Raw genomic sequence first — 57,925 nt, forward strand, 5'->3', positions numbered from 1 at the left:
CGTCTTAATCTGCCAACTATGAAATCCCTCGTTATCTATGGCGACAAACCCGGTACGAACCTTCAAATCATTTCTTGCGTCAAGGCCCAGAAGTATCTTCGCAAAGATTATTGTGCCCTATTAGCTCACGTGGTAGATAAGACACAAGAAGTGAAAAACATCAAGGATATCCTCGAGGTTTATGATTTCCCCGATGTATTCCCCGAAGATCTCCCAGGAGTTCCTCCTGAACGCCAAGTCGAATTCCAAATCGACTTGATTCCCGGAGCTACCCCCGTAGATAAATCCCCATACCGTTTAGCACCGTCAGAGATGCAGGAACTATCCAGCCAATTAAACGAACTTCTAAGCAAAGGATTCATAAGACAAAGCTTCTCGCCTTGGGGAGCACCAGTCTTGTTCGTGAAGAAGAAGATTGATGGATCGTTCCGTATGTGTATAGACTACCGGGAATTAAACAAACTCACTGTCAAAAACCGATACCCTTTACCTCGAATCGAAGACCTCTTTAACCAACTTCAAGGAGCAAGTTTCTTCTCCAAGATTGACCTGAGATCAGGATACCATCAGCTACGAGTCCAGCAGGATGATATTCCAAAGACTACTTTTAGAACTCGCTATAGTCAATATAAATTCGTACTAATGCCCTTCGGTCTAACAAATGTGCCTGCAGTGTTCATGGACCTGATGAACCGTGTGTGTTGACCTTACTTAGACAAGTTCGTTATAGTTTTCATCGATGATATACTAGTCTATTTCCGAAGTAAGGAGGAACATAGCCAACACTTACGTCAAGTCTTGGAAACATTAAGAGCAGAGAAGTTGTATGCAAAGTTCTCGAAATGTGAATCCTGGATTTGGAAGGTGGATTTCCTAGGTCACGTAGTCAGCGAAAAAGGGATACATGTTGATCCCTCCAAGATCAAAGCTATCGAAAATTGGGCGACCCCACGAACCCCAATATAGATTCGTCAATTTCTAGGTCTTGCTGGCTATTACAAAAGGTCCATCCAAAACTTCTCCAAGATCGCAAAACCACTCACCACCGTGACCCAGAAGGATGTAACCTTCAGTTGAGAGGAGAAACAAGAAACTACTTTCCAGACATTAATGCGATCCCTATGCAGCTCCCCGATCTTGTCCCTCCCAGAAGGGACTGAAGATTTTGTAGTTCACTGCGATGCGTCTAAGAATGGGCTAGGCTGTGTTCTTATGCAGCGAGGAAAAGTCATATCCTATGCCTCGAGACAACTTAAGAACCACGAGCTCAACTATACCACACACGACCTTGAACTGGGAGCAGTGGTTTTTGCTCTAAAAATCTAGAGGCATTACCTTTATGGTACGAAATATACAGTCTTTACAGACCACAAAAGCCTCCAGCACATATTCGATCAGAAAGAACTCAACATGAGACAGTGACGTGGGTGAAACTACTCAATGATTACGAATGCGAGATTCGTTATCATCCCAACAAAGCCAATGTAGTAGCAGATTCCCTTAGTCGAAAAGAGTACTCGGGCCGCCGAGTAAAGTCTCTAAATATGACTATCCATTCACACCTATCCACACAAATCAAAGAGGCTCAGCTAGAAGCCTTGAAACCCGAGAATGTGGCAGATGAAGCCTTAAGAGGAATGGATAAAAACCTAGAAGTCAAGGGTAATGGAGTTCGTTATCTCATGATCATTACCATGTTGAGGCATAATGGAAATAGGTTAATACCATTCGAACTAACTCTAAAGGGATATTTTGAACCCTCTCCAATTCCTTAGCAACTTTATGGCTTTTCTTGATTCCTATATGGATCATGTGTTTCCGGTAGTACAAGCTCATACTACCTTCCTCACCTACCCTTACTAGATCCAAGAATTGCCCCAAGGTTTCCAAGTCACTACACTCTGCTATTTTTTAGACCTTTTCACACACATGGTGTTCCAAGTACCTAATTATTTCTTTCCTAAACTTCACTCGGGACTTGCGTCTCTACTGACACCCTATCTTATGATTATATGCCCCCATCAAGCGTGTATTAAACTTCCTAGACTATTCTTCTAGGATTCATTTCCACTTCTCCATTTATTTAGCCGAAAAAGAACTTTTACTAATATTAACTAATTATCAAATGAATACGATTACATGCCTCTAAAATCAAACAGTCTGTCAACTGAAATATATGACACTTTGAGGGTTAGACTTAGACAAGAGTTGTGTTATAGCGCCAAATCAAGCAATCTAAATTGTTTAATTCTAGGAGCATGCAACCTAACATTATTATCAAATAAATAATGCATATTAATATAGGCTCTAAGCAGCAATTAACAAACAAATCTCTATGTTCTAAGGCATCTTAATTATCAGGCAATCCTAAGCAGCAGTTCCTGAAAAGATCCCTAGCCTACATACTAGCATGCATTTCTAACATTTCACACATATCAGTAAACATAACAACATGGATATTTTGAGAATCATTTTCCTTTCTAAGCTTTATCTGACTGCACACATCGCATTCTTTCCTTTTTGTATTATTCTTATTATGGTAAAGATTTGTTAAAACCAGATCCTTAGTTTGATTCTAGAATCACACGAGTGTTCATCTAGTTCGCTTAAACTAGGGATCTGATACCAACTTGTAACGTCTCGATTTTCAACCAAAATTTTTCATTTTTATTTATTTAAATGTATATCACAGTGTGATTACATTGTGTGGAAACATGTAGTGAATGCGTGTGTGTACAGTCGAATCTTGCATTTCACATGAGTACCTGAAAACATTTATTATGAGTTCCCCAAGATACCATATACCACAATACATATACATGTATACAAATGAGCCCCACCCATACTACATAATGGGCCCCACCCTAACTACCTAATGGGCCCTGCCCAACATACATAACAGGCCCCGCCCAAACTACATGGTGGGCCCCGCCCGGCATATATAACCAAACATAGAGGCTACACATTAAGTTCTTCTGATACAAGCTCATAGAGGCTATACTATCAGTTCTATTCTATGTCCTAACATACACGGATACATACTGTAACACATGATATAGTGAAATAACTTACCTGGACAATTACTCAGAAGATTGACAGATATCCCTCCAATGTAATGGGTAATGCATCTAATAGATATTAACCTATAATACTATAGCTTACAGTTCCTATGACAATCTGATAATGAAAGTTAAATCCATCACTAATCTCCATCTCTTCGATGCCACAGGGCCTCGCTAAAGTAGTCGGAAACTAGGGAGTAAAGGGATAAAAACTAGAAAGTATTCTAGAGAGAGTCGGAGGAATGGTGTGTAGAAATATAAGCTGAAATGAATGTATTTATAGGATGGGAAGGGGTGCAGGCCGTGCATCTGTCAGATGTGATGATGTGGCGAGTAACAGGTGGTGGCACATGTCGTGCTTCGGGTGGGAGTGTCAGGCGCGCCACGCATCTAGTCTGTGCGCGCGGTTGCACGAGAGGTTTTCTAATTTCTTAAAAAATATATAACTTCTCTATACGAGATCCGTTTTCGACGCGTTTTATATCCATGCATAGCTATCAACGAGATCTACAACTTTCGTTTAGACTTCGTTAGCTAATTTTGACTTTATTTTTAAAGTTATATTTTCATGGGCTTAGACTGTTAAAGTCTGTGTAAAAATCAAAACTTTCTCATACAATATTTTGTTCTCGGCTGTCTTTATATCGACGGATAGGTATGGACGAGATCTTCGACTCTTGTTTTTATTGTTTTTTCCTAACAATCGACCGAATTTTGTTTCGGTTTCTGTGCTGAAATTTCTGAATCTCATAACTTCCTCATGCGAAGTCAGATTTGGACACTCTGTTACTTTGAAGTCGTACTTGCATTTATATTTATTAGACTTATCCAAGTGGGAGACTGTTGGATTAGTGTCTAAGTCCATAACTATATTTGGTATGTACTTGACCCGATTGTAGCATGGTCCTTTTGGGTTGCCTTCACCAAAGCAACTGGACTGGATGATTAATGGAGAGAGAGGATATTATGGTTTATTAATATATTTTAAGAATAATATATTGAAAGAGAAATCATATTGTTTAATTAATATTGGTCAAAAATTAATTAAGAATTAATTTTGTGGCTAAAAGAGATTAATTAAATAAAGGGGACTGGTATTGCCAATTATAAGATAATTGGATTTGGGCTATGGATCTTGTGGATTAAGGGAGTTGACAAAATTATGGTGGAAACCCACCTTGAAATTGTCCAAGCCTCATTCCAAAATGTTCCATTAGACTGCTTAAGGCCTAAGTCATCCAATTAGGGTTTTGACTGAAACCCTAGCAGCACACCTATATAAAGGACCCTAGGGCACCCAAAATCGGCTACCACGTATTCCAAAGAGTTCCAGAGCTGATTTTGTGCCTCCATTCTCTCTTTTCAAAGATCATCTTCTTGCCTTGGTGTTTGTAAGCCATTAGAAGTATTACAATTATGATACTAAGCTCTTGAAGTTGAAGCTTCTTGCTACTTGTGAAAGGTAATCATCTAAACTTATTTTAGTTATTATTTTCAGATTTTGTATGCTAGATCTAGGGTTCGTAAGCTTTGGATAAACTTTGCATGTACAATAGAGAAACCTAGACCCAAAGCTTTAGGGTTATGCATGTGCACCATAGGATTGTTGTTTTGCTCAAAACCCGTCACTTCCCTCTTCCAAAGCTCTACCAAAACCCAATAACAAGGCTCAAAATCAAGGAAATGGACTCTCAAGCATGCATGGAGGCTAGGGTTTCAATCTGGGGAGGTGGAGGATGAAGAGGATGCCCTAAACCTAAAATTTAAGGGCTTAAATATGGCAGAAACCCTAAAACTTCATGGGTTTTGGCTACACCAGCTGTCACGCCGTGGCTACCCATTGCCACGCTGTGGCGGGCATCCAAAACATGCGTTTATATCTTTCATGCCATATCGTGGCCATCCATGCTCCACGTGGTGGCACTCATCTTTCCCACAAATCTTTCATTTGATTCTTCCAAGCTCTCTGCTAACCTACACAGGGAAACGAGTGTTACAGGTTTTGTTCTTATAAGTTTAAAGGATGTTTAATCAAAAACAAAAAACTTGGTTATCTAATTGCCTAAAACCTTCTAATGTAGCAATTTATTGAATACCGGTAATAATAATACTAAACAAAAATATATAAATGGTCCATGTGGTTGGCGAAATAGGCACATATAGTCTAACTTCAAGAAAATAGGCAAACACGGCCCTTATGGTTTTTTGATATTACATAAATGGTCCTTCCGACACATGAAATTAAAATAGTGTTGTTAATTTTCTATAAAATGACATTTTTACCCTTTCTTTTTTTTACTTTTTCATTTTTTTTTTTTTGTATTTCGTGATTATTTTTCTAAACTCTAGGGACCCGCCCTAACTTTACCCTTCATCCCTACGCCTCCTCTTAAACTTTTATTCCTTTCTTTCTTTTTTCAGCTAAATGAAGAGCCCTAAATGGTTGGACCTTTGACTATCATCTAAAAACGACTCTTACCTACCACCAATTACGATTTCCTTTTATCCACCAGCGCCGAAAACATCATCTTACCCATCATTGTCAACGACCATTTCTTACCCAAATATTTGCAACACCAACTCGGATGCACAGTCATGACGGCTGACGGCGACTTTTCTCTAAATTAGTTTACAAAAAGGACCAGATTCGAGATATTATATTTCATTGTCTTATTTAACATAGTTTTTTCCTCGGTCAAAGTCCCATTTTTTCTCCAACAGAACCATAAGTGAGACAAAGGTTGATCGAGAGGGAAAGAAACATCACAAAAGATATTGATGTATAGAGACATAGATTGCGAGTATGTATGTGCATGTTGTTTTGGATTTGTATCCTTATCTTTTTGAGTTGATTCATTTTAGTAGCTTGAATCAAAGGTTTTGATTCTGAAAATGCTTCAAAATTGAGTGCTTTAATTTTGTTTTATTTAATATAAATTCGGTAAATCGTATTTCAAGTTTTGTCTGGGTGTTTTTCATATTATTACATCCCAGTTGTCCTATGGAACGGTGGATCTTTGATTTCATTGGATTTTATTTTAGGTTTATTTTTTGGCTTCAATGTTTATTTTGTTTAATTATAGAGTTGGGCTTAAAAATTGAAGCATGAGAAAGTGGTCGGAGATGGTGACTTCCTCCCTACAAAAGATGTGAAGGAAGCAGAATTTAAAGGGTGAGAGTGACTCGTTATATTTTAATAACGTGGTTTAGAAAAGTAATAAAAATATACAAAATATGAAAAAAAATAATAATAATAATAATAATAAAATAAAATAAATAAATAAATAAATTTGACGGCATTGTTTGACTTTGTGTGTTGGAAGGAACATTTCCGCAATATCGACTAAACACAAAGACCGAGTTTATCCATTTCTTAAAGTTGAACTATATGTGTCTATTTCACCGAACCATAAGGACCATTTATGTAAGAGTTAATATCTTAAAAACCATTATTTATACATCCTATTTAACCCCAAATTTATTTTTTGTTCTTCATTTGTCATTATATTTTAGAAAACATTTTATTTTCGGACCCTTAACCGGTCATCAATAGGTAATGATGACATGTCAGTTATTGCATTTTTTTTGTTTGCAATAGGCCCCAACATTTACGTATAAGTTTGCGTTTAACCCCAATATTTTTTGTTCCCCATTTGTCATTATTTTTTAGACAAAATTTCGTTTTAGCCATTGGTCAGTCACGAATAAATGTTTTAAAACGTAAGAGTTGAAACTACGACTTCTCATTGATGGTGAGGCGTGTTACCTAGTAAGCCAATAACTTTTTTTTTGTATTATCAGTGTTTGTTGTATTTAATCTACACATGTATTTTAAAATGAAGGAAAAATATCTAGTGTAAGTCTTGAGTCTGTAACATCTAATAAACAATATGACATGCTAATCTTTAAGCTAATCAAAATTGTTAATTCATTCGTAATTCATCTAAAAACAATTGGTTATGTTTACCGACATATTTGTTAAGAAACCATATATTTCTAAAGAGTAAAAAATGTGTTTTCTCTTTAAGGGACGAGGCGTGTTAGATGGTAAGTTAATGGTTCTTTTTTTGTATTATCAATGTTTGTTGTATTGAATTTAATGTAAACATGTAACACGTCTCGTCCCTTAAAGAGAAGGCACATTTTTTACTCTTTAGAAATATATGGTTTCTTAACAAATATGTCGGTAAACATAACCAATTGTTTTTGTTGAATTACGAATGAATTAACAATTTTGATTAGCTTAAAGATTAACATGTCATATTGTTTATTAGATGTTACAGACTCAAGACTTACACTAGATATTTTTCCTTCATTTTAAAATACATGTGTAGATTAAATACAACAAACACTAATAACACAAAAAAAAAAAAAAAAAAAAAAAAAAGTTATTGGCTTACTAGGTAACACACCTCACCCTCAATGAGAAGTCGTAGTTTCAACTCTTACGTTTTAAAATATCTATTCGTGACTGACCAATGGCTAAAACGAAATTTTGTCTAAAAAATAATGGCAAATGGGGAACAAAAAATATTGGGGTTAAACGCAAACTTATACGGAAAATGGGGCCAAATGCAAACAAAAAAATGCAAAAACTGACACGTCATCATTACCTGTTGATGACCGGTCAAGGATTTAAAAATGAAACGTTTTCTAAAATATAATGGCAAATGAAGAACAAAAAATAAATCTGGGGTTAAATCGAAACGAGGATGTATAAATAATGGTTTTTAAGGTATTAATGTAATTGTCATAATACTATCTATAGAAATTGAAATTTAAGAAACCAAAGTGCAAATGTGTATTAGCTTATTATAGCTAGGGACGAATTATGTAATTTACTTGGTCACGTAGATAGTGAAATTTCGCTAGTTCAAAAAACCCTAAACCCCCAAACGTTCCAAGCAAACCGTATTCTTGATCCAAACACAGTGACCTAAATAGGATCTTTCATCAACACGGACGCAGAAGTAAAATCGAATGGCATTCAGGTCGAATGAGATGGTGAAGAAGATAATGAAGAAGATAGGAGGCGAGAAGAATTTGGATCCCGGAGTCAAAGAATCACTGAAGAAATGTTTGCCGGACAGCAAGGTGGTGATGGGGAGAGCCCAGCGTGGAATTTTCGCCGGCCGTCATATTCAATTCGGCAACCAAGTCAGCGAGAAAGGTGGAAACAAGTTAGTACACACTGTCTTTGTCCCTTATTAGTTCCTCAATCTCGCATAGTTTAGAGAAATCAATTGAGAACTTTTTATTATTCTCTGTTTGAAGTTGCTATTCACCTTGGATTATGTCGAATCACTCATTAGGTGTTTAAAATGGTTTAAAATGTTGATTATGTTTGAATCTCAAGACGCAAATCCAGATTAAGTGCTTAACCAATTAAGTCAAAAATAAACAGATTTGAGAACATTGTTGTAACAGGACTCGAAGGAACTGGAAGCCCAATGTACAAGAAAAGAGGCTGTTCAGTTACATTCTTGATAGACACATTCGAGTAAAAGTAACAACACATGCTCTTCGTTGTATAGACAAAGCAGGTGGAATTGATGAGTATCTACTAAAGACACCTTACAAGAAGATGGACACTGAAATGGGGCTCTTATGGAAAGCCAAGATTGAGAACATGTATCAAGAGCTTGGAAACATGGAGGTTGTTTTCTTTCCACAAGAAGAGGAAACCAATCTTGCAGAGGAGTTTAAAGAGATGAGAATTCAACAGAGGGTTGCTCGTAGGGATGCAAGAAGGGAGGCGTATGGTTGGTGTCCCAAAATTGAGCAGATTGAAGAAGGGAGTGAAGATGTTGAAGTTGTTCATCATGATGAATTGGTTGCTAATTCATAATTTGTTATTTGATGTTTACGAAAAGAATTTTAAAGTAATCATAAGGGGTTGAGTTGCAGGTTTTTGGGTTTTGAATTTTGTTAAGAAGTTGGTATTTTGTAATAAGGTTACAAATTGTTGTTCATTTTGAGACTATAGACATGTATTTTATCCAACACATGACGCTTTGTTGATTGCATAACAACCTGTGGAAGGAATTTAGTTTGATTCTTTTTTTTTATTAAAACAAATTTCCCTAATCATGTAGAAGGTAAAATGCAAGAAATAGCAATCTAGTTTCTAATTTTTCATTATTATAGTATTGTATTTTCTTTGTCTAGTTACAGCTTTGTACTTTTATACTCTCTTTTATTAGAGCATTGTAATTTATAAAATAAAAAATAAAAAAAATAAAAAATAAAAATAAAAATAAAAAAAGAAAAAAGAAAAGGATAATGACTTTAAAAGGTAATATACTTGTCAATTTGTATACATTTGATCATTGAATTTTTTTTTGTCAACATCTATATTCAGTCTTTATGACCAGTTACTCCAGGTAAGCCCGAAAAAATGATATAATAAGATAATATATTTCTCACTATATACACATTTAGTCATTAATATTTTTTTCGATATTTTAGTGTTTAATATTTTTTTGTTGCAAAATAAGTCTTTGTTGTTTTTGTAAACATTAAGTATTTATGACTAGTTTTTTTAAGTTTTTCTCATAGTATCGTACGTGGGATAATCATTAATGATGTGTTTGAGGTTGTTGATGCTTACCGTGTCCTCGGCTGCTTGTTTACTTAGGTCTTGTGTTCTTAACGTTGTAATTTCTTTATATGATCTCAGATTATAACAATTTTTATATCTATGTGTTCGTCTTTGAGTCTACTACAACTTTTGTTTAGATTACTCCCGTTAAAAAGTAATATATTTTTACTTTTGATCTTTATATACATGTGTTCTTTATAAATGTATGTATGCACTTTTTTTATAAAATCATAATAAAAATATATTACTTTTTAACACGTAAACGAAAATTGTAGTAGACTCAAATACAAATGTGTGGATATAAAAATCATTAAAATCCAAGATCGTTGAAAAAGTTACGATATTCAGAACACAAGACCTAAGCAACCAAGCAGCCAAGGTCGCGGTAGCCATAAGCATCGACAGCCCTGAACACCTCATTAATGATTGTCCTACGTAGGATGTCGTAAGAAAACCTAAAGAAACCGGTCATAAGTATTGAATGTGTACAAAAACAAGTATGGATGATATTTAGAACCCAAAAATTGGACCAGAACCGGAACCATTAGAACCAGAATATGTAAAATCGATATGGGTCCCGAGTTTAAAGAATGACTATATTTGGGTTTCTGGTAATCCGGGTTTCGGGTCCTTTGATTCTGGGTAAACCAGGTTTAAGAACAGGAACCGTTTTTTAGGGACCGGAACCGATTTCTATGAAAAGTTTAAAACATGATATCTCATTCGTTTGAAGTCAAACTGGCATGAGGTTTTTTCCATAGTGTAGTTTATAGTTTGTATATGATTTTTTACTATAATTTTGTTGTTTTTGGGTTTATATTCATTGACTTACAGTCTCTTAAAGTCGGGATATCAAAACTGAAAATTTTATGTTTTTCAGCTTTTTTTATTTTTTGTGATAGTTTTAAAACATCTAATTTGTTTGAAGTTGTAATAACATGTGGTTTTTCCAAAATGTAGTATAGAGTTTGTATATGATTTTAGACTTTAATTTTGTTATTTTGGGTTTCATATTCATTGATTTATAGTCTCCCAAAGTCGGGTATCAAAGCTGCAAATTTTCTGTTTATCAGTTTTATTTTTTATTTCGTGAAGTTTTAAAACATGCATATCTAATTCGTTTTAAGTCGAATTATCATGAGGTTTTTTGCAAAGTGTAGTTTAGATTTTGTACATGATTTTAGACTATAAAATTATCATTTTTGGTTTAATATTCAATGGCTTACAGTCCCCCAAAGTTAGGATATCAAAGTTGAAAATTTTCAAAGTTCAACCATTAAGTAACTACCAAAAAAAATTTGTTTCCTCGGGTTTTCCGGTTCTAGACCCACTTTAACCGATACCTTACCTAGAACCGAACCAGAACCGTTTCTTATATATTGGTCCGGTTTTCGGTTCTACAAAATCTCGTTAAACAGTTATCGGGTTTTCTGGGTCCGGGTCTACCGGTCCGGGTTTGGACCCACTCTCATCTCTAACAACAATGACTTATTTTGCAACAAAAAATATTAAGGACTAAATGTGCAAAAAAAATATTAAGAACGAAATGTCTACAAAGTGAGAAATATATTACCCTCTTAAATCATTTTTTCCGGCTTATTTGGAATAGTTGATCATAAGGAGTGAATTTGTACAGTTAAACAAATTGAAGGGGCAAATATGGACGGGAAAAAAAACGCAGTGACAAAATATATACAAATCGAAAAGTATATTACCCTTTTAAGTCATTATCCCAAAAAGAAAATATCCACTATGGTGAAAGAGATTTGAATTATGAAACACAAGTTAACATGTTTTTATGTAATTTCATTTTATACGTGTGATATACTAATACTGTTGATGCGGCATTGCATAAAAACATGTTAACTCATGATAATACGTCACTCTAATTAAAATCTCATTGATGTAATGGGTAAAAGTTATTGCTAGAAAAATGGGGTTAACAAAAAAAGGTATTTGATAATCAAAGGAATTAGATTTCTTAAGGATTGTGTATGTTCATGAACCCAAACGAATTGTATACAACTCTTTCAAACACAAGATCAAACAACAACATTTAGGAGAAATAGCAACATAAAAGCAATTTAACTTCTACCAATAATACCAATGTACATACACATTTCAACCGAATATAGCGACTTTTAACATGAAGTACTTTGCTATTAAAATGCAACTTGATACAATGAAATCACATTTCTCTATTTCAAAAGAAGAAAACAATAATAAATCTGACTAAAACACATCAAGATTCATAAACAATGTATTCTACCACCCAAATTTCTTCAGAAAGGACATACCACAAACAACAACCACTGAGTAAACACTACAATCAATGAACAAAGCACTTAAACCACTTTTCATCAACATACCCCACTCCAAAGCCATACCTAACTGATCACCAAAACCACCCACCTCACCAGTCAAAGACCCCCTGTGCCCTTCCCGGTTGACTTTTTCCAAGAGAACAGGTGCAACCACAAGGGTTATATTGGTCAATAGAAGTAGAACAAGTGGCCTTGAAAGTATGATATACTTTATAGAGTTGTTGCCCAGAATAGGGAAGCCTGCATATGATAATAGGACTAACAGGGCAGCTATGATTGAACAGTATGTTCGGGTGTTTTGTGATGATGTAATAGCAGGGCGTAGTCTATTAGGGGTGAGAGTTTGACCAAGATTGGTTTGTGATTTTGACTTGTGTGGGTTGTTTGAGGTTGAGATTGATGGAGGTTGTTCTGTTACTGTGGTGGGATTGGGAAAAGATTGTGTTTTGATGGGTGCTGAAGATGCTTCTACAGATGTTTTGGTTATTTGGACATCATTCTTGACAACATCACTTGCAGGCTTTGTGATTGAAGGGGAATCGTTGTGTTCATCTGCAAAAATGAGTCACTTGGTGTCAAATTCTGTTTGTTCAACGAAAATGTAATGACTATGGTTATTCGGAACTATGATGACAGTTTTATGTCGATGAAATCAAGAGTTGAGATGGTTGATACAGGTGAATCGAATGATAATGATTAGTGTGTCAACAATGGCTTTCAACCTAACTTCCTACCAATTGCTGCTCTGTGAAATCGTGAAGTAAAAGTGAAATCGACATATTGCAACAGTTAGGTATAGCATCAATCAAACATAGATCTAATAGATTTGATAAAATCAATAAAAATTTATCGAAACAGTTCGTAAGTACACGCGTATCAAACAACATCGAGGGCTCACAGGAAATTAAACAATCGAATTGGCTTCTTCGATTAAAACTTCGTAAAAAATGTCAGAAAGCACGAACGGGTACACAGATGAACACAACAGAACTCCTTGAAAGAAATTAATCATCAGAAAAAATGAACAAGAATTACATCTCAAAGAAACACATACCTAAGAGAGGAAATTGATCAGGATTCCGAGGAATGGAAGGAGGGCATGGTGCAGTAGAAGACTGATGCGACTCGACTACAGAAGGAGGCAACGGAGATGATGATAATGATGTGGACTGGGCACGACCAGTGATGAGAGCCAAACGCTCCGCTCCTCTCTCGGCAATTCGCCGCCGTCGAGCGGCTGCGTCCCTGACAGTTCCACCGTTCGTCGCCATGTAATTCAGGAAAGGGAATCGTGGTAGGCGGTGAGCTGTGCAACTCAGTTATTATCTCGAGTCCAACACATTTCCATACACGTTGCCCACCCAAAAAAGAAATTAACATAATGTATTAATTAACTTAAATAATATATTTATATTATTTTTATAAATTCAATTTTTTGATTTTCAGAAACTTTTGAATTGTGAAATACATTCTATTAACATTCAAAATAAAATAGAGATGTTGAGATTCACATTTGCTGTTCTTAACCTCTGGCGTATCAGTGCAGCGGATCATTTATAATCATAAATGATTATGTAGCATCGTCCGTTCATTTCACATCTGTCACCTTCCCACCACTACTACCACTATCTCTGCCACCAGCCGACCCCACCACTATCACATCCGTCATTTATATCACCACCACCTCTTCTGCCGCCAACCATTATAATCATATATGATTACTCAATCTCTGAACATATATATATATATATATATATATATATATATATATATATATATATATATATATATATATATATATAATCATTTATGATTAGGGAAACATCGTTGTTATAAATACGATGGAGTGTTTGAGCGGCAAATAAGAAATATATGGATAAGATCTCTATTTTTTTAATCTCAAGTGAATCATCCCCTACGAATAATATTATGTGAAACAATTTGAATTTTAAATCATCCATTTTGCTTTAACTAATAAAGCAAGTGAAAAATTATATAACAAAAAATGTTAAATGCATAGGATAACTGTTTGGTTTATATTGATTTTAATTTTCCAACAATGTATGTTAGAGCATCTATATGGACTCTTTCAAATCCATTGCAAAAGAAAATTTAAAAATCCAACTCATCATTATATCAATTCTTGTTTTTTTTATTTTATTTCAAAACACATACTTTAATTTTTCAAGGATTGAAGATTAATTTGTGTTTGTTTCTTTCCTAACCTATACAAAATATGTATAATAATTATTTTTTATTTAAACTGAACCTTATTATATTTATATTTACTAAATAAGAAAACATATAAAAATTATTTTTATTGAATTAAATTTTAATTGATTTTATATTATACAAGAAACTTATATATATATATATATATATATATATATATATATATATATATATATATATACAAAGCAGGTCCTGAGGATTCAAATTTTCAGGACAAAACAGAAAAAAAAAAAAAAAAAAAAAAAAGGCTCTTCGACCTTAACGTGTAAGAATAAACTTACATAAACTATTTTTTTAACTAAGATAAACTTTATAGCAATAAACATATCAAAATCAAAGTATTTTAATGAGTAATTACATATCATAATAGCTAACCGACACCCCGTGAAACTCTCCTAGCATTCTTGATAACAAATTGACTGATTAACTCTCTGTAGTCTATACTATCTAAGATTTCGTTCTCGATAAATATCATCGCCAAACCGCTAAGTCTTTCTTGGGATATTGTGGAACGTAAGTAAGATTTCAAAAACTTCAATTTCGAGAAACTCCTTTCTGCAGATGCCACCGTTACTGGAATAGTCAACAATATTCTATATACAATGCATGCATTTGGGAAATAATCAAGTTCTTTCAAAAACTTCAAAACATCTATTGGGTTGCTAAATTCATTGGTTTCCAATGTCTCAAATAATTTCAACTCCGTATAAAGTTCTTCGGCATTAATATTTGATCTTTTTTCAAACTTGAGTGTTTTTTCAAGATGATGACAAGACGACTTAAGATATTTATCTTCAATTCTCCTCAAATTATGTGGAAATAAGAAACCAAACACTTTGTCATACTCCTTGAATTGTTCAAATCTTGTCTCAAGAGAAGAAATAGCTTGATCAACAATGTATAAGGAACCGTTTTCCTTGGAATCAAGAGAAGAAACTTCTTCGTTACTTGAACTCTCATCAAACCTTTTTTCCTTGGAATCAAACGCTTTTGTGGAAATATTGGATCAATACCCATTTCAATAGCAATCTTCTTAGCTTCATCAATCGTTTTTGAAAAATCAGTTTCTCTATAATCCTTGAAGTACCCAATTAATTTGTTTATTTCTGTAATAGCATTATCAAGATGCATATCCTTTTCTTGTAACTTTTTACTCACAATATTAACTTAGTTTAATACTTGATACCAGATAACAGTTGATAAAAAAACATTCAAATTCACCAAGTTCTTTTTCTGCCAGTGAAGTTGCTTCACTTGCAATTGCAACATCATTATCTTTTTCTCCAACTTGAAGTAAAGCTTCCCGTACATCAACAAGTTGCAGTATAATAGCATTCACACTCTCAACCCGACTTTCCCAACAAGTTTGACACAATGACTTAAGACTCTAAGCTTGAACATTATCTTTCAAAATTTTCCACCTCTTAGTAGAATTTGCAAAAATAGTGTAAATACGTTGAATGAGTCCAAAAAAGTTATTTCCTTTAACACATTTGTTAGCCATATCACATAATATTAGATTAAGAGAATGGCAACCACAAGGAGTGTAAAATGCTCTAGGATTTAGATCTAAAAATATCTTTTGCACTCCTTGGTGTTTTCCTTTCATGTTTGCTCCATTATCATAGTCTTGACCACGCATATCATCAATTTCAAGACCAAGAGATTTTAACTCCTCAAGTGTAATATCAAATAGTCCTTTTTCGGTGGTATCATCAACATTCAAAAAGATCACCCATATTTTACTTATAAATCTCTTTAGGTTTTTTGAATGTTGATGATACCACCGAAAAAGGACTATTTGATATTACACTTGAGGAGTTAAAATCTCTTGGTCTTGAAATTGATGATATGCGTGGTCAATGCTATGATAATGGAGCAAACATGAAAGGAAAACACCAAGGAGTGCAAAAGATATTTTTAGATCTAAATCCTAGAGCATTTTACACTCCTTGTGGTTGCCATTCTCTTAATCTAATATTATGTGATATGGCTAACAAGTGTGTTAAAGGAAAGAACTTTTCTGGACTCATTTAACGCATTTACACTATCTTTGCAAATTCTACTAAGAGGTGGGAAATTTTGAAAGATAATGTTCAAGCTTGGAGTCTTAAGTCATTGTGTCAAACTCGTTAGGAAAGTCGGGTCGAGAGTGTGAAGGTTATTAAACTGCAACTTGTTGATGTACGGGAAGCTTTACTTCAAGTTGGAGAAAAAGATAATGATGCTGCAATTGCAAGTGAAGCAACTTCACTGGCAGAAAAGGAACTTGGTGACTTTGAATTCTTTTTTTATCAACTGTTGTCTGGTATCAAGTATTAAACCAAGTTAATATTGTGAGTTAAAAGTTACAAGAAAAGGATATGCATCTTGATAATGCTATTACAGAAATAAACAAATTAATTGGGTACTTCAAGGATTATAGAGAAACTGATTTTTCAAAAACGATTGATGAAGCTAAGAAGATTGCTATTGAAATGGGTATTGATCCAATATTTCCACAAAAGCGTTTGATTCCAAGGAAAAAAGGTTTGATGAGAGTTCAAGTAACGAAGAAGTTTCTTCTCTTGATTCCAAGGAAAACGGTTCCTTATACATTGTTGATCAAGCTATTTCTTCTCTTGAGACAAGATTTGAACAATTCAAGGAGTATGACAAAGTGTTTGGTTTCTTATTTCCACATAATTTGAGGAGAATTGAAGATAAATATCTTAAGTCGTCTTGTCATCATCTTGAAAAAACACTCAAGTTTGAAAAAAGATCAAATATTAATGCCGAAGAACTTTATACGGAGTTGAAATTATTTGAGACATTGGAAACCAATGAATTTAGCAACCCAATAGATGTTTTGAAGTTTTTGAAAGAACTTGATTATTTCCCAAATGCATGCATTGTATATAGAATATTGTTGACTATTCCAGTAACGGTGGCATCTGCAGAAAGGAGTTTCTCGAAATTGAAGTTTTTGAAATCTTACTTACGTTCCACAATATCCCAAGAAAGACTTAGCGGTTTGGCGATGATATTTATCGAGAACGAAATCTTAGATAGTATAGACTACAGAGAGTTAATCAGTCAATTTGTTATCAAGAATGCTAGGAGAGTTTCACGGGGTGTCGGTTAGCTATTATGATATGTAATTACTCATTAAAATACTTTGATTTTGATATGTTTATTGCTATAAAGTTTATCTTAGTTAAAAAAAATAGTTTATGTAAGTTTATTCTTACACGTTAAGGTCGAAGAGTCTTTTTTCGACTCTTCCTGGGCATTTGAATCCTCAGTCGCGGCCCTATCTATCTATTATTTAAGTAAATAACTTTTAACCTTTTTAGACTAAATTTAAAAATAAATAAATAAATAAATATCCATTGAGTTAGTATATGTCTACGCTTGAACTCAGAACTTCCTTGTTAGACTGAGGAAGTGGCCTTTGCTGGGAGCTCACCTACACCACTCCCATCAAACGTGCTACATGTCTCGCTAAGGATGACTCGCTAGCCGAGCAGCAAGAGGAAAGAGAAAGAGAAAGAGAAGAGAAGAGAAAGGGCTATGATTACGCTTTTTTATTTTTATTTTTCCAAAATAAAAATAACACAACATTTAGATTTTACCATTCTATTTTTTACAACTTGGATCTTACAATTCTCTCCATTTTTATGTTGATTTAAAAAAAATAAATTATGTGGCAGCATACTAACGATGCTACCATTCCCTATAATCTTAGAAACACTTTGTTAGCCAACAAATACCATTATAAATTCAAACAACAAAATCCAAATCACAAAGTCATGAATAAAAGGAGGTCAGATTACTTCTAAATAAGACCTTTGTCTTCTCCTCACTTTGTTTACTCTCTCTTCCTCTATATACCTTCAACTTTCTATCACTTTGTGTTCTCCTCACTTTGTTAGTTTGTAAATTTCATCATCCCCTCCTTGCATCAAATCTACTATACATCTATACCATATGCCATATAAAAAGATCCAAAGTACTTCACAAACCATCTAGCAATATTTTCATCAATTCAATAATATACTTTTTTTATAAAAACATGACTTTCTCATACAAAATGAACTAATGAAGTAATACCATAACCTAGTTAGTCTAGTGAAGATTTCATTTGTAACTTTAAATATATATTTCATTTTCTAAACATGGAACCCATACAAGCCAATTCTTTTCACCTCTTAAAAACACAACTCCACATCAAATGCATCTTAAAGGTACACACACCATTTGAACTTTGAACTATGCCATTTCATGATATTAGGCTCAAAAAGATACAACCACAATCCTTGTAAAACAAAACCACCATCCTAAGTATGATCCTATCAATCAATCAACAACAAAAAAGATGGATCCAATGATCAAATATACCTCTCTACTAACCTCTTCTTCAATAGGATGCTCTTAAATACTACAATCCTCCTCCTCTACTCCAAAAAAAGAAATTCCAAAACTCGTATTTATTTTCAATACGAAACCGAATTCTCCATGTGAAACTGTACATACCGTTTCTAACTATCACTATTTCCCGAACAACTTTCATCCTCAGAATCAGGAACAATGGAGGATTCAATGGCGGAATTACGGTTTGGTCTTTGCCTCATTCTTTTCTTTGCACCAAAGTTTCTCATCTCTTCCATATCATCATCATCATCATCATCATCATCATCATTCCTACCTCTTTTTTTCCCAACAAAATTACCATTTTCAATTTCAGATTTCTCAACTAACTCATCTTCACTGCTATCACTCCCATTCTTTTCCTCCTCATCATCACCATCATTGTTTTCTTCTTCTTCATCGCTTTTTTCTTTTTCATCATCATTGATTTCTTCTTCTTCATCATCATCGCTTGCTTCTTTTTCATCATCATTGGTTTCTTCTTCATCATCATTGTTTTCTTCATGTGATTCTTCACCAGAATCCTGGCTGCTATCTTCAGAAACATTTCCATTTTCAAGCTTGCTGTTCTCAGAGTCAGATTCAGTGAACTCATCATCATCCTGATCTTGCTCTGAATGTGAATCCTCCTCCTTCACTGCAGTTGCTTTTTTCTGATTCTTTTGTTCTTCTTTGGTTTTCATCTTCCTGATCACAGAGACATGTAATATTATATTGATGAAAGGAATAAGATAAGAATAATAGTAATAAATGCAACTTACTTGGTTTGTCGTATGGCTTCATTAATGACCTTGTCATATTCATCTGCAAAAAGTATTGTTTCTGATTATAGTTGTTTAAGAAAACACAAGGTATATCTTCTTTGCTTTAATATCTTATTAGTTCAACTTAGGATGTTGATAAAGAAGATGAGGGCAAAACAGTCATTTTACATTAACTTAACAGGCCAGGGACTTAAAGCATTACCAAAGGTGGTTTTAGAGGGATAATAGTCAATTTACATGAACTTAAGTACTATACACCCAAGGGATGGAAAGTGTTACCAAAGGTGATTTGAGGGGCAAGGTGGTCATGTTACATGGACTTAACACCATGGGGACAAAAAAAAGTGTGACCAAATGTCATTTCAGGGGCAAAATGGTCATTTTACATGGACTTAACAGCACAGGGACTAAAAGTGACACCAAAGGTGGTTTAGAGGCAAAGTGATCGTTTTACATGGACTTAACACTTCAGGGACAAACAAAAAGTGTGACAATAGGTGGTTTTAGGGGCAAAATGGTCATTTTACATGGAATAACCTTGATTCAAAATATGGTATATAAGCAAAAGTTTCCATACCAAAAGTGTAACTGACAGGTTTAGATCTACGACAGGAACGTGTTGTTCCAACTCTACAGAAATTATTCAAAATCCTCTCTTCATGCCTCTTCCTCTGCAATGCTTTTTGTTTTTTCTGTAAATGGACCAAAATTTGATATTAAAAACACCTTATTTATCATCATATCATGTGAATTTAAAAAAAAATAGATAGATAGAATCATAAAAAAGACAACAAACCTTCTCAAGTTTATTAAGAACAGGCATGATTTCAGTTTCAACTACAACACTAACAGCAACTTCAAGTTTTGATTTACTTGATGAGTAATCATCCTGCAATAACCATTAATTTTAAAATTCATCAATTTAATAAGCCATAAAGCCAATATTTTACAATTCTGATTTGACGAATGATTTATAAAAAATTAAACTTACCACAACTTTCTGGAACTCCTCTAGGTTAGTTGCAAGTGTTTCCCATATACAACCAACAGTTGTTTCTGTTCCAGTTTTTTTAAAAGTATTTATTTCTTTATACAATCTAAAACCAATAACTTCATCCCCATCACACCAATATGAAGTGCCTTTTCCATCATCCCCAATGTTTATTTTTCTGAAAGTAGACATCTCATTCTTGATTTTTACTCCTTCATTAATGTATGACACCACATCATGTTGCTGTGAAGAAAAACAAAAGAATAAAAATGGTTAAACACTAAGTTTTTCATATAATAAGAAAGGGAAAAAAGAAGGGTTTGAGGATATAATACATCAGCTCTGATCTCACAGAGTGCTTTAAGGATTACAAGACGAATTGTGGGGTCAAGTTTTTTGTATGTTTCCATTTCAGCCCTACATGAGAAAAGAATTTAGAGTTTAGTTGAAATTGATATGAATTGGGTGGTTGAATTTTATGAATGAAAATAAAACTATAAAAGTACCCTTTGGCTGTGGTTAATGGAAAATCACCCTCAGCAACCTGAAGATCAAATTATTTAAAGTTATTTTAAAGAAGAAAGTTAAAGAATTAGGGTTTTGGAAAGTATAAATATTGAGTGGCATACCCATGGCCACCACATGTTGAGCTTCTTAGAGAGTGCTACAACCCAAGCATCTGGATCTTTTAGGTTTTTACTTACAGGTGGGATTCCCTGTTCAACATTATGGGAGGAGATAAAGTAAGTAAAAAAAGATTGGAATAAATATTTGTTCTCTTATGTACAATATGTGCAGTCTTTTTTCGTGTTCTTTTTGTACATATCTGCAGCTTATTAATTACAACAGGACAAGAATGATCCGATGCAAAGCATCTATGTGAAATTATTATCTTAGACTGATGGTTGTAAGATTTCATAATCATTAAACACACAAACGACATATTAATGCCAAAGAAGAGGGTGAAGTTAGAATTTAGTGAACAGTGGAGAAGAAAGAAAGAACCTTTAAGAGTGATATGTGAATCTGAGCAAGAGATTTGTTTGGTTGAATGAGTGATGTCTCAATCTCTTCAGCAGAAATCTTCAGATTACTTTCTATAACAGGCTCAAACACCTATATAAAACACGTTAGATAATTCAAGATTGTGCATTTGTTTGTATATAATGGAAGCTATAAAATTCATTAGAACAACCATATGTGTACATAATGACAGATCTAACAGAAAGCCTACCTATTGAAACTCAATATAATGGTTGCCAAAAATAAGATGCAAATTTTGTAGACAAAATGATATAACTTCGTTTCATTTAATAGTAAATTAAGTAAACGAACTATATGCATAGTTGCATGTCAAAACATTCCAAAGTTCAGGCTTCATATTATCATATAACCATCTTTAATACTACATTATATGTCAAAATCATTCAAAAGTTCGGTAGCCCTATCCATTTATACACATACATAGGGTTATATGCATATGCTAGTAGTCTAGTATGCTACCCTTTGTGTGCTCTCTAAGACGTAGTTTGGCAGATTGCACACTCGATGCAATGAAATTTGAAAACAAACGCTGTTGCCAATCAAACTCGTTGCAAATTTGGCATTCCTTCAAATGCTCTCTCCCTAATTGAATTTCATATGTTTCCTCTAAGTTCTATGAATTTTTATATTTGATGTATTTCAATGATCCCATCCGTCGTTCATTTATATCCCTACGCCCCCCACCACAAAAAAGTTCTAGGTTTTTATTAAACAGTCAAGTTTTATCGAGTGAGATTTTGAGTTTTACCCTTGATCTTTCATAAAAGCATCATGCACAAAACAAATGTAGATCGTTCTACACAAACTAAATACGAAAAATGGAACTTTGAAAAGTAGTGAAATCAAAAATCCTAAAGATTACCTTGAAGAAATTGAGAACAGAAGCCAACTCCCAACGCTGTCGAAGACTACTCCGAGCGGCTTCAAAATCCGAAAGAGACGACCCCTGTCCATTTTCGTTCATTGTTTTAGAGTGAGAAAACCTAGAAAGAGAGAGTGAACGGTGTGCGAAGGGGAGAGATTGAGGGATCGATATTAGTAGTCGGGGTTTCCCGCCCAGATATGTCTCATAAAAGTTTTGGTCACGACATAAATAGTACCTGAAATGTTGAATTTCATCGATTTTAGTCCCTTTGTATTTACCATATTTCCTTTCAAATAGATATTCATCAAGTAATTCCCTTTATTGGCCTAGGTAAAAATGTTGGCATTCAATTCATTTCCTTATTTGTCACGGATAATATATTAGGCTATAGATAAAGATAAAGATGAAATTTAAACTTGGATTTATAAAATATTTTAAAAACAACACAACCATTTGGATAATTATAACAACATAACTTTTCATATTCAATTGCATTTATATTTATTGATCGAAATGTGTTAAAAAGGTCAAGTGCAACATACATGGTGTTCTTGATAGGATACAATAGTCATGTTAGCCCTAATGGTATAATCATAAGCATATTAGTGTGGTTGTTTGTTTGGCAAGTTTGTTGTGATTAAAATTTATGAACGAGTGTGAATGTTAGATTTATGACATGTCAGAGGATGGAAGCAAATTCTAGATTACAATGCATAGTTCTATTAAAAGAGATCTTAAACAAAAAAAAGTAAAAATGATCGAGTCTTGTCTCTTCCTGAAGATAGGTAATATGTCCAAGGATATTTGGTTTAATAAGCAATTATCGGTACGAGAAATTTATGCATCCTAGATATCATATTAGTAAGATACATGAACTTTTAGATATGTAATGAGTCGAAATGTGTCGTTTGGTTTCCAAGATCAAAGTGAGTTTTAAGTACCCTAAGTTTCTCGATTTGTTTAAATAGACGTTAATAATGAAACATCGTATATAGCATCTCATTTGTACGCCTTGTTCCTTAAATGACCATCAATTTTAGGTGATGGTATTACATAGTAAGAATAAGGAAAGTCATTATTCAATAAATATGATTGCATGTATAATGAATATCGTTTTATGGAGAAACAAAGTTGTAGAATTGATAGCTCATATTTGCATGGATTGTTATTGAACAATAACACTATTACATATGTTTGTTCATGTGACATCCCTTATTTTCCATAATCGAAAAAGAAAATCTTTAAGCTTTAAAAACTCATAACATCTTTATTTGCGAAAAGTCTTATTATATTGCAATCTTTTGAGTACAAATGATTGTTTCAAAATAGTAAAAACTCTAAGGATGTTATAATCGATACACAATATATGTTACAGCGTAAATACCTAATGACCTAAATATTATGGCAGGTCTTATCTTCAATCACTCAACATCATATTCAAATATTCAGCAATCTTAACACTGCTACCTGTGATGTATATAAAATAAGTGGGTTAGGTTGCGAAGCATGATGAGTTACATAGGGTTTTGAATCACTCGGCATCATTCCAACTTTCTAGAAGGCCTTATAACTCTCAAATCATCCTAAAATCAATGTTTTATAGACATACATATCTAGATCTCATATTGGGTCAAAACGAAGAAAAAATCACCAAAGCTCAGATGCATGGGTCAAATACGCATTTAATTTCCAGATTTGATCCGTATGATATACAAAGGACCTCAAGGATCCATAAAAGTTTCTAAATTTATGGAATCCTACCATTCCAATTCGTATATGAAGAAAATGGGACAAACCTTTAGATCTAGCAACCTAGCATAAGAAAGTTTAGACCGTGGACACTTACAAAGGTCCAAACTTGCTTAAAATGAAGCTCCAAGCTAGCCAATACATTAATTACACTTCAGAGGAAACATTTCTTCAAAAGCGAACACAAGCACCAAAATGAGCCCAAAAATTGAGGAGAAGGGTTAAAGTTTTCTTTTATAGGTCTGGAGGTGATGGAGGCTGAAGGTGAAGGAAACCCTAGCCCTTCACTTCCTTTAAATAGGGCCCAGGTCCAAATTTTAAGGTTTTGCAGTTGATCGGGCGTCACGTCGTGACCCTTAAAGTGTCATGTGACACTTAAATAACCCTTCCCACATAACGCGGACATGTCACAACGTGACAGTACTTCCCTCGCATCGTGGCCATCCTCAAATCCATATTTTACTTAATTTTTCGTACCTCGAGGATTCGGATGTTACACGTTTATGAAACCATATTGATAACATTGTCGTTAAAAGTATGGGGTGTTACAAAAATGTATCAGAGCCATAGTTTAAGCGTATTTCATTTGGAATGCACATACATAAACTTAAACTATGAAATGTGTAAAAAGGTGGTTCTAAGGACGGAAACCTTTTATAGGAAGTGGATTGTAAAAACTTAAAAGAATGTAGAATGTCATTAATTATTTATGATATTTCTAATAATAACAGGGTCCTCTTAGGTTTCTCTAAGGACTCAAATTGAGTAGAATAAATAAAGGAGAAGTTACTTTATTAGTTATTATGATTTAATAATTAATTAGAAACTAATCAAAAATATATTTTGGAAATTAATTAAACATTTTAATTAATTAAAGGGTTTAATATTAATTAATCAATAGTTGGTTTATTGAATATTCCATAACCTTTATGAAATTAGGGGTTGGACAATATCGCCTCATCCTACATGGGATGAAGAGTGAATTTTGAAATCTCCTCCTATGTCACATTGGATGGAGAACAAAACCAATGAAGGGATCAAATACTATAAATAGGACCTTAGGATTCTCATCATTCCTTGCACCTTAGTTTGACAAATTCGTCATCTTTCTTCCTCCCTCAGTAGTGGACAAGTTCTTAGTGAGTTTGCCCCTCATCCTAGTAGTGTACGAGTTCTTAACGAGTTCTTGGTTTGACAAATTCGTCAAATATGACTTTTTATAAATAATCTTAACCAAAGTTATAGTACGTGTCACAGAGATTTTGTACATATAAAGAACGTTGAAATCCGACTTATAACGACAAAGTTATGACCCGTCAAAGTTTCGCGATTAGACCGGCACGACTCTGCGTAATGTAAAAAGTGATTTTTTTGATAAATTATTTTTTAGCCTTAGTAATCTAAACTAAAGTCATAGCAGACTTAAAACCGAGAGTGTGCATATAGCGAACGTCCAAATCTGACTTTGTAAGAGGAAGTTATGATTTTTTGAAGTTTCAGCGTAGCAGTATACAACTCAGAAATCGAATTTTAGATCGGTCGATTTTTAGCCAAAATGATCGAAATGAGAATTTAAGATCTCATTAACAGGACTTCAAAGATAAAAAGACAGTCAAAAACGGAGTCAATATGTAAAAGTTATAAAATTTACACGGTCGTTAACAATATAATCTTCTCAGACTATTAAATTTAAGATCACTCAATAATTAACCAATGGGGTCAAAAGGAAAGTTGTAGATTTTGTCAATACCTATGTGTGGATATAAAGAACGTCAAAAAACGGAGCTCATAGGCGAACATTATGAATTTTTTTTAAGATTGGTTGTTTTACCTGCGTCCTGTGCCACGTGTCAGCACCAGACGAAGCCTCGGTGCCTACACAAGACTCACAACGTGAGAGGCATGTTTCATGACGTGAGAGGACCATGGACAACCTATAAATAGAGTCGAAAATCACTCAATTCTTCACATCTTTCAACTCTATTCTCTCCCAAACCCCCAAGGTCCTAATACATTTTCTCTAGTACCTCCTAGGTGTTAGTAGCGGAGCCCGGAGCGCCAAAAGGCTCCGAGAAGAAGAGCTTTCGGCTGAGAAGTTCTGCTCGTGCAGAGCCTGATTCCTCGCTAACCCCCCTTTCAATAAGCGAGTTATGCTTACCATACTTCAAGTATAACTTATGTTTAAGTTCAGTATCGTTATTATGAACCTATAAACAAGATTTATCAGTGATTCAAAGTCATTATAATGATTAATCTACTTATGGGAGAGGTGTCTAGAACGGTCATGTTGGCTTGGTTGTTGGATTTCAGAAAAGCTATACTCTGAAATGGTCCTGCCTCCTAAGTTGTCCTACTTGGTTGATCCTTACTTGATAGATCATGAAAGTAGACTCTGAGTTAATGATAAATTTATACTAATAATTAGTCGCAATAAATATTAGACTAAAATATAGTGATAACAATACTAGGTTTCGTCAGAGGAAAAGATGATTGTTAGAAGCGAAGCGCTGCCCGAATTTCGAGTCGTCACTTTAACAAGTGAGTGCATATTTACTTTCATCTTACACATAAATATGAAATATTTAATATAAACTATATGCTATGTGTGTGCATATTATATGTGCTCTTGATATCTACGTTGCATAAACGATTGATATATGTTTTATTTGATTTAAATTGTATATGTATTTTTATACCTATAAATATATTGGGTAAAGATGGTTAGATGAGAGATGATGTGAAAAAAGATGAGAGATGAAAGATGATATAGATGATGAGAGGTGTAAGATGATAAGAAGCTTTGACCTTAACGATGGTGTCATCTAGCAGCAAATATAGATGACAACCACGGACTATTCTAGATAGTCATGTGAAACATTAGCAAATTCTCAACCTGTAGGTGTTTGTGAACGAAGTGTTCATCAAATGCACTCTAAAAACCCCGACAGCTATGGACTTAGTGCCTTATCAATGAACGTTGGCATCTATGGCTTTAGTGTCATATAGATGAACATTGGCAGTTGTGCCTAACAGATAATATCGACAACTATAGGTGCCAGTTGGATAAACCCTGACAACGATGGACTTCGTGCCTATTCCTTAGGAAAATCCTTAGGAATGAATGAATGAAGAATAAATGATTCTTAAGGTAGATCCTTAAGAATAAAGAAGATAATAGGGATGAGTAATCAGATTAATTGTTTGACATGAAGTATGTAAAGAAACAAATTAACTATATTATTGTGGGTTGAAAACCCCATGTACTCACCAGATTTCCCAATTTGACTCACTCAGTTTATTGGTATCACGGGTATCAATGCGGAGATACATTACACTGAGAGAATAAAGGATATGTAAATTATTAGTGTAAATGAACGTAAGGTCTATTTATGCTTATGTTTTTGTATTGATGATGACATTCCAATGTTTAATATAAATAAAATACATTTTTTCGGAAATGCTTTGATAATATATTTATCATATTTTTGGTATAAATTCCGCAATATTATTCTTCAAAAATGATATTCTGAGTTTAAAACAAACATAAATAAATTTTTTAAAATGACCATTAATTTGGGGATGTCATATATATATATATATAACCACTTATTAATTTACATTAAAAAAATTAAAATTTTAATAGGATTGATAACTTTCAAATTCTAAATTTTCTAATTGTTTCAAGTTTTTTATTTTATTTTATTTCTACATAAAAACTTAAGAGAATTTCTTATTTCTAATAAGATATTAGAATTTTAGTGGAGATTATAACTTTGGAACATGGACGAGCACATGATTTGTCTGACCGGACCGAATCGAAAAAAAAATTAGGACCGCACCGAAAACACATCTAACTTGACCAATTTCGATTTTAATTCTTGACATAAATCGGTTTTTGGGTTTGGATCGGACCACACCCAAAATATGCGTTTTTACCCGGCCCAAACCGGAAACAAAAGGTTTTTTTTTTGTCGACGTATTGCATTGAATAATAAATATCAGTTAGTACTTAGCCATCAAGTATTATTAACAGTAGCGTTGAGCATTTAATAATATTTGATTATCTAATAGAAATGATACATGAAAAATGTAATATAAATGCTTTACTCTTTAGTATTGGACAATTGTTTGACAATGAAATAATTAAATGATAATTTATATAAATAGAGTACCAAAAAACTAAAAAAATGAGTTTGAAGACTTAAAATCATAATAACCAAATAGCTAATTAGAAAAAGATGTCAAACAAATAGAATATATGAACCATATGGTCCCAAAAGTTATAATTAGCCCAAGAAATACTACAATTTGGTCCAAAAACCGAAACCTAATTAGGGTTTCGAAACCCAAACGGACACACTCCAAAACAATATGGTTTTCGGTTAGGATATTCAAGATTTTCGGGTTTCAGGTTTTCGGTCTTCGTGCCGATTCGATTTGGATTTGACTTGTTGCTCATCCCAATTTTGGAAAACATTTAACCGAGATGTATAATAAAGTTATTTTAAGTTTTTTTTTCTACATGAAAACTTACAAAATAACTTTTTTTATTTCTTATACGACTATTTGTAAGACTCATGTATTATATGGATTAATTAAAAAAACTAAATATGAATGTCAAAATATTTAATAACTTTGAATTTATAAGAAAATAAGAAAAATAATAAATTATTATAATTAAAATGTTTTTTATAAATTTAAACAAATAATTTAAATAAATCAAAGAAACCAATAAGCTTTAATTTTTGAAAATTTGAAATTAAAAGTTAATTTTATTATGAAATTGATATCCATTTGTTACTACATTTATTGCAATTATTACATTAAAATATTATGTAGAATTTAATAAAATAGAAAAAAAAAACTCATAAAATGACATATGGAAAAAAAAAATCAAAATAACCACAAAATGACATTTGACAAATTGAATAAAAATGTGACTAATGACAAAAAGAACTTTCATTTATTAGAGAGGAATAGGTGCAAAACTCATATATTACATGAGTTCATTTAAAAAGAAAATTAAAAATAAAAATTCTAAATATTTGAAAATGTTTTAATTTATAAGAAAAATATTGAATTATTAAAATTAAAGTGTTTTTTCTCTTTTAAATTTAAACAAATAATTTAGATAAATAAACAAAGAAAACCAATGAAGTTTTAATTTAGAAATATTAAAATTACAAGGAAAGTCAATTATTGAAATTGATATACATTTATTATTATATTTATTGCAATTATTATATTTAAATATTATGCAGAATTTAATAAAATGGAAAAACCACAAAATGTCATATGAAAAAAAAAATTAATTGAAAATAACCACAAAATGACATGTGGCCAAATCAATAAGAATTTGACATGTGACAAAAAAATTCATTTATTAGAGTTTATATTAGATTTTTTTTAATGGAGTTTATAACTTTGGAAAATATTTAACTAAAGTCGTATAATAAATTTATTAGATGTAAGGCCCATGTATTCCATGTGTTCATTTTAAAGAAAAAAAATATAAAACTGTTAACATTTGAGAATTCCATGTGTTCATTTTAAAGAAAAAAAATATAAAACTGTTAACATTTGAGAAGTTTGAATTTATAAGAAAAAAATAGAAAAATATTGAATTATTAAAATTAAATTGTTTTTTTTAATTCAAACAAATAATTTAGATAAATAAACAAATGAAACTTTAATTTAGAAAATTTGCAATTAGAAGAAAGTCAATTAATGAAATTGATATGCATTTATTATTACATTTATTGTAATTATTATATTTAAATATTATGTTGAAATTAATAAAATGAAAAAACCACAAAATGTCACACGGAAAAAAATTAATTAAAAATAACAATAAAATAACATGTGTTCAAATCAATAGAACTATGACATATGGAAAAAAATTAATTAAAAATAACCATAATTTATTGTAATTATTATATTTAAATATTATATGAAAATTAAGTTTTTTTATTTATACATAACAAAATAGCTTTCTTATTTCTTGTAAGATAGTAGTATTGGTTTGCACGGGCGTCCATTATCTTTTTGTTCATCTAGTGAAAACCCCTGTCTAAACCTCTCTCAAATATCCTATCCTGTTGCTACAGCGACCTCTCAGTTCAATTATCCAACCGGCGACGCCGTCACACGGTCGCTCCACTTGCCCCCGAACGCGCGCAACCACCGTACAACCCTCTTCACCGCCGTAACAATTGCCGGCAGACGGACGGGAACTGACAAATAAAATGGCCGCGTCACTCTCTCACACTCTCCCCATTCCTCGTCGCCGTCATTCTTTCGTTTCACATATCAAGTCAGTAATCATTTCTCATGAACTTCTATAATCCTCTGCATATTTACCCTTATCTGCACTTGATCTTTCTCATATAGTCGATAATATCATTTCGTTTGCCGATTAAAATGAGATTAGTTTAATTCTGTCGCTAGCGTTTGGCTACCTTAATCAATTAGCAGGGTTTGTAGTTTATTTATAACCAATTTCTGTCACAGTGCACGAAAATTGATATGATTTTGTAAAGAATGCATCTTATCTTTGTTGTTCTAAGGGTTCCATTGCTGTTGTACACTGATAATATTTTTAAGTAAGCTCTCACTGTAATATGTTAACATGCTTGAATACTATAGTAAGCAGATTGCTAGCATATATCGCATTGACCCCAACTTCAATGTTCAAAGACGAGCAAGGGTGGTCTGCCAAGGCATGTTGGCGCCCAGAAAGTTTATGCAGAGAAGGAAAAAGATTGAAGTTTTTGATGATGCTGCTGATGAAGAAGATCAAAAGAGCTGGAGGAAGATGATGAATGAAATTGATGAGGTGGGCTCTGCAGTTTCTGTGCTCAGAACACGAAGAACAAAAAACCAACCTCTTCCTAAAGATCTAGTTTTAGGAACCTTAGTTAGATTTAAACAGCAAAAGAAATGGAATATTGTTGCTGAGGTATTATTATACATGATCACTGTTAATTGTATAACTTTATCATATGATTAAGTTATTGGATTATTCATTAGGGTTTGCTGTTATTTGTTAATGCTGTTGTAGATCCTTGAGTGGCTTCGAACTCAGCATTGGTGGAATTTCAATGAAATGGATGCTTTGATGCTGATTACTGCTTATGGAAAAGAAGGGGATTTCAACAAAGCAGAAAGGGTTTTTAGTTATATAAACAAGAAAGGTTATCCACCAAGTGTTATATCTCATACTGCTCTTATGGAAGCTTATGGAAAAGGAGGTCAATGCAACAAAGCAGAAGCAATATTCAGAAGGATGCAATCTTCAGGACCTGAACCTTCTGCTATAACATATCAAATAATTCTCAAGATATTTGTTGAGGCATTCCATTCTTCTTCTTCTTCTTCTTCTTCTTCTTCTTTCTTTTTTCTTATTCTTGTCTTTAGATTTTGAACCTCATCTTATGGATGTTGCAGGCAGACAAGTTTGAAGAAGCTGAAGAAATTTTTGAAAGCATTTTGACAGATGAGGTGTCATCTTTGAAACCAGATCAACAGATGTTTCACATGATGATTTATATGTACAAAAAAGCAGGAAGCAATGATAAAGCTAGAAGGCTATTTTCAATGATGAATGAAAGAGGACTCCAGCAAACCTCAGTGACTTATAATAGCTTGATGTCATACGAATCTAACTATAAAGAGGTTGCCAAAGTCTATGATCAGGTAATATAAAAAGAACTTAATCCATTTTTAAATTATTTTTTATTTATATCTTTTGATATTGCATGTAGATGCATAGAGCTGGGGTCCGCCCTGATGTAGTCAGCTATGCCCTACTCATTAGTGCTTATGGAAAAGCCCGAAGAGAAGAAGAAGCATTAGCTGTTTTTGAAGAAATGCTTGATGCTGGTGTTAGGTATTTAATTCAGAATTAAAAAAAAATATTCTTTATGGCTTTATATTTTTTACTCTTATGTTTTAGGCCAACACAAAAGGCGTATAACATATTGCTTGATGCATTTGCAATATCTGGAATGGTGGATCAGGCGAAGATTGTGTTCAAGAGTATGCGAAGAGACAGGTGAGAAGGGTATTTACGTCTTTTTTTATATCAGAAACAAGAGATTAAGATATGGACTAAATTATGTTATGGTGTGCAGATGTACACCGGATCTTTGGTCATACACAACTATGTTGTCGACATATGTGAATGCATCTGACATGGAGGGAGCTGAGAGATTTTTTCGAAGGATAAAGGAGGATGGACTTGAGCCTAATGTTGTTACATATGGGACTTTGATTAAAGGTTATGCAAGGATTAATGATCTTGAAACAATGATGAAGAAGTATGAGGAGATGCAGATACATGGTATTAAAGGGAATCAGACTGTTTTTACTACGATTATGGATGCGTATGGGAAGAATAGAGATTTTGGAGATGCTGTGATTTGGTTTCAAGAGATGGAGTCTTGTGGGGTTGTTCCTGATAAAAAAGCAAAGAATATTCTTTTGTCTTTGGCTAATTCAGTTGAAGAGAAAGCAGAAGCTAGTAAGTTAGTTGGATTGAGTGATGATTCTATCAATGAACATATAGTGGTTAACGACAATATTCGTTTTGATGAGGATGATGATGATGATGATGATGAAGATGAAGATGAAGATGATGATGATGATGATGATGATGATGAAGATGAAAACTTATCTATTGTGGATGAAAGGAGAGAGGTGACTGTGGCTGTTGGTGGTAGAATTGGATAAAATGAGGAAATGAGTGATACATGGTTTATCTTTTGTGAAATTTTGGAGATAGAATTGGATAAGTGTGTATAGTCTTAGTAAATTGCATGGGATATTTAATGGGTAGGTATATGCAAAAATGCAAATTTTCATCATATTGCAAAAAACTCTCCACTCTCATATTAGCGAATACCTTTTGAATTTATTGTTTATCATGAATTTTTATGACTGCTATTAATAGAAAAAGAAAATCATGTTGGGTGTGTAGAATGGGATTTATGAATGTTATTATTACTAATGTGTTCAATTAGAAATATAAACGACTTGATAAGAGTATTTGTTAGCCACTTTGTGACATTAACCCTATGTACAAACTAAAATGTGTCTTCCTTGTCATCGGAAAAATAACTATTTTTTTGTGCTTATATGATCAATAAACAACTATTATTCTTTTCTACATAACAATAAACTAGTGTTATGATCTAGTAGTTGCAATTTCATTTTTTTGAAGTTGAAACTTCTATTTTCTCACAGAATGACATAACTAAATGAATAAATGAATAACACACCATAAACAGTCATATTTCTCTCTCATAATCTTATGTTGCAATACAAAATACATCAAACTCATTACAAAGTGCAAAAAAAAAAGCTTCTTGTCTTCATACCATATGCATATGATAAGTAAAACCTTGAGCCTTAACAGGTAACAACATCCAAAGAAAGGCAAAAGCAAATCAAGCACAATTAATTAGTCAAGTTAAACTTACTCACTTTCAAGTTTCAACCTAAAAACTTAAACACAAATCCTTCGCACATTGTTTGCTTCATGAACCGGACCCCACCAAATCAAAATCTCCTCCTTGGACTTCTTGACCGATTCCCGCGAGGTGATCTGGCAGATTATAATAAAACACATTAGCTAAACAAAAAATTCAACTTAAAACATGCATTTTATTTCATATGTTGAAAACATAATAAGAATAGGAAATAAGAACATATATACCTCCTCCTATTGTTTCTCCTTCTGAAAGGACCTTTACTGAATGCCCAATCAACATTCACATTCTGAGTCAGCAGCTCACCTCCATCCATTGCAGCTATAGCTTTCTCTGCTTCCTCAAAGCTTTCATACTCAATCAGTGCATACCCCTGTTGCAGTATAAAGCCAAATTACAACTTTGCCACTTCCATACTTCATACATCAAGAAAACACAACTTGCTAAAAAATAATATCACAATACCTTGACAAAACCAGTCCTGCGATCAAGATTTAGATGCAAGTTCTTAATCTCACCAAACTCCCCAAATGCATTTTGTAAGTCATCTTCTTGAGCTTCTTCATGTACTCCAGTAACCAGAATAATCCACCCCTCAATTGCTGCAGATATTCGTAGATTTATTATAAACAAGATAAAAAGGGTTGCCAAATTGCCAAGTCTGATTTTCCATGATAGCAATCTACCTTTAAACAATTTCAAACCCTATAATTTTTAACATCAACAAAAAGCCCTAACGAGAAACCTCAAGTAACTTTCCCACTTGCATTGGGGGAAACAAGAGCAACGAAACTAAAAACCCTAAATTTGAAGAACTAAATGTAGACATTATTCTAGAGGACACTTAAAACCTAACCGGAAGGAATTAATTTGAGGCAAAAGAGAAAAGTTACAACTTACATCGTTCAGGACCAGGGCCGCCATCGGAATCAAGCGAATCGAAACGACCGGACATACGGTTGTTACGTTCGGCGTCAGTTTCTTCACGGAATCCCCGGCCTTTAGTTTTCTTAGGAGCGGCAGCGACAGAGCCGCCAGTGATAGCGGATTTCAGTTTAGGGATGGGAGCGGAAGCCCTAGGAGAAGATGCGTCGACGTCAACGGCGGCGTCTTCGTCCATGAGATCATCGTCATCGGGCTCAAAGTCCAGCGCATCTACGTCGGCAGCGGTCGCCATTCTATCGGATTACGTATTCCGGGAGCGAATACAAACAACTGCGGCTTCCTGCGGTAGGAAGGGGATTGAGGGTTTATTGAAAGCGTGTCTAGTCTTTGCACGTCTAGGGTGTGCTCGACTGTTTACAACATAAAAACTCACATTGAAAATCTTTTTAAAAGAAAATTTATTTTATTATTATTATTATTATTATTATTATTATTATTATTTTCTGAAAGTGATATTTATTTTGTAGGTTAAATTTTTTTGTGGGTGATTTTTAAAAAATATACAACATTTTGATTCAACTTATAAAAAAATGTTAATACTTCTTTTTGAATTTAAACAATAAGCCTATATTTTCTATTTGACAAATCATATACATACTTATAAAGCTAGCATTTTTTCTTGAATCTCATACATTTGAAACTCCCATTCTTTTTTCCTTTCACCACATTCATTTGAAACTCCCATGACTTTTCAATTTCCTTATAATAATAATTATAATTTGGTAATTAGGTTAAATAAATATCAAATCTAAAGTGTATTCATATATAAACTAAATTTCAATATTAAAATAATATCTTTAATTTTACTTATAAAATTATGTTTTTTAACTTTTAACATATTATACTTAATTTATTAGTTTTAATATATTGTTAGATGTAAACCATTATCATTTTAAAGGTATGATTTTTGAATAATTTTTATAAAATACTTAAATTATTAATTAAAATATAACATTATAGGCTCAACTTAAATATAAATTTTATTTAACTTTAACAACCCAAAAATTATTTTATAAATAGTTAAAAGTGATAAATTGTAGTGTCTTTCAATTTTAAAATAATATCTTTACTTCTATTTACAAAGTTATGTCTTTAAATTTTAACATATTATACTTAATTTATTAGATTTAAAATGTGGTTGCATGTAAGCCATTATCAGTTTAAAGCTACAATCTTTGAACAGTTTTGACAAAATACTTAAATTGTTAATTTAAATATAACAAATTTCAGTTCCACTAAAAAAACCAAATAATATTTTGTAAATAGTTAACAATGATAAATTATAGTGATAAATACAAAAACTAAATTATAATATCAGTTTAACTAAAATATTTCCTAAATATATTTATATAATCGTTAAAAATTTTCAAATAAGTAACTTAAAATAACTTATAATAACAATAGTTAAAAATAACTCTATATAAATGATTATATTGTTACCTTTAAAATAAAAAAAATAATGTTTGATGTTTTAAATAATTATAATGATAGAAATTAAAACATTAAGCAAATAAAATTTAAAAAATTAGTTAAAAATAACAATTATAAATAATATTAAACCATATATAATATTTAATTTTATTGATGTGTAACTCGCGAGTAGAAGTCATTCAAATGATTGAGATTATGACGTTATAATAGATTTATATCTTATCATATAATTAAAAATAATCAATATATTATATCAAATTAATATACGAATTATTATATCAAATTTAACAACAACGTTATTGTTATATTTTAAAAAATATATATTTGTAAAAACTTCAACTATATAGGTGTTTCTGCGCATTATAATGTCAACTAAAATATAAATTTCAGTTTCATTTAAAAAAACTAAAGAATATTTTGTAAATAGTTAAAAGTGATAAATTGTAGTGATAAAAGCAAACACTAAGTTGTAATTTCAATTTAACTAAAATATTTCTTAAATATATTTTTATAATCGTTAAAAGTTTCCAAATAAGTAGCTTAAAATAACTTATAATAACAATAGTTAAAAACAACTCTTTATAAATGATTATATTGTTAGCTTTAAAATAAAAAACAATGTTTGATGTTTAAAATAATTATAATGATAGAAATTAAAACATTAAACAAATAAATTTTAAAAAATTAATTAACAATAAAAACAACTATATATAACATCAAATCATATATTATATTTAATTTTATTCATGTGTAACTCGCGGGTAGAAGTCATTCAAACAATTGTTATGAAGTTATAATAAATGTATATATTATCATATAATTGAAAATAATCAATATATTATATCAATTTGGTATATACAAATTATTATATCAAATTTAATAACAACGTTATTGTTATATTTAAAAAATCATATATTTGTAAAGACTTCAACTATATAGGTGTTTCTGCGCAACGCACGGATATTCGCCTAGTTTTATATATTAACATGTTTCAAGTTGATTTTTGTTCAGTTGGATTTGGATATAACCGCCTTAAAAGATCTACATAATGGTTCATATACCGTTTGACAACTTTTAGTGAATTACTATACCTGACGATAGAAATGAAAATTTTAACGATATGAACTATTTTATGTTAAATAAATGGTTTGTTTGAAATTTAAATTAATCATAAATTAAAATACGTTTTCCATTAAGGGACGTTTGGATAAATTAATGTTTAGCTTATTAGCTTATTGCGGTGATAATAAACAGTTTTTTTAAAATTGTTTGGATTAGCTTATTGCGGTGAGAATAAACAATAAGCAATAAACATTTTTAAGTGTTTGACAAACAAAACAGTTTATATGATTAAAATGACAAAAAAGATGGTTTCCTTTTATATGTTAACATATTTTCCTTATTAAAACAAAACATTTTTGTTTTTTTAAATAATAATAATTTTCTTATCCATAACTAAAAAAACATTTACCACATTATTTTTACACCTATTTTTAAATTGATCGGATACATCTATCGAAATATTCAAGAAACATGAGACCATAATTTTCTTATCCATAAGAACTAAAAAAACATTTATCATGCAAACCTATATGAGACCACAAATTTTATTCCAAATCAATATTATCCGTAACGTAGAGTTACAACTCATTCCATATTATCCAAAATAGTTTCATACTACTACATTAAACCATAAAATGAAAATACCAAAGAGTTTCAAAACAAATCATACGTCATTACGTGCACGGGTGTTTGACCTTGAGAAAATTTGTCTCACAATCATATCGCGTACCGCACTCATAAACATATCATCATTTCTACGTTGTCCACTTGATACTTCGTCATGTGGTTCAATATCATCATCGTGTCCTTCATCATTACACATAATATAAGATTCTTCTTGCGCTATCTGAAATGTTGCATCACCACTACCGCTCATTCTAATGTAATTGTGAATCGCCATTGAAGCTGGCACAATTTTCACTTGGGTCTTGAAGTTGAAATTTACATGCATATCTCTTAGTAACACCCATTGAGCCTTCCAGACTCCAAAAGTTCGTTCAATTATATTGCAAAGTGACGAATGGTAATAGTTAAATTTTTCTTTGAAGCCTTTTGGTTCCCGCGAGACACGAGTCTGTCCACGTCGAAAATCAGGAATATGATAACGAATGTTTGAACCTTTGTAAGGAGCAAGATAACCTTTTGTATTAGGATATCCGACGTCTACTAGGTAAAACTTACCTATAGAGGTACAAATAAAGCATATGATTGTTATTCATTTATACTGTCTGAAAATATAAAACTTCTATTAATAAGTAATAATACTAATCGTCGGCTGAAAGTGGAAACTTAACTTCACGTCTCCTTCACGCTTCATTGAAAATTCTCGTGTCATGTGCGCTCCCCTCCCATCCAACCCACACAAAGGTAAAGCACATGTTCAAATCACATGCTGCTATAATATTTTGAGTAACGCAATTCTTTCGTCCAATATATTTGATTTGGTCACGTTGCGGAACAAAGGCCTTCACGTGTATTCCATCTATAACACCAATACAATCCTACAAGTTCAAAAAATATAATAAGTTACCAATTATTTTTACAATTACATAAATTCACCAAATAACATAACTTTGCAACAAAATAAGTACCTTGAAGTATGGATAATACCGAGGGTTATTTAAAATATGTTCTGGTATAGTTTCGTTGTAGTTAGCATTTGGTTTGATGATGTCCTTACTTACGTTAACCACAACATCGAAGACTTTATGAAATTGTCTATGTATTGTTTTCCCCAGAATGGTTAAAAAACTCTTGAACTAACCGATTTCCACATCCATGTGCTAAGTATAACAAGAAAATACCAATGGACTCTTGAATAGATACACGACATGATTTATTTAACCCATAATGTGCAACAAGATCCTTACATAACCTGTTGAAAACCAGGTTTTGTAATCTGAAAAGTTCATAACATCGGCTCTCATGATCGTTAAATATTTCATCGATAAGCATGCTTACTGTGCGCGAAGATGAACGACGACATCTACATACATATTTCGATTTTTGAGTCAATAGTAACCCTTTGACAACAAACCCACATAAAAGAAGTGTTTGAATCTCTTCATTTTCTTCAATTTCATCACATGAGTCATCACTGCCATATGAGTTGTCACTTTCACAGTCACTGGCCATGAATATAACCTGTTACTAAAGGAAAAGGAAACAAATGTAAGATGGAAATTTACCACATACTAGACAAAATCATGGAAAAGAAAACAAGAGCACAATCATGGGGCAATGACAAAATTGACCACAAAACAAACATGAAACAAAATTGCATAAAACAAACACAAAACAACCGTTTAAATTCAACATAATAGATGAAATGATAGGTCTAGCACATGACAACCGTTTAAAGTCAAACTAATACATAAAATCATGGAAAGGGAAACAAAAGCAAAATCATGGGGTAAGGGAAAAATTAACCATAAAACAAACATGAAACTAACACATGACAGAAAAGTAGAGTATGTCTTCAACTACTTCTCTTTCTCAATAAGCCTTTTGAGAAACTCTATCTTTGTTTCATTAGTCTTTGGAACCATAAAATTCTGACGAGTTGGCTTCTTTAAAAAGACATCTAACGCTTCTAAATATTCTATTGAGCCTTCCTCAAAACCCGAGAAAGTAGACACAATTGCCATGCAATCTTCTGTTGTCGGTGACTGTGTGGTTTGTCTTGAGGGCTGAGTGCTCATTGTTAACAAAACATCAAAAATAGTGTCTAGTTTCTCTTCATATGACGAGTTTGCCATACTTTTTCCTTCAAATTTCCTTTTGTTGTCACACCTGGGAGTTAACTTCTTTTCCCTCATTTTCTTACTAGAACTATTATATGTGAGAAAAGGATCAACATCATCAAATAATCGGACATCGTCAGTATCCTCTTGTCCATCCGTAATATCCACAAATTGTACATCATCCGGAGTGCTACCGTCGCCAAATTCGCAAGGTACCTTAGCCTTGTCTCCAACAACTACGATATCACGAAATAAAGCCTCATAATATATCTGATATACATCCAAATTCGTATCCTTAAACTTAGCATACTCTTTATCTTCTTATATGTATAAAATGAGAATGTCACGAAAAACACAATACAAATAATAAATTGTTAGATAAAATTTATAATTATTACCTTTATTTTCTCATCCCACAATTCCTTTGATGCCGAGATTATATTTCTCACGGGATCAGTTGAAATTCTTGTTTCTAGTCTTGTTAAACGGTCATAATACTTGAACTCTTTCTGCATAATGTCTCATTTGTTTTTCATTTGATGTATGTCCAAATCTTTACCGGTTCGTTCCAAAATCCTCTTACATATATTTTGGCACGCGGACTTATTGAAATAAGTATTCAGTCTATTTCCGTTTAGCTCGGTCATACATTCCTCAAGAAATATCTTGAATGTATGAGGATCCCAATGAAATATATTTGTAACTTTCACTTTGGATGTATCAATATCCACATCATGAACATCGATAGTGTCCATTGCTTATAAATCATGATATTGAATGAAGAAAATTTTGAATTTTCACCATAATGTTGAATCAAAAGAAAAAAAAACAAAAACAGGTAGCATGAATAGCAAACAAAAATGCATACAAGTAGAAGCAAAAAAACATGTAACATCAATAGCAATCAAAGATAATTCTGAATATTCTGTAGCAGCAAAAGTTAGAAGCAAAATAGAAGTAGCATCAATAGCAATTAAAAGAAACTTCTGAATTTTCTGTAACAAGAACAATCAAGGATGAAGAAAAAAAGAAGCAATCGTCCATGTATGTCCATTGCTCGTCGATTATGCATGACGAAACAAATAGCCTCAATAACTCGTCGATTATGGATGAGGAAAAAAAGCATATTTGTTGATCGAGAAGGGTTCCAGATCGATTGCTTCCAGACGAAAAAAAACAAGAACAAATCATCCAGTCGATTGATACAAGGCGAAAAAAAAAGAATACACAAACCTTACTTGATCGTCGATTGCTTTTAGGTCGTCGATGGCAAACAACGAGCATGAATAGCGAACGACAGAACTACTGTGAAGGATTTGGTGATCGACAAAGGGTTTATGGGTTACGTATTGGTTTTTTTAGGGTAATTTGGTAAATTTTCAAATCATTAAAAATAAGCAAAAAGCAATAAGCATCCCCCTTGTTTATTAAAATCAGCTTATTTAGTTTTTTCCTACCACAATAAACTGGTTTTAAGGTTTCTTATCCAAACACTTAAACTTTGCTTATTGTGGTGGGATAAGCAATAAGCAACCTATTCTTTTGCCTATCCAAACACCCCCAAAAATAAGTAAATGTCAAACAAATATAATTAACCATAATATTGCATAGAGATTAATCTTCATATAGTCAAACACTTCAAAAAATATGTTATACAAAAACTCTTCCTTCTTTTTTATTTCAAATGATACTTGATTTTTTTGTTTCTCTCCTATATATCCGAGTCATAATTGCTTAGATTTACCTTCAAAACAAAAATACTTATATTTTGTGTTAATGTTCCGTGCACACAACATATCTTGGCAAAATCTTTGAAAATTGATCAAGAAAATTATAGTTGCATCAAATGTTTCTTTATCAAATTTAGCACTAAAAGGATACATGATACAACAAATTATGCTAATTATAAGCAGTCTATACAATATGATCCTCAACTATTGGTTATAAGCCAATCACTCCACCATGTATACACAACCACCAGTAACAATTCTTCATTTCTCCACATCTTAGATGTATACATGTAATTTAAGATGTACACATGTATAACAGGTGAATCAATCTCAGTAAATATTTTTTTGTATTGGTAAACTAACTTACTTCCAAATACCACCTATGTCTCCTAGAGATACTTGAACCTATGACATTTCATTTGAGAGAGTCACTCTTTACCGTTAGGCCAAAGACCTTTTGGTTCAATCTTAGTCAATCTTGAAGATCTAATATAGGGCATTATATTTAGGATTACAATTGTCATTAGCTACTATATATGTATTCATTATACTCTCTGAACTCACAGAATAACAATATACATCTTTACTTCTCTGTAATATGGTATGAAGAGCCGACTAAAGTTTTTTTTACCTCATCTTTTGTTTATGGCTACCAATTCTCTCTTGCTCGAACTTGCTACCAACTATTCCTTTAATTTCCAGATTCCGTCTCTCAACATCAAACTCGACAGAGACAACTACTCCCTATGGCGATCCACTGTTATCTCCGTTTTCGAAACGTTCTAATTAGAGACCTTCGTTATTGCTCTAAATCCTCCATCAGAGACCGCCACCGTCTCCCCCACCGAAGGCCCTCCTATCACATCACCTAACCTTACCTTGAATTTACTCTCTAGAAAAAGGGATCAATTTGCTTTACTTTGGATAAAATCCAACCTTTCTGAACGATCCCTAGCAATTGTTGCTCGTTCCTCTTCTTTTCATCAGTCTTGGATTGCCATTGAGAATTTTTTTTTGGCCCAAACTAAGGCTTGCCGCATGTCTATGAAGTCTGATCTTCAGTCGATTTCCAAGGGTTCCCTCTCCATGCTCGAATATGTGGAATGGAAACGCGCCATAACTGATTCTTTGGCTGAAAATCTTCATCCCATTTCATCTTGAAGATTTAATCGGTCACATTCTTGGTGGACTTGACACGTCATATGTCCCTTTCATCACGACCTTCATGGTCAAAGACGATCAAACTTCTATTGATGACCTCGTTGGTATGCTTCTACAAGAGGAAGCTCGCTTGGAACATGGACATCTTCGTCAATCACCAGTCACTTCACCTTCGCTTCCCACCTCTTCGATTCCACTTGATCTCAACGTCAATCAACATCAATATCGATCTCCTTCTACGGGCTATGGGTCCTCCTCTAACACCGGTTCTAGGTTTCACTCCAATGAATACCATTGTCGCCGTCCTCAAAAGTTGTGCTCCAAACCAGGGCATGAGGCGGTGGATTGATGGCAACACTCCAATTAGACTGATTACCCCTCTCGACGACCAAATCCAAGAGACCAATCTCGACAAGCTAACCTTGTTTACCATAAGAGTCGCTTCACAGTGGTTAATCCATCTTGGTACTTCAATACAAGGGCCATAGATCATATAGCCCCAGACCTTCAAAAGATGAATGTTGCAGATGAATAATATGGTCCTCGCAAGCTTTAAGTTGGTAACAATACTTACCCTGTTATTTCTCACATTGCTTCATCTTATTTGCATTCTATTAAGTTGCCATTTGTGCTTATAGTTCCACAAATAACAAAACATCTTTTGAGTGTTTCTAAAATAACCGAGGATAATGATGTATATCTAGAGTTTTGGCCATCTCATGGCAATGTTAAGTCTTTGTAAGGCAAAACAATCCTCAAAGGGAACGTTGACCAAAGTCTCAACTGTATCCTTTCCACCACAAATAAAAAAACACCCACCATGTCATATGAGTTCACACCACTCTTCATGGTTGGCACAAGTGGTTAGCTCATCCTCATGCACCACTTCTAAAGCGTCTTCTCTCCTTATTCAAGCAGCCTACTTCTTCCAATCACTTTCCTTTTGTTTGTGACTCTTGTCAATTAGGCAAAAGTCATCGTTTACATTTAAATAATTCTCATCTTTCTTCTACAAAATCATTTCAACTACTATATTCGGATGTTTGGGGGCATCTCCCCTTTTTCTATTAATGGAAATCGTTATCTCGTTTTGTTTGTTGATGATTGCACTAAATCCGTTTAGATTTACTTTTTATCTCATAAATCTCAAGTATTTCATACCTTTGTGAAATTTCGAAAAATGGTTCAAAGTCCATTTAACAGCGAAATACAAAGCCTACAAACCGACTGGGGTGAAGAGTATAGAAATGTTTCCAAATATCTTTCATCTCACGGTATTATCCATCGTGTATCATATCCTTATATGCAAGAGCAAAATGGTGCGGTTAACTGCAAAAATTGCATCATAATTGAAAAAGGGCTCACTTTTTTAGCACAATCATCTCTCCCTCACACCTTTAGGGAGCATGCTTTCAAAACCGCAACATATCTCCACAATAGAACTATCACTCATGTCCTTACTTTTTTGTCCCCATATCAAAAGCTATACTCCAAAGTCCCAAATTATGCATTTATAAAGACTTTTGACTTCTTGTGTTATCCATTTCTCCGTCCATACAACAATCACAATATTGATTTTCGCTCCTTAACTTGTGTATTCCTCAGCTACTCACAAAGGCTACATATGTTTCCATACTCCCTTTTCTCTCATTTACGTTGCCCGTCATGCCATCTTTAATGAATATGTATTATATACTCTACGAATACTCTTTTGTCACCCACCGTCTCTCCCACTCCCTCCACTTTAGTATCCACCAATCTTCTACAACAAGCTACCATTATATCTTCCACCAACTCTGATAACCCTTACCTACTCCGCCTTCTAATAGCACCCCAACTTCCTCACCTTCCACCACTTCAACCGTCATCTCTTTTCTTACTCCTCACTATCAAACACCTACTGCTAGTTCACGAGCAAGACAACATGACATATCTCCTGCATACTATCGATCTGTTGACTCGAGTCAACATCCCATGATCACTAGAGCTTGTACAAACTCCTTAAAACCCAAAGCTTTTTCCACCTTTGTTTTGTATGATCTTTCAATTGAGCCTCATACTTTTAAACAAGCCATTAAGCACACCTGTTGGCAACAAGCTATGCAACTTTAATATGATGCGCTAATGGGAAATAGCACATGGTCACTTGTTACTTGGCCACCTAATATGAATCTTGTAGGTTGAAAATGGATTTACTGGATCAAGCGAAAATCGGATGGTACAATTAAACGCTATAAGGAGAGATTAGTAGCACAATGTTACAATCAAGAGGAAGGGGTCGATTACTTTGAGACTTTTAGTCCATTCATTAAACCCATTGCCATCCGAATAGTTCTATCTATTGCTATTTCAAATGGTTGGTGCATTTGTCAATTGGATATCAACAACGCTTTCCTCTGGTGACTTGAAATAAAATGTTTATATGAAATAACCTTCCGGGTTTCAAGACCCCAACAATCCAACTCTTGTGTGTCGACTACATAAGGCTATCTATGGGATCAAACAAGCTCCTCGAGCTTGGTTCACTAAGCTAAAGAATTATCTTGTCATAGAAGGATTTCATGCATATCAATTGTATACTTCATTATTTGTTCATGTCTCCACCATGGACGTGATCTATATTATTGTTTATGTAGATGCTTTGATCATCATAGGTACGATGCTTATATTCAACAGTTCATCAACAAACTTAACCAATTTTTTTCACTCAAAGACTTGGTGATTTGCATTATTTCCTTGGAATTCAAATCAAAAGACAATCCATGGGTCTAATGCTTAGTCAAGAGAGTTATATTTGAGATATTATTTAACGAAGCCAAATGGGTAATGCTACGCGTATATCTACACCTGCCGACTCGAACTCCCGACTAACACTAGAAGGTGAACAATTTATTTTCTGATCCAAAAATGTATTGACGACTTGTTGGCTCTCTACAATATGCTACAATTACCCACCATGGTATTGCCTATGCAGTTAATCGGGTATGTCAATACATGCATTCCTGGACGACTACTCATTAGCAGTGAAAAAAATCTTAAGGTATCTTAATGGTACACTTGATCACCGTTTACATTTTTCACCTTCAAGCAAATCATCACTTCTAGCCTTCTTGGATTTCGATTGGACAGTCGCTCCCAATACGAGTTTGCAATTTATCATGGCAACAATCTTATAAGTTGGACATCTTGGAAACAAAAGGTAGCAACACAGGCTAGTACAGAAGCCCAATATAGGGCCTTGGGGTTAGACAACTTATGTCTGAGTTACATATTCTAGTAATTCATCCTCCCTTACTATTATGCGACAATGTTTGTGCAATCTTCACTTCTAGCCTTCTTGGATTTCGATTGGACAGTCGCTCCCAATACGAGTTTGCAATTTATCATGGCAACAATCTTATAAGTTGGACATCTTGGAAACAAAAGGTAGCAACACAGGCTAGTACAGAAGCCCAATATAGGGCCTTGGCATACACTGGACTTATATGGGTTAGACAACTTATGTCTGAGTTACATATTCTAGTAATTCATCCTCCCTTACTATTATGCGACAATGTTTGTGCAATCTTCATGACCAAAAATCCGGTAGTAAGTACACGTTCCAAACACATTGCCCTGGATTTTCATTTCATTCGAGAACACGTTGATCTCACCATTTCCAATGTTGCTTCGGAAGACCAATTGACAGATATATTCACTAAAGCTCTTCCTAAGGATCACTTTGTTGTCATTCATCTCAAACTTCAAGTCCGTCCCTCTCATGAGCTTGCATGGGTGATAAAGTAATCTAAGATGTACACATGTATAACACGTGACTCAATCTCAATCAATATGAAGACCTAGTATAGGACCTTGTATTTAGGAATACAAGTGTCATTAGCTACTATATATTTATTCATTGTACTCTTTGTACTCACACAATTGAATATCAATATACATCTCTACTTCTCTGTACAACCAAATTATTGTCAACAACACCAATAAGTATAGGGAATGCAAACGGTAGTAACCTTATGAAGAAGATAGTCTACAAAATAAGCAAATTATTAGTAATTCTCTACATATTTAACAATTAGTTGGACTATAATCTTTTTTCGGACAATTTGACAAACACCTTGTGTGCATCAAAGTCTAGACTGATCGTCAATTCTCTATTCGTCTCCACTCAAACCATAAAGGTTATTTGGCTTTGTAAAGTGAATCAACATGAGAAAAGAGTTCTATTTGGCCCTATAAAGTAAAACAATTTCAAAAAATTTAGTTTGCTTCTATGGATACAAAATTCTTACATCATATGTTATCTATCCGAGGCAGTCAAATACAAAGTTCTGATTCTAGAATCTTTGACAAAAAAAAAAAGTTGAAGTAAAATTCTAACGAAATATGAACGGAGACTACCCAAACACACGTGTTTATGTCAGATTCAAGGAATGGCATTGACTAATCCATCAAGAAAAATAAAAAAAATGCAGTAAGAACATGGAAAAATCTTGAATTTGCTACCTGGATCTGCCTATTCTACTCTTTTTGTGAATAATCGAAGACAATTAGGGCAAGAGAAGACAAAAAAGAAACTCTTCAATCTACCTTTTTCCTATTACACCAATAGAACCGATGCAGTACAACAAATTTACCTCAAGATACACGCACCTGATACGGCTCATAGGAATGAGCTCCAAAGAATTATCTGGTACACAACTTCTCGCCTACATGAGATTTGGCGCATTATTATATGGAATACTTTGCTTCTTCTCAAAACCCTTGTATAGAGAGGGCAGAGAGAAGTCCATATCTTTCACTTATCTTTCCATTTCTTGATTTGATGAGGTTGAAGCTTAATTGATATTTGGGTCGTCTATCTGGATAGAATATCCCAAAATGTCTCTCCGATTCTGCTCCAGGTTTCATTCCTTCATCAAACATTGAATACAAATACGTCTCTATTGATCTTCCAGGCTTCGCCGGTGTCCCTGTTATCCCTGTGACATGTGCAATCAAATTCGTATAATAAGTTTCTGCGGTCTGAAATGTCCACGCATCACCTCCTGCCGATGGCCACCCACTCTCCGACACAACAATCTCCACATTTTCTCCACCAACAGATGCTTGAGCTGCGTAATGAGCATCTAAAATGGCGTCAAAGAGGTTCGAGTAGTTCCGGCCGTTATCACTCACAATTGTTCCCGGTGACAAAAACAACGCATACAGTAGATTGCCATTAGCGTCTACAAAATAGGGGTAGATGTTTACAAGCATTGGCGAGTTGTTTTCAGCTAGAAATTTGATTATCGGCTCAATAAACTCTCGTGCATTGTCATTAAACGCGCCGTTGCTTGGTGGATAGGAGACGCCTAACAAACCGGCGTAGGTTGCCGTCGACACCTTGATTTGGTTCCCTAAGCCGGCGGCTGTAATGGCGTTGTGTAGATTTCGCATCGCCGGAAGTACGTAACTTACGTATTGACTATTCGCGTTGTTTGGATCGACTTCGTTGCCGACGGCGACGTATCTAAACCTGACGTCGGAGTAATTTTGAATGTTGTTCTTAACCCATGTGTTCGCTGCGCTTTGTTGGTTTAGGGATTGCAGAGAATCATTAGGAACGCCGATGATGAGTTCGATATTGGTTCCTTTCAGGGCTTGAAGAGTAGCTCGATCTGGATCATAAATTCGCATTCTGGTTATGTTGTTGATCTTGTAAAGGTTCACCACATCCTGTTGCGATGGCAAATCATCACCGACTCTTCCGTAACACACCCCTACAGGTTGCGCATCTTGTGCAACTGTAAACATAAAATCATTCTTATATATATACATAATACAATATAAATAATTTATTTTGAAATGATGCGAAATTATATAAATCAAAATGAATCAATATAACTTTTCTAACAGTTAAAAAAAACCATTTTTTTTGTTATTCGGTTTTCAAAATGAATCATTATAATTTTTTTTTTGACACAATTAAAAAGAAAATAATAGTTTAATTACCCAAACTATACGATAAAACGCCTGTGAGCAAAACGAAAACTGTATTCACGGACCAAATGAAAAAAGAAACACACCTGTGATTATGAATACGAGAAGATCTACAAGTAACCAGAGCAACAGGAGCATTTTTGCCATAATTGAGGGGTTTTGAGTTATATCATTGAGATCTAATCATATGTAAATATATAATTGACAAAATGTCAAAATCTACATGTCATTGTTTTAATTTTTGGAAAATTCCTGGAAGGAACAAAGATGGTTGGAATACAAATTATAAAAGTCAAATCTTTTTCTTCAGTATCCAATTGCTACATGGCAATTGCTAAGCCCCTCACATTCTAAGCCTCTCCCATTCAAAATGAAATACCAATTTTACCCCTTATAATCCTTTAAACTCTTAGGACGAAATCTTATTCAAAATTGAATCCTATAGAATATTCAAAATTGCATCACACAGTTTATATTTACAACATCGAACCCTAAAAAAATTCACCGTCTTCGTTTTCTCTATACTGCTCAACCACTATGCTTCTCTGCTACATTCTTGTCCGACGGCAGCGACAATCGATAGTCCCACGAATCCAATTCTCCCCTACTCAAACGATATCTATCGGTTCACTATGGATTAAGTATTGGTTAATAATTCAATCTGTATCTTCATCTTATCCAGGTACACATCGATTTCCATCATATTAATTTTTTTTTGTTGATTTATGTTCTGAGAATCCCTAATCTTAGATGTGTCATTAATTTTCGAGTGAACAACCAAAATGAAATAAAGCGAAAGGCGAAACTCACCTAAATTGAAGAACTCTGAACACTGCGATACGATGCCCTTTTCCGCATTGCTTGCTCCCGCGAATCCACCAACACCAGAACCAAATAGGATCTCAATCAATAGATCAAAATCCTCAAGTTTGACCCAAAGTCAAACTTGGTCCAAAAGTCAATGGTAAATGGTCAACAAAAGTCAACAGACTGACCACCACATCGTGGTCATCCTTGACCATGTCGTGGTGTCGATACGACAAAATAGTCGTGACCAACCTAGCCTCCACGTCGTGGCCACTAGGTATTCAACAACTTAATGGGTTAAGCTGTTTTCTTCGATTCAAAGGGTTCTCCAACTATGATCTGGTCCATTTTAGGGTCTAGATGGATAAAGTTTCTAACTTTATCCCTTAGAACTCTCCAAGGTGCGTAGATCTTAACTTTATGGTCCAAACACACCACATGGTTTAAGCAATAAGCACTTAATCTATAAGTTCACTTCTCCAACAACTCCAGAAGACTTTTTAACACCATTCTCAAATAAAAATTTGTGCTTTTCAGACATGTATGTCTTGAACTCTTATTAGGTCAAAAATTGGGTAAAAAGGGCCAAGATCCATGCATGGTCTCAAAGCTCAATCTTATTCTAGATCTAAAGCACCAAATACTCCTAAGGCCTGGAGATGCATAAAGTTACAAGCTTGATGAGATCAAACCATCCAAAACAACAAGGCATAGAGAACGTGGACAAAATCTACAGATCTATCAATTTACTTATCAAGATGAAGACTTTATATGTAACGCCCGCAAATCCGGGCTAGTCAAATTAGAGGCAATAGGGGTCGAAAATGACTTTTCGAGAAAAGATTATTTAGAATAAATAATCTTAACCAAGTTGTAGAATATGTCACAAGGCACGACACTGGGAAGCGTAAATAGTGAATTTACGATAGAGAGAGATTTAGCCTTAGCGCTCTAAACAAAAGTTGTAGAATATGTTAAACTAAGAACATCGATAAAAAGAACGCCCAAATCCGACTTTGTATGAAGAAGTTATGATTTTTCGAAGTTTCGGATTAATAGTGTACAACCCGAAATTTGAATATTAGATCGAGCGGTTTTTAGCCGACACGACCTGAACGAGAATCGAAGATCTCGTTAAGAGTAGCGTAACGAGAAAAAGATGGGTGAAAACGGACGTCGGATGAAGAAGTTATGAGGATTTAACGGACCAATCCTGCCCCGACATGTTAATAATATAAAATTTAAAATCGAGTCAAAATTAGTTGACGGAGTCTAAACAAAAGTTGTAGAGTACGTTCCCACCTTTGCGTGGATATAAAGAACGTAAAAAACAGAGCTTGTATGCGAAAGTTATGATTTTTAGAAGTCGGGAGTGGAAATTGCGAAATCTGTGGGAGAGTGGTGACGTGGCCAAATCTCAGCCGTCGCTTGCTGACCACGATGCTTGATTCAGATGATGACACGTAGCCTCGCATTATGCCCCGTGTCTGAGATTAGTACGCCCAGCGTACCTTCGCTTCCTATCCGACCGGTGTGCGAGACAGCTGGAACCGAGGTGGCAATCCTATCCGAGGCCTACGCCCCGCGTAACCAAGGGCTACGCCCAGCGTAGTCCGAGGTCTCGTGCCTATAAAAGGGAGTGCGAAGGTTGCCGAGTTCCTCACTCCAAAATCTCTTCTTTCTCTCACTAGTTTCTCTCTCTAAGTGCTCTAAACCCCCCTAAGCCCTAGTTAAACCCCTTAGCTCCCGAGGGAAGCCTCGAGGCTCCCGGAGTCCCGAGAAAAAGTGTCTTTCGGTTTCAAAACGCTGCTCCAAATAAGTTCCGGTTTTCGATAAAATTCGTTGTAAGTGTGCTACGCTTACGCAATTTTTGATATAACTTTCAAATAATTATAGGAATGTTATTAGGTCCTTAAAATAATTATTTTGGGCTATTATTATGAGTTATATTGAGTGTTATTTAACGCTTATATAATAGTAATAATAGTCAGGCTATTAATTTGTCGCGATTATCGTTAGACTAAACCCTAGTGGTATTGGTACTAGGTTTTATCGAAGAAAAATTGTTTTGAGAGTATCGAAGCGCTGTCCGAGTGCTGAGTCACCACTTATCAGGTGAGTGCATGGTCCCCTTCAACTTACACATAGATATGAAGTATTTACTACGTGTTATGTATGCATATTGTCTGTTTACTTGCTGGCTATGCTCGGTAAACGATTTATACATGTTTTAAATGATTTAAACTGTATATGTATTTTATATCTACGAAAATGTTGGGGTGAGACATGGGTAGATGTAATAGATGAAATATGAGTCAGATGATGAGTTGAGAGGTGAAATAGACCGTAAGGTGAGGGTGAGAGGTGGACAATGTGAGAAGCCTTTTTCCCAAATGATGGCCCCGTCATTCAGCAGAGTATGGATGACAACCACGGACTATTCTAGACAGTCCAGTGGAACACTAGCAGGCTCGCAACCTGTAGGTGTTGTGAATGACGTGTTCACTGGTGTACTCTAAAAACCCATTGATATGTATCACGAGTGGACTCTCGAAGACGATACTATCAATAAAACCCGGCAGAAGTGCCTAAAGGACTCTACCGGCAGAAGCACCTAATAGAGAACCTCATTATCCCGACAGATGCGCCTTGAGGACTATTCCGGCAGATGCGCCCCATAGAGTATGTCACAACTTTGGCAACTGCGCCCTAGTGACAGAACTAGTAGTTGTGTTTGACAGATGGGTCATTTACAACAATGAAATTCGTACCTATTCCTTAGGATACTCCTTAGGAATAAATGAACGAGAAATAGCTGATTCTTAGGGTAGATCCTAAGGATAAAGAAGATAATGGGGATGGGTAATTGGGTTGATTATTTGATTGTTTAAACATAATAATTATATTATTGTGGGTTGAAAAACCTATGTACTCACCAGGTTTCCCAACCTGACCCACTCAGTTTATTTATATCACAGGTGACGATATGAAGTGACATTACACTGAGAGATTTAAAGAGATGTAGATCACTAGTGTAAATAATTGTAAGTTCTGTTTATGCTTATGTTTATGTATTAACAATGACATCCCAAACGTTTTGAAATAAAATACATTCCTTCGAAAATGTTTTAATAACGTATTTATCATGTTTTTCTGGGAACAAATTCCGCAACATTTTTATGAAAAGAAGTACTTTGATTTTTATAAAGCATAAACAAAAACCGTTCTTTTCTGTCCGTGAAAATGGGGATGTCACATTATACATCCTAGAGATGTTTGAAGAAGACAAACTTCTGGATCTACATTGCTTTGGACTCCAAGATGATATACCATTACCTTCTTTCTTCACAAGCACAAAAAACACACACTTTAGGCTAAAATCATACATAAGAGGTCTAGGGTTTGCAAGGGACGATTATGAGGGATGTAGGATGATGGGAGAGAGGCTACAAGAAGTTAAGGTCATTTAAATAGGGATCAAACCCTTAAACTTTAGGGTTTTCTCCAACAGCGGCCACCATGTCGTGGCACCTATTTCCACGTCGTGGTGGTTCATTAAATCTCCACGACCCATAAGTTATTGCCATGTCGTGGTCAGGCTCCACCACGTTATGGCCACCCAAAATGACATCTACACTTTTCATACCCGGAACGGGTGTTACAATGAACTTGACAATTACCAATCTTATACCCACGATCAAACCAAGTTAAACGCTTCGCAACCCAAGGCACTTCCCATGATACAATTCCAAATCCATGACCCATTTCAATTGTTAACCAAGATTTATAACCCTCAACCGGAACGGACGGATCACCAATCCAACTAACCACTTTCCGAAAGAAAACGATGCACTCAAAAAATCTCTAACCAAGTCCATTTAAATCCTATCACCAACCCAACATCTGAACAAACCCATGCAGTCAATTTATCACTCACACTCTAGAGTGATGGTTCACTACTGCTCTTGCCCTACTAGCACTAGCAATTGATTCAATGCTTGCCAACAATCAGCTAACATCCATCCTGAGCGACACAAGTGCTCCTAAATTCTCACTTCGTTTTCCCATAAAGGCATCCAGCTTCCATATGGTATTTTCTTAGAAAAATCATAACTTCCTCATACGAAGTCAGATTTGGACCTTCTTTAGATGCACGTTCTCAGTTTAACATATACTATGACTTTTGTTTAAATCGTTAAGGCTAAAAAGTATTTTATCGCAAACTCACTTTTTACGATTTCCGGTGTCGTGATGGTTTTGCCGTAAAACTTCGACGGGTCATAACTTCTTGGTTATAACTTGGATTTCATCGTTCTTTATATGTAAGGAACCCTTGTGACATATACTATAACTTTGTTAAGATTATTTATTCCAAATAATCTTCTATCAAAAAGTCATTATTGACGCTTATTGTCTCTAATTTGCCTAACCCCAATCTGAGGGCGTTACAGTTAGAATTGTGGTTGCTTAGTGTGTACATCATAGTTGTACATAACTAACATTTTATAGCATGAGAATGTTTTATTTAGCCTTATTTCATGTTCCTTGTTTGGCTGTAGGCTTATGGTAGAATCAATTATTCGTTTGTCTATCAAATCCAGTGTTATGTATGATTAGCATACGCAAGGCGGCTACAGGGTTAGTGTGTAACATTCATTATTCAGATAAATTTACATTTTTGACCCAAAGTGGAATTTTCTTGCAATTTGGTCCCAAGGCCCCTTATAAGGGACATATGACTTTGTACGTACGTTGGGCGTACTCTTTTGTATGTTGGGCGTATGTGGCAAAAATGCAAACCCTAATTTTTAGGGTTTAAGCATTATTTAAGCATCATTAGCTTCTCAAGTCATTTTCCCTCATCAGCCTCCATCTCAAGCATTTACACATCATAAGTTTTAGAACTAAAAAAATATGGTATGATATGGTCAAACTTCAAACACAAAAAGTGATGTTAATATCGTAAATTTATAATATGTTTTGAATTTTGATCACAACCCAAATATGTTTAATTATTTATTGTTCACTGTTTGGTTAGACCGTCCGTTATGATCTTCACGACCACAAACTCCTTCCACCTCCACGTCACCATCATCATCTTCCTCAACATAGCCGGAATGGTGCTCAACATTGACTTACTTGTGGTCAGAAGAAGAAAGGAAGAGAGAATAAGAAAGGAGAAGAGAGATCTGATTGTTCGTTCTCCTTCGTCCTCCCCAACACGAACCACCACGACCACGAGCCACGACGAGGCACCAGGATGGTGTGCATGATCGTGGTTTGTGGCCCGCTAGACCATAGAGGCTTTCGTCTTGGGTATACCGGAGGACCTTATATAATTTCTTGTCCTCTTTCATAAGTGAATATTCAATATATAAAGTAAATGGAGGAAACATATACTCTCTCAAATACATAATCATGGAAACTATCTATCAAACTAATATTTTTAATAATACATTCTGTTAGTCTTAGGGATAAGAGGAAGATTGCTCAAATTATTACAAAAAATATCCAAATATTTTTTTAGCTCATTCGTAAAAATGTCAGCAATCTGGTAGCGTGATGGGACATGCATAACACGAACACCTCCTTTGGCCACTTATTCTCGACAAAATGTCTATCAATATCTTGTTTAGTGCGTTGATGTTAAACTGGTTGTCGAAGAGGTAGATGACATTTACATTATCACGATATATTAGTGGCTATAGTAACCATATGTAATAATCCAAGAAAGAGATGAGAATCCAAGATGTTTCCGATACAACGTTTGTGAACCCACGATATTCTACTTCAACATTTGATATTGTGGTTTCACATTTGGAGGGCCATATATAAGATCAAATTTTCTCCAAGGAAAAAACAATAGCCGGAAATGGATCACTCGGTGTTGCGGCATCCAACCCAATCTGCACCGGCGTCGGAAATCAATCGGGAAGATTCGACTTATGTATAGTAAGACCATAATTGATAGTAACACGAAGTAGTAGAGTTTCTGATAAGTGTAAAAGTAACCATTTAAACATTAAAAATTACCCGTTTTGAAGAGACGATGTATTAAAACAATATATTTTGCTAATATTTTGTCAATGCATGCTTGTCCTATCGATAAAAATATGAAAATTGATAAATATGCTTCATGCAACCTCCCTACAGAGGACCCAATTTCAAATCTTAAGGCCTTCAATCAGGATGGCTACGAGAATGATACACAACAATATGACAAGCTTCTGCCCAACAATCGTCAAAGACAACCTCCTTTCCTATAATCCAGCAACACAAACGAGGAAATTTCGACATGTATGGTGAGGCCATAATCAATAGCACCATGAAGTATGAAAGTATTTGATAAGTGTACGAGTTAACCCAACTCCACATAAAAAGTTACACGTTTTGAAAAGACCATGTATTAAGTCAATATATTTTGCTAAGATGTTGTTGATACATGCTTGCCTAATCAATAAAAGATATGAAAAATCATAAATATGCTTCATACATGCTTGGTAAACACCTCCTTGTAGATGATCCAATTTCAAATCTCGAGGTCTTTGATTAGGATGGCTAAGAGCAGGATGTGACTCAATATGAAAAAATTTATGCCCCACAATCGTCAAAGATATCATCCTTTCCTATAATCCTGCAAAATAAACGGGGATGTCGCAATAGGCGGTTAGACAAACCGTTTTTGTTTGCCAATTTGGTTACAAGGTAAATGAGAGGGTTTAGGGTTTCAGTTATATATATATATATATATATATATATATATATATATATATATATATATATATATATATATATATATATATATACTAGTTGTGAGACCCATATATTACCTGGTTTAATTTAAGAAAAGTTAAATATGAAGGTCTAAATAATTGACAACTTTTAATTTATAAAAAAAATAATGAATTATTAAAATTGAAATGTTTTTTATCTTTTAAATTGAAACAAATAATTTAAATAAATAAACAAAAGAAACTAATAAACTTTAATTTAAAAATTTTGAAATTAGAAGTTAAACTAATTAATGAAATTGATATCCATTTATTACTATATTTATTGCGATTATTAAATTAAAATATTATATGAAATTTAATAAAATAAGAAAACCTGTAAAATGACATGTGGAAAATAATTAATTCAAAATTACTACAAATTGACATTTGTCAAATTGGCGGAGAGCATGCCATGTGGCAAAAAAAGTTTTTTATTTATTAGTGAGGATATATATATATATATATATATATATATATATATATATATATATATATATATATATATATATACACATTAGGCGAATACCCGCGCGTTGCGCAGAAACACCTATATAGTTAAAGTCTTTACAAATATATGATTTTTTAAATATAACAATAACGTTGTTGTTAAATCTGATATAATAATTTGTATATACTAAATTGATATAATATATTGATTATTTTGAATTATATGATAATATATACATTTATTATAACTTCATAATCTCAATCGTTTGAATGACTTCTACTCGCGAGTTACACATGAATAAAATTAAATATAGTATATGATTTGATGTTATTTATAGTTGTTTTTATTGTTAATTATTTTTTTTAAATTTATTTGCTTAATGTTGTAATTTCAATCATTATAATTATTTAAAACATCAAACATTGTTTTTTATTTTAAAGCTAACAATATAATCATTTATATAGAGTTGTTTTTAACTATTGTTATTGTAAGTTATTTATTTGGAAACTTTTAACGATTATAAAAATATATTTAAGAAATATTTTATTTAAGTTGAATTTACAATTTAGTTTTTGCTTTTATCACTACAATTTATCACTTTTAACTATTTACAAAATATTCTTTAGTTTTTTTAAATGGAACTGAAATTTATATTTGAGTTGACATTGTAATGCGCAGAAACACCTATATAGTTGAAGTCTTTACGAATATATATTTTTTAAAATATAACACTAACGTTGTTGTTAAATTTGATATAATAATTCGAATATTAATTTGATATAATATATTGATTATTTTGAATTATATGATAATATATAAATCTATTATAACGTCATAATCTCAATCGTTTGAATGATTTCTACTAACTACACATCAATAAAATTAAATATTATATATGGTTTAATATTATTTATAGTTGTTATTTTAACTAATTTTTTAAAATTTATTTGCTTAATCTTTTAATTTATATCATTATAATTATTTAAAACATCAAACATTATTTTTTGATTTTAAAGGTAACAATATAATCATTTATATAGAATTATTTTTAACTATTTTTATTATAAGTTATTTTAAGCTACTGATTTGAAAATTTTTAACGATTATATAAATATATTTAGGAAATATTTTAGTTAAACTGATATTATAATTTAGTTTTTGTATTTATCACTATAATTTATCACTTTTAACTATTTACAAAATATTATTTGGTTTTTTTTAATGGAACTGAAATTTATATTTAAGTTGACACTGTAATGTTATATTTAAATGAACAATTTAAGTATTTTGTCCAAACTGTTCAAAAATTATAGCT

The 57,925-nt window shown here is 33.4% G+C and overlaps 8 protein-coding genes across 10 annotated transcripts; 3 read left to right on the forward strand and 5 right to left on the reverse strand.

The window, feature by feature from the left end:
• The first annotated feature begins 7,905 nt into the window (after positions 1-7,905).
• LOC145089397 (Ribosomal L28 family) lies at positions 7,906-9,120 on the forward strand. Its single transcript, XM_079027842.1, has 2 exons — positions 7,906-8,242; positions 8,490-9,120. The coding sequence occupies exons 1-2, from the start codon at positions 8,043-8,045 to the stop codon at positions 8,908-8,910; spliced, it is 621 nt and encodes a 206-aa protein (XP_078883968.1). The 5' UTR covers positions 7,906-8,042; the 3' UTR covers positions 8,911-9,120.
• A 2,598-nt stretch (positions 9,121-11,718) lies between these two features.
• Positions 11,719-13,337, reverse strand: LOC145089401 (uncharacterized). The gene is made up of 2 exons (XM_079027846.1): positions 13,042-13,337; positions 11,719-12,539 (listed from the first exon to the last, which is right to left on the reverse strand). The coding sequence occupies exons 1-2, from the start codon at positions 13,256-13,258 to the stop codon at positions 11,929-11,931; spliced, it is 828 nt and encodes a 275-aa protein (XP_078883972.1). The 5' UTR covers positions 13,259-13,337; the 3' UTR covers positions 11,719-11,928.
• A 1,252-nt stretch (positions 13,338-14,589) lies between these two features.
• Positions 14,590-15,554, reverse strand: LOC145055751 (uncharacterized). The gene is made up of 3 exons (XM_079004145.1): positions 15,441-15,554; positions 15,168-15,365; positions 14,590-15,066 (listed from the first exon to the last, which is right to left on the reverse strand). The coding sequence occupies exons 1-3, from the start codon at positions 15,552-15,554 to the stop codon at positions 14,590-14,592; spliced, it is 789 nt and encodes a 262-aa protein (XP_078860271.1).
• An 847-nt stretch (positions 15,555-16,401) lies between these two features.
• LOC145055759 (uncharacterized) lies at positions 16,402-17,343 on the forward strand. Its single transcript, XM_079004155.1, has 3 exons — positions 16,402-16,491; positions 16,568-16,765; positions 16,867-17,343. The coding sequence occupies exons 1-3, from the start codon at positions 16,402-16,404 to the stop codon at positions 17,341-17,343; spliced, it is 765 nt and encodes a 254-aa protein (XP_078860281.1).
• A 1,114-nt stretch (positions 17,344-18,457) lies between these two features.
• Positions 18,458-22,460, reverse strand: LOC145089405 (DDT domain-containing protein DDR4). The gene is made up of 10 exons (XM_079027848.1): positions 22,291-22,460; positions 21,390-21,500; positions 21,014-21,100; positions 20,891-20,928; positions 20,720-20,801; positions 20,385-20,627; positions 20,190-20,282; positions 19,971-20,085; positions 19,391-19,433; positions 18,458-19,316 (listed from the first exon to the last, which is right to left on the reverse strand). The coding sequence occupies exons 1-10, from the start codon at positions 22,390-22,392 to the stop codon at positions 18,740-18,742; spliced, it is 1,491 nt and encodes a 496-aa protein (XP_078883974.1). The 5' UTR covers positions 22,393-22,460; the 3' UTR covers positions 18,458-18,739.
• Positions 22,461-30,060: 7,600 nt separating this feature from the next.
• On the forward strand, positions 30,061-32,963 carry LOC145089413 (Tetratricopeptide repeat (TPR)-like superfamily protein). The gene is made up of 7 exons (XM_079027856.1): positions 30,061-30,355; positions 30,688-31,000; positions 31,103-31,393; positions 31,489-31,737; positions 31,806-31,930; positions 31,997-32,095; positions 32,175-32,963. Exons 1-7 carry the CDS (start codon positions 30,288-30,290, stop codon positions 32,770-32,772), a joined length of 1,743 nt encoding a protein of 580 aa, XP_078883982.1. The 5' UTR covers positions 30,061-30,287; the 3' UTR covers positions 32,773-32,963.
• A 349-nt stretch (positions 32,964-33,312) lies between these two features.
• On the reverse strand, positions 33,313-34,830 carry LOC145089421 (RNA-binding protein Y14A-like). The gene is made up of 4 exons (XM_079027863.1): positions 34,431-34,830; positions 33,996-34,132; positions 33,758-33,903; positions 33,313-33,646 (listed from the first exon to the last, which is right to left on the reverse strand). Exons 1-4 carry the CDS (start codon positions 34,705-34,707, stop codon positions 33,601-33,603), a joined length of 606 nt encoding a protein of 201 aa, XP_078883989.1. The 5' UTR covers positions 34,708-34,830; the 3' UTR covers positions 33,313-33,600.
• A 10,641-nt stretch (positions 34,831-45,471) lies between these two features.
• LOC145089427 (glucan endo-1,3-beta-glucosidase-like) lies at positions 45,472-48,809 on the reverse strand. 3 transcript variants are annotated; one of them, XR_013701394.1, is made up of 3 exons: positions 48,669-48,809; positions 47,254-48,386; positions 45,472-46,630 (listed from the first exon to the last, which is right to left on the reverse strand). XR_013701394.1 is itself a non-coding variant. In XM_079027870.1 (2 exons), the coding sequence occupies exons 1-2, from the start codon at positions 48,727-48,729 to the stop codon at positions 47,356-47,358; spliced, it is 1,092 nt and encodes a 363-aa protein (XP_078883996.1). In that variant the 5' UTR covers positions 48,730-48,809; the 3' UTR covers positions 47,169-47,355. The 3 variants fall into 3 exon arrangements, 1 of the variants encoding a protein (XP_078883996.1); XR_013701393.1 differs by lacking the exon at positions 45,472-46,630 and adding an exon at positions 46,645-46,833; XM_079027870.1 differs by lacking the exon at positions 45,472-46,630 and having other exon boundaries at positions 47,169-48,386.
• Positions 48,810-57,925: the final 9,116 nt, after the last annotated feature.

Source organism: Lactuca serriola, chromosome 1 (assembly GCF_051521515.1).
Source record: "Lactuca serriola cultivar US96UC23 chromosome 1, Lser_US96UC23_V15, whole genome shotgun sequence".
NCBI lineage: Eukaryota > Viridiplantae > Streptophyta > Magnoliopsida > Asterales > Asteraceae > Lactuca > Lactuca serriola.

Excerpts from the sequence above, each read along its gene's own strand:
- LOC145089397 (XM_079027842.1), top strand. The coding sequence starts at position 8,043 with ATGGCATTCAGGTCGAATGAGATGGTGAAGAAGATAATGAAGAAGATA. Across the intron at positions 8,243-8,489 it reads AGCGAGAAAGGTGGAAACAA|GACTCGAAGGAACTGGAAGC; the intron begins GTTAGTACACAC and ends TTGTTGTAACAG.
- LOC145089401 (XM_079027846.1), bottom strand. The coding sequence starts at position 13,258 with ATGGCGACGAACGGTGGAACTGTCAGGGACGCAGCCGCTCGACGGCGG. Across the intron at positions 12,540-13,041 it reads TGATCAATTTCCTCTCTTAG|ATGAACACAACGATTCCCCT; the intron begins GTATGTGTTTCT and ends TCATTTTTGCAG.
- LOC145055751 (XM_079004145.1), bottom strand. The coding sequence starts at position 15,554 with ATGCTATTATACTGCAACTTGTTGATGTACGGGAAGCTTTACTTCAAG. Across the intron at positions 15,366-15,440 it reads ACTGGCAGAAAAAGAACTTG|TTACAAGAAAAGGATATGCA; the intron begins GTGAATTTGAAT and ends GTGAGTAAAAAG. Across the intron at positions 15,067-15,167 it reads AAGGTTTGATGAGAGTTCAA|GAGTATGACAAAGTGTTTGG; the intron begins GTAACGAAGAAG and ends GAACAATTCAAG.
- LOC145055759 (XM_079004155.1), top strand. The coding sequence starts at position 16,402 with ATGTACGGGAAGCTTTACTTCAAGTTGGAGAAAAAGATAATGATGCTG. Across the intron at positions 16,492-16,567 it reads ACTGGCAGAAAAGGAACTTG|TTACAAGAAAAGGATATGCA; the intron begins GTGACTTTGAAT and ends GTGAGTTAAAAG. Across the intron at positions 16,766-16,866 it reads AAGGTTTGATGAGAGTTCAA|GAGTATGACAAAGTGTTTGG; the intron begins GTAACGAAGAAG and ends GAACAATTCAAG.
- LOC145089405 (XM_079027848.1), bottom strand. The coding sequence starts at position 22,392 with ATGAACGAAAATGGACAGGGGTCGTCTCTTTCGGATTTTGAAGCCGCT. Across the intron at positions 21,501-22,290 it reads CTGTTCTCAATTTCTTCAAG|GTGTTTGAGCCTGTTATAGA; the intron begins GTAATCTTTAGG and ends TGTTTTATATAG. Across the intron at positions 20,929-21,013 it reads TCAACATGTGGTGGCCATGG|GTTGCTGAGGGTGATTTTCC; the intron begins GTATGCCACTCA and ends TTTGATCTTCAG.
- LOC145089413 (XM_079027856.1), top strand. The coding sequence starts at position 30,288 with ATGGCCGCGTCACTCTCTCACACTCTCCCCATTCCTCGTCGCCGTCAT. Across the intron at positions 31,001-31,102 it reads AATGGAATATTGTTGCTGAG|ATCCTTGAGTGGCTTCGAAC; the intron begins GTATTATTATAC and ends ATGCTGTTGTAG. Across the intron at positions 31,394-31,488 it reads TTCTCAAGATATTTGTTGAG|GCAGACAAGTTTGAAGAAGC; the intron begins GCATTCCATTCT and ends TGGATGTTGCAG.
- LOC145089421 (XM_079027863.1), bottom strand. The coding sequence starts at position 34,707 with ATGGCGACCGCTGCCGACGTAGATGCGCTGGACTTTGAGCCCGATGAC. Across the intron at positions 33,904-33,995 it reads GCAGGACTGGTTTTGTCAAG|GGGTATGCACTGATTGAGTA; the intron begins GTATTGTGATAT and ends ATACTGCAACAG. Across the intron at positions 33,647-33,757 it reads AGGAGAAACAATAGGAGGAG|ATCACCTCGCGGGAATCGGT; the intron begins GTATATATGTTC and ends ATAATCTGCCAG.
- LOC145089427 (XM_079027870.1), bottom strand. The coding sequence starts at position 48,729 with ATGGCAAAAATGCTCCTGTTGCTCTGGTTACTTGTAGATCTTCTCGTA. Across the intron at positions 48,387-48,668 it reads TCTCGTATTCATAATCACAG|TTGCACAAGATGCGCAACCT; the intron begins GTGTGTTTCTTT and ends TTATGTTTACAG.